This window comes from Mytilus californianus, unplaced genomic scaffold (genome assembly GCF_021869535.1).
Source record: "Mytilus californianus isolate M0D057914Y unplaced genomic scaffold, xbMytCali1.0.p SCAF_8, whole genome shotgun sequence".
NCBI lineage: Eukaryota > Metazoa > Mollusca > Bivalvia > Mytilida > Mytilidae > Mytilus > Mytilus californianus.
Window position 1 is genome coordinate 104,262,845 of NW_026262734.1, and position 72,089 is coordinate 104,334,933.

At 32.2% G+C, this 72,089-nt stretch overlaps 3 protein-coding genes and 1 long non-coding RNA gene across 4 annotated transcripts; all 4 read right to left on the minus strand.

Moving 5' to 3' along the window:
* Positions 1-7,043: 7,043 nt before the first annotated feature.
* LOC127712947 (potassium voltage-gated channel protein Shaw-like) lies at positions 7,044-11,569 on the minus strand. Its single transcript, XM_052219534.1, has 2 exons — positions 11,111-11,569; positions 7,044-8,006 (listed from the first exon to the last, which is right to left on the minus strand). Exons 1-2 carry the CDS (start codon positions 11,567-11,569, stop codon positions 7,044-7,046), a joined length of 1,422 nt encoding a protein of 473 aa, XP_052075494.1.
* Positions 11,570-27,787: 16,218 nt separating this feature from the next.
* Positions 27,788-43,088, minus strand: LOC127712414 (uncharacterized). Its single transcript, XM_052218850.1, has 8 exons — positions 42,946-43,088; positions 41,926-42,066; positions 41,233-41,309; positions 37,587-37,661; positions 36,347-36,503; positions 31,923-32,026; positions 29,668-29,764; positions 27,788-28,092 (listed from the first exon to the last, which is right to left on the minus strand). The coding sequence occupies exons 2-8, from the start codon at positions 42,017-42,019 to the stop codon at positions 27,824-27,826; spliced, it is 873 nt and encodes a 290-aa protein (XP_052074810.1). The 5' UTR covers positions 42,020-42,066; positions 42,946-43,088; the 3' UTR covers positions 27,788-27,823.
* Positions 43,089-43,807: 719 nt separating this feature from the next.
* LOC127712422 (uncharacterized) lies at positions 43,808-46,201 on the minus strand. Its single transcript, XR_007987069.1, has 4 exons — positions 46,155-46,201; positions 45,145-45,279; positions 44,519-44,598; positions 43,808-43,880 (listed from the first exon to the last, which is right to left on the minus strand). It is a non-coding gene; the product is annotated as an uncharacterized LOC127712422 (long non-coding RNA).
* An 18,995-nt stretch (positions 46,202-65,196) lies between these two features.
* Positions 65,197-69,213, minus strand: LOC127712412 (uncharacterized). The gene is made up of 2 exons (XM_052218848.1): positions 69,164-69,213; positions 65,197-68,212 (listed from the first exon to the last, which is right to left on the minus strand). The coding sequence occupies exon 2, from the start codon at positions 67,487-67,489 to the stop codon at positions 66,554-66,556; it is 936 nt and encodes a 311-aa protein (XP_052074808.1). The 5' UTR covers positions 67,490-68,212; positions 69,164-69,213; the 3' UTR covers positions 65,197-66,553.
* Positions 69,214-72,089: the final 2,876 nt, after the last annotated feature.

The window sequence follows — 72,089 nt, forward strand, 5'->3', positions numbered from 1 at the left end:
GTATCGTTTAATCAAGTAACTTGATGTGTTTATATTTCTCAATGGCATTGAAAAGTAAAAATGTATGCATATAAATAAATTATCGAAACATTTCAAAATAAAATTGTCAATTCAAAAGTGTGGGACTCTTTTACAAGCTAAATTGATTGCATGTTGTTGTATACAATGCGATTATACTTATATAATTCAAAAACATAAATAGCACGTCAATTACAGCTTTTTTTTCCCAGATCATAGATATTCTAATAAATAAAGTACACATTTAAATTCAATATGGTTTCATGAGTTGTTAACAACATTTGGTATGTTTTCAATGCTTTTTTTGAAAATACATATTAAACTACGGATATAAAGTATTATTGGCAATGAGAAGACAATAGGACAGCGATGTGAATAAAAACATGTCACCATTTCGGCCTTCACCAACCAGCCATACACATGTTCTTATGTTATGAAATGATAAAACAAAACGAATTAAAATACTGCATACGATATAAGGCTTGATATATAGTACAAAGTCATGTATAATAGTCGAAAAGTGGATACATTGATATATTGAAGGTTTATCCAATATACAAGTAAAAAGATGTGATGCGATTGCCAGTTAGACAGCTGTCGACCAGTCACCATACGACGTAAATCTAAAGAGTAAATCTGCATCTCTCTAAAGTCATCTGAAACTGAAAGGAATCAATTCTTTTTCTCTCCAGATCTTGCGAGAAATATATGACAAGCATCTACAGCAAATAATTTAAATTGTATCTTTCAAATCTTTCTTCTAGGCATTAAAGTAGTCAGAAATTTTGTGATAACACGAATTATCATCGATATGGTCATAGTATAGATTAATTGTTAACAAAACTTAGAATGTGCGGATATACCTAGGATTTTCTACCCTAGAAATATATTACCTTAGATATATTTGACAAAAACTTTCAAAATTTCGGGTCCTCAATGCTCTTTAACGTCGTATTTGGGCTTTTTAACTTTTTTTATTCGGGCATCACTGATAGTCTTTTGTAGACGAAACGCGCGTTTTGCGTACAAAATTTAGAATTTTGGTATCTGTAATGAGTTTACTTAAATAACTAGTTGATCAAGTTTATTGTTAAAATACTGTAGTTGTCAATGGTAATATATTGTCTTAGGGTAAGGCTATTTCAGTTTTCTAATTCCAATTTCAATATCAACAGGTTAAGTATTTTGAACGACCTTTCAGTAACTGCAAACATTGTTTGATGCATTATTATTAAGTTGAATAAGCGCTACCTGTATTTTTAATTTTACCAGAAGTATAAATTTGGGTGTTCTGTTGAACTAATATATCTTTCTATGTATCTTTTATTATTTTATAAGTTTATAAGTTGAACATGAACGTTGTAGGGTTGTGTTCTCAAACTCCACCACATTTCGACGTGCGTGTCAAGAAACTCGTCATCGGTCGTCTTTAGATATTGTTGTTTGATGCATTTAGGGGGGTATTGGGTGGTGCCTTCAAACATGTTTTACCTCGACATATTCCATACGTGCCCAAATCAGGAGCCTGTAATTTTGTGATTGTTGTTGGTTCATGTCTGTCATATTTGTTTTTATCATTTGTTTTCTTATAAATTAAGCCGTTAGTTTTCTCTTTTGAAATATTTCATAATTTTCATGTCGGGGCCTTTCAAAGCCGAATTTGCAGTATAGGTTTTTCTCATTGTTGAAGGCCATAAGATTGACTACATTTGCCAACATCCACTTCATTTGAACTTTGGTGGATAGTTGTCTCACTGGTTATCATACTCCGTATTTTTATATCGGTGTTGATGACAGGTCGTTGAAAATCTAGAGCTTGATATATAATGTACCTGTACGTCAAGTCAGACCATTTGTTGACATTTAACATCATTTCTTGTCGATAGACTACATTCTAACTGACAAAAACTAACAATAACAAATTTTATGTATTGCAAGTACCATTAGAATCTCAAAATATGAGTATATGCCTCTAAATGGAGTGCGCTTGACATGCATGTTTTTCTGTTATATCCGGAATGAAATTCTCGGTGACTTCGATGTTCAAGAGGATGCCACTGTTACAGTAATGTATGATTTACATATAACGTTAAAACCCAAAACAGGCGTAACATTGATCGAAGATTGTCTCTTGAAACCACATTATAGCAGGAGTAAAAACGGGACAATCGTCTGCTGATTTCCTAGACAGCAGAAATATAAAGATCAAGACATTTTCGTGTAGAATTAAAGGCAAAATCAGAGCGGAGTCAAGTTTTTATCAAATTGTACATTGACAGTTGATTCATTAACTTGCTGATATTAGATATTTAAGATAACTCTTTCGTTGTGTTCTTTAAATTCTAAGGGAGTTAACCGACAGTAGATAATTACTTATTCATATCTAATAATAAACAGATTTCCTTACATTTATCCTCTTTTAAAACTTAATGACTTAACCTAGTATCATAAACAATGAACATTCCTATTTCGTACACTGTATTAAAGCAATTTTTCATTGATCCGTTAACGTTTGTTGTCAATCCATTCATTTCCTATATATACTAGTCAAAAAAAGTAACGACACACAAGTTTGAACTCCAATTTATCATAAAATATAATAAATAGGAAAAACTGTTAAATTATGCAATGAAAGAAATTCATTTGGAAAGCAAATGTATATGATTTAAAGAATCTGACCAAGTTGGAAAGTGGGAAAATACCGTGTTATTGAACACAGGGGGCAAATTTATTTTGCGAAAAATGATGACAAAAGTCGGCACTTGATTTCGAAGATGAGAATTAAGTATTCAAATATCTACAAAGGCATTTAGAATTTTAAGCAGATCATGTCATGTTTAAGTTTAAAGTTTTAAGTTCTAATATCGATTTTTGAATTTTTGGGAGAAAATACGATTTTTGAAATTGCAACAAAAATAAATTGCGTATTTGCCTTATATCAATAGTTTTGATAGGAAAATAACACTTTGTAAATATTAAACCAATTGGGCAATTATTTACCTTGGTACCAGGTATCCAATTTATTTTATATATGGAAAATACATTGCCTTGTATCGTTTCTTTTGTTGACTAATATATTATATGATATCACTTTACATATAGTGGTACAAATCGTTGATGAATACATTCATATTTAATGCCCGGTCACATATGAAAGCAAATTGCCTCATTATCTTCCTTTATTTTAAAAATAATTAAACAAATGATTTTATTTCAAACAGTTTACAATATGCGAGATGTCCTATTTTTACTCTGTATTTTCCAACGAATACAAAAAAAAAATGTTTTCAGAAATTCTTATATAAACCAATAAACAATTACCATTTTAAAGTTTTCTTTTATATTTTAAAACGCACCAGCATTCATATCCAATAATGTATCTTCACATTAAAGTTTAGTTATATCTTAAATCGTGTATCTTCGCATAAACTTTTAGTCTCAAAATATTTGTAAGTTTAGACTAATAACGTAGTTTGGCTACGTATCGTTTTATCAAGTAAAACGATGTATTTATATTTCTCCATGGTATTGCTTAGTACAAATGTACGCATATAAATGAATTTTAGAAACATTTAAAAACAAAATTGTCAATACAAAACTCTTTTACAAGCTAAATTAATTTCATGTTTTTATATACAATGACGATTCAAAAATATAAATAGCACGTCAATTACAGCTTTTTCCAGATCAAAAACATTTAAATCAATATAATACACATTTAAATGCAATATTGTCTTATAAGCTGTTAAAATAATTTGGTAGGTTTCAAATGGTTTTTTTTTCTAATACATATAAACCTGAGGATATAAAGTATAATTGGCAATAAGAAGATATCTACAAAAAGACCATAGAAAAGCGATGTGAATTAAAACATGTCACCATTTCGGCCTTCACCAATCAGCAATACACATGTTCTTATGTCGTGAAATGATAACAAAAATAAATAAACTACTGCATACGATGAAAGGCTTGATATATAGTACAAAGTCACGTATAATAGTCGAAAAGAGGTTACATTGATATAATTAAAGTTTAATTCTGAATAAAAAAAAAGATGTGATACGATTGCCAGTTAGACAACTGCCAACCAGAGACCATACGAGTGAATCTGCATCTTTCTAAAGTCATCTGAAATTGACAAGAATCAATTCTTTTTCTCTCCAGATCTTGCTAGAAATATGTGACAAGCATCTACAGTAAATAATTTAAATAGCATCTTTCAAATCTTTCTTCTAGGCCTTAAAGTAGGCAGAAATTTTGTGACGACACGAATGATGATCGATATGGTCATAGTTATAGATTAACAAAACTTAGAATTTTCGGATAAACTAAGAATTTTCTACCCTAGAAATAGATTACTTTAGCTGTATTTGACAAAACCTTTCGAAATTTCGGTTCCGCAATGCTCTTCAATGTCGTATTTCATTTGGGCTTTGTAACCTTTTTGATTCGGGCATCAATGATAGTCTTTTGTAGACGAAACGCGCGTTGTGTGTACAAAATTTGAATTTTGGTGTGTATAATGAGTTTACTTAAATAACTAGTTGCTAAAGTTTATTATTAAAATACTGTTGTTGTCAATGGTAATATATTATTTAAGGGTTAGGCTCTTTCAATTTTCTAATTCCAATTTCAATATCAACAGGTTAAGTATTTTGAACGAGCTTTCAGTAACTGCCAAACATTCTTTGATGCATTATTATTAAGTTGAATAAGCGCTACCTGTAATTTTTATTTCACCAGAAGTATAAATTTAAGTGCTTTTTTGAACTAATGTATATATCTATGTGTCTTTTATTATTTTGTAAGTTGAACATGAACGTTGCAGGTATGTGTTCTCAAAACTCCACCACATTTCCATGTGCTTGTAAAGAAACTCGTCATCGGTCGTCCTTAGATATTGTTGCTCGGTACATTTAGGGGGGGGGGGGGGGTAATGTGTGATGCCTTCAAACATGTTTAACCCCGCCACATTCATAATGTGATTGTTGTTGGTTCCTGTCTGTCATATTTGTTTTCGTCATTTGCTTTCTAATAAATTAGGCCGTTAGTTTTCTCTTTTGAAATGTTTCATATTTTTCATGTCGGGGCCTTTCATAGCCGACTTTACAGTATGGGTTTTTTTCATAGTTGAAGGCCGTACGGTTGTCTATAATTGCTTTCATCCACTTCATTTGAACTTTGGTGGATAGTTGTCTCATTGGCAATCATATCACATCTCCGAATTTTTATATCGGTGTTGATGACCGACCGGTTGTTGATAAATTAAAAGCTTGATATATTAGGTACCTGTATGTTATGTCAGACTGTTTAATGACGTTTTATTAATTTTTCATGTCAATAGACTACTTTCGAACAAAAGAAAACTAAAAACAACAACTTTTTTGTATTGCTAGTACCTTTCGAATCTATAAATATGAATATATGCTACAGAATTGAATGTGCAAAACATGCACGTTTTTCTGTCATCCATGATGTAGAATAAACGCCCGATGTCAGTATTGCATAAATCCCGGAAGTTATTTTATAGATTAAGCTAATGAGAAAAAAAAGAATAAAATTATTATTCTTTTGAGGGAGAAATTTGATAAAGATGTGTTATAATCCTATTTATAAGAATATTTCTTTTGATAATATAATTATAATCATCTTCATTATTCTAAACCACATGTAAACGAGAGGCGAAATATACCGAAGGGACATTTAAACTCATGAGTCGACAACGCCATGGCAAAAAAAAAATATTAGAAGACCAAATAACAAACAATACAACACAAGACACATCTAAACACCAGGGTGATCTCATGTGCTCCGGAATGGCAGGCAAATCCTACTCCATATGAGATATCCGTCGTGTAGTTGTCGTCAAGGTAAAACATGTCAAAAGTACGCTACAGTAACCAGTCGCAAGTAGGATCAGTAAGTGATAATATTGTCCAGGCATATTCTCATTTACGATGACTTAGTGTTAATAGGTTATTTCATTATTAATGAAAACAGGTGTCCCCTATGGATTGGAATAATCGTCGTTTTTAAACTAATGTCTATGTTTCCTGTTTTTTAATGAATTTTTTAAGATGATAATAGTTCTAAAAGAATTATATTTGTGGAATTCCAAACTTTTATCATGAATAAATAAAATGTGTTGAAAATGTCCTTTTGTAATTATTTAATCAATATGATAAAAAAATAACTGGCTAACTCTATCATGTAGTAATGTGTTTAAAATTGTACCAATAAAAAAGAAATATAGTGAAACACGATGCGACTATTTTGTCCTTTGAAAAATAAAATGTAATCTATATCGAGGGAAGAACTAAAATTTGCTTCCACAAATTTGCAGATTTAACATTGTTGTGCTGATATTTAGAGTCTAAATTGAAAACAACGTTCAAACCTATGATTGCGTTGGATAAAAACCGCAATTTTTATACGTGTGCATGCAGGACAAATTTCTTGGTAGATGGGTCTAAATACAGCACAAACAACATTTTCCAAAAGACCAAAAATGTGAAAAAGTATATTTTAACAAAACGCGTTTGACTAACAGGTCGAACAACGGATGTTCTTAAACCCTGCTGACTGCCATTGGCGATTGCTAAATAAACGGATCACAAGATGTCACAAAATGGATCTTTATTATCAATTTAATACCAAACAGGAAACAATAAACTTGCGGAAAAGATGGTATACCGCAAACATGGGGTGCAAAAATGTGTACACCATATCCGGATTTCGACAATTAATGTCTCTTCAGTGATGTTAGGAATCGAAACGGTATTTGGAAGGCCATATAATTTACCTCAAATTAGGATAGACTCTTGAATTTTGAAGAGTCGAAATAGGATGAACGGATCATATAAACCCGAAGGCAAATATATTTTAACAGATCAAAGTAAATATATTTTTCAAAATTTAATGAAATTAAACGAGCCAAATCTATTTTAGTAAAACTGTTTGGTTCCCCTTTAAGCTGACTATTTTTCTTCAATAATGTCATGTCTACAGGAAGTATCAATGTATATTTACATATCTATCTCAAAAAGTTTGTTATCACTGTTAGATTCAAGTTCTTTGGTATTTAGGTTAGACGTATTTTTCAGACTTTTACTTTGTTGCAAAGTCATGGTATTGCTAGGATGAACCTTGCACATCTTTTGAATAGTGTGTAGTTTTTTAAAATCCTCTCTGTTTGCATTTTTCTCATACAAGTCATTAAATTTTCCGGCAATTACAGCAATTGGCATAGCGAGAAGTAATAGACCGGAAACGGCACACAATGATCCAACAATACGACCCAGGGCAGACTTAGGTACCTCATCACCATATCCAACTGTAGTCATAGTTACGACGGACCACCAAAGACCAATAACCATATCTGAAAAGGTCGTTGGATCCCGTAATTCGGCGAAATATATGAGGTTAGCAAACAATAATACAAAAATAAGAAATGTAATACTCAGTAAACCCAGTTCTTTTATACTAGCTCTCACAGACATCAATAAGATTCTAAGCGCACTGTACTGTTTCGTGATCCTAAAGAATCTAAGAAGTCGGAAAACAACGAGACAATAACACACAGAATAGAATATCAACAGATCTAAATTTTCAAGTAACTTTTCGGCAAACGATTGTTCAATAATGAAAATAGTCCACATAGCAAAGAATAATACTACATCAAGAAAATTCAACCAGTCTTTGAAGAACTCCTTCTTTCTTGGACAGGAGGCAAATCTTAATATTTGTTCACAAGAAAAGAAAATCGTTATGAAGAGTTCCAAATCCTTTAGCCATTTAGGGGGTACTGTTGTTACAAACATGACTTCCTTTGGATTTTCTTTGTCTATCCATAGATTTAGTCCATTCAAGTTAACCCAGTAAATCAATATATCGATATCTACAACTTTCTGTCGCACATCTGGATGTGTAGCCAGCATCGGTGTTATTGCAGACAACAGTACTATTAACAGGTAGAAGATGCTAAATATCTGAAAAATAAGATATGAACTTTACGTTTACAACTTCACTTCGTGCTATGATTTTATAAGTTGGACATGTAGAAATATATAGCGATTTTCCAACATTTTGATGATGGACGACGGACGAATTTAAAAGTGGTTCAGGCATATACCGTATAGTTATACCTTCCTGATATATGGGTGCAGCTAACTTGATTTATGGACTGTATAGCAATGTCATTGACCACTGGACTATCATTCATCGAGCAAACGATTTAAAAATTTGATTCTGACAAACGAACATTTACCTTTTAAGTTGTGCTTTTGCATAAAAACAATGTTTCAAGATTCCAGATATTTGTTACTCATTCTTGGTCGAAATCAATATAGATTAAAGAAGAGTTGATCAGTATTGTTTCATGATTATAAATTGTTAACTGTGGCATTTAAAAAAAGCTTTCAGGTTTCCTGATTTACCTTTGTTAATTAGTTTTATTTAATGATAATGAAATCAAGAAATTTTCTTTTCCAATGTCCATTGAAAATATAATTATTACATCTCCAGTTTTTTTAAACTTCTAATATATCATATAAATTTGATTTGGGCAATGTTAAACTTGGATACATCTATGCAAATATTGAATATATAGCCTCAACCACTAGTACTTCCTCATGTTTTCATTTATAATATTATATATTTCATTATCACTCATGAACAGACAATGGTACCGAGTAATACTACTACGGTCTACATATTACATTATATAAAATGTGAATACGTATGTAAAGAAAAATATATCAAAGATACCAGACTTTTAATGATCAGATGATCAAGTAGTTACACAGGAGATTCTAAAATGATATTAATTGTGCAGATAACTTACTCAACTTGATAAGTTCAAAGAGATTGTTGCTCTTTTTATGATCTTTTAATTTTTAAATACTGGTATATTTACGGTACGGTTTTTCAAAAATGATTCACTACAATCGCCCGGGGTAAAAAAATTAAAATGTATTAAACATCAATGCCAATATCACAGGAATAATCTGATATGGTTTTTCCGTTGAATAATTTAAAACACTTATCGTAGTAATTTAAGAATATTGTGTTCAAGTAATTCGTAATTTATAAAATTTAAAGAGTTTTGAAGAAGCATACCATGTCAGCTTTATCTTACTACGAATAATATTTCAAATGTTTCATTCATTTAATAGCCCCATGTATCGATAATGAGTTTATATATCACGCATAACGTTAAAGGGGCATAAGTTACATTTTAGAAACCAAATAAAAATAGGATTTATTCTGTTTCAAACATTTATAAAATTGCAATATCGAAACAATGTTTCACTTTTAGCAGTCCGTTAGGTTCAAGTTTGTCCAAATAAGTTCTAAAACAACATTTATGTATTATTTGCTTGACGTTAATAATAAAACCTCATTTGAATTCGTATTTACGCGGCTTACAATTTAACCCTGAGCTGGAAATAGGTTGCGCACGAACGTAGCATGTTCAGTAATTGAAAAGAAAAGAATGTCAACATTGAAAAGTAAAGCAAGGGCACCACAAGGAAGAACGATTTTGTTGATTGATTGGGTCCACAAAAATCATTCTCATATAGGTAAACGATGATATTCACATTTCTAAAATCTATGATACGAACATGATGAAGTAAAAAAGACCTAGAAACATCTTCATCATATGTTTGCACGTGCATGTCTGTCTCTATATATTAATGTGTATGTTAATATCGGGTAATATGACTATTGAAATTCTTCACAGACCATCACTTAGGTTTATAAAATGGCGTTTGGTCTAAAGTCAATGCATTGTTTACTGTTTCGTTTGGACTTTTTGTAATTTTCAAAAATCAAATATGAGAGTTTGAGTCAAATCGGTAATATGAATTTGAACCTATGGAGCAGGATCTGCTTACTCTAACGGATCACCTGAGATCACCCCATTTTGGACGGGGTTCGTGTAGCTCACTTTTTGGTTTTCTATTTTGTTTTGTGACCTGTTGTTTGTCTGTTTGTCTTTTTTCTTTTCTAGACATGGCGTTGTCGGTTCATTTTCGACGTATGAGTTTGAATTTTCCCTTGGTATCCTTCGCCTTCTCTTTGACAGCTACTGATTATCAAACCTTCATTTAACACTCTATGTTTTTCTTTTACTTATATTCATCTTAATTGTATCAAATAACATCATCAGAAAGTATATTTATTTATATACAATAGATGATTGAAGTAACATTTTGGGAAAACTAAAATAAACGGATTAACGAAATCTTGCGTTTAATTGTTCCTTTTTATTTCTTTAGTTTCCTTTTGTTTCTTATTTTGTTACAAATACTTTATACAATCAAATGAATTTGAGTCCTATTTAGACTGATTTGGCATTCGCAGTTACTGAAAGCTAGTTCAAAGTCAGTTCCAAATAGTAAATAGATAATGTACTCATCAGACTAAAGTATCAATCAGTACACAGTGTAAAGACGCCATGAACATGTCAGGAACCTGTATTCCAGTGGTTGGTTCATGTCTGTCATATTTGTTTTTCGTAAATTGTTTTGTTATGAAACAGACCGTTAGTTTTCTCGTTTTAATTATTTCAGATTTTTCATTTCGGGGACTTTTATAGCCGACTATACTGTAAGTTTTTTTTTTATCATTTCTTAAGGTCATACGGTTGCCTATGATTGCTTACATCCACTTCATTTGAATTATGGTGGATAGTTGGCTCATTGAAAATCATACCACATCTCTTAACTCTTATATATTACTAAAAATTATTTCATTTTATTTTTGCCACAAGGTTGGTTAAGCCTACAATGACTTATTATCAGAAAATAATGTTTTTTGTTTAGCTCTGTGCGTCTAACTATACGTGTTCAGTGACAACTCGATATTAATGCCGAAATCAATCTATACATTATGGCAACAGTAAGTTATCGATGTTCAAATCTAATAAATCGATTAAGATGGCAAATGAAGGTAACAAAACAAAAATTGGAATACCATCCTACAATGTAATCTGCAGTGTAACAAAATACGTTTGTACAGAATTTTTACTACAATAATTATTTACCCCCCCCCCCCCCCCCCCCCCCATTTTTTTTTTTAAATTACTCACCTTTGCTGCAATCGAAGATGTCGGTTCTTCCAGGAAGAGCCAAATTCTTTGTTTGATACCTGCTAAACATGATACTTTATGTGTTTGATATTCTGCAGTACGCACGATAAAAGCATTTTTTATATAATTTACAAGATTCTGATCTTTTTCGTATTTGATGTATGTTGGGTAACAACATTCGGATATGTTTGTAATGGGAATTCTCCAGAATTCAAGTTCCTGTTTCCAATTCCACCCACAAATATGGGTAGGAAAATGAATGATTCCATTTCTGTAAAAATCTAGAATGGTGTTGAACAAGTCTGGATTTCTGTCAAAGAAAAACTGGTTTTTATCATTATTGTAATAATCTGATGTCGTTGTTAGGGATCCCAATAAAGTATCGCCATGTCTTTGTAATGTTGACCATTTTGTTACAAATAGAGTACCTCCAACGTTTAAATGAATTTCATCAGACATATTAAGAAGAAGAAAACTTCGGAAGTTAATTACTAACGGATTTCCAATACAAATTCAATCTTCAACTGAATGCTGCCTGCCCATCCGAGGTAATTATTCTTCAAATGAATGCACTTTGAAACTGTTTTCACTTTAAGATTACTTTGCAATCAGATTGACAAATGAAATGTATTTAAATCGATTATAATGTAAGGCTATAGTTACAATTTACCTAAACTGTAGGTAATAAAATAAACAGACGTTGATATGTTTGCTATTAAAACAACATAATATTAAAGCGTTGTATTCAAACAATGATTTCATATCAATTTTATTTTATAATTGTTTTAGTGTTTAAAAGGTACTAAATAAAATAAAGTTTACCGATGTTCAAAGCACGTGTAGTGATCAAGAATGAATATATTAAGGTACTGATGACAAACAAAAACTGAGTATGATTTGATTTATTATTTGAAATTTAAAGTAGCACTATCTCCTTCGGTTCAAATTGGCAAAAAAAACTCATATATTTAAAAATTACAAAAATTATATATATAATGTTTGATTGATAATTGGTAGATAGAAATCGGGTGGGTACGAATGTAAGCTAACTGAATAATTACAGAAAATATGTTTCATAGACTGCAAGGGACATATTTTAAACTTTAACAATGCATACCTATAAATGTCTGGGATTTAACAATGCTAGACAAGATCATATTATGTGTAAGAGTAGGCATGGGAGTTTATGATAAGCAGGGATTCAGGAAAAAAAAGTGTTTTACAGGTTTTATTTGACGTATGATATATTCTTTATCGGTTGTTGAAAATGATTTTTCGTTGTATTACAATTTCATATATCTAAGATGTGTCTATAAACGCGGTATTTACAAGATTGCGAAAGTCTAAGTTAATTCTATTAAATCAAAGTCCGATATCTACACTAGTAAATGTGCCACGCATGATAATCGTGCGAAAATCATGCGTATATCATGCGATTTTTTCGCACGGAAAACGCCCAAATCGAGCTACATCCGATAATGGTGCGTAAATTTACGCATGATTCCCGCATGTAAAATATGCGTATAGAGCTACGTGCGAATTACATGGAATAATTTTATGCATGAGAATCATGCGTTAATCAAATCCCTTGTGACATAATTGTCCAATGAAACTCCTGTACCAGATCTACATCACACAGATATATGAAATGACATCACAAGACTCACATCACAACTAAACAGTCGATATGACATCACAATAATAAAAACATGTATATAAAGTATTGATCACCTATATTAATCTACTGTTTATGTCCATACTTTCGTAATAAATCAATACTACATATATTTTAAACTACAATTATCTGGACATGGAAAATAATAAATAATGAAATATATGTACATTGCAAATAAATAATTTCGATATATAAATGACCCTATCACACAACTACATACCAAATATCAATGACTTGTCATTATTGGTTCACTCAAACTGACCTAGTCAGAAACTTTCAACATTTAAGTAAAGTAAAAGTATTAAAGTCAATCAACCATGACTGAGGGATTGGAACCAAATAATCTCCATGGAAATGAGAAGTGCAAATCCTACTACAACTGCACACCAAATATTATTGACTTCATATATATAATTACAATGTATCATACGTTATTTCTTGGTTTCCTTAAACTGATCTCATCACGAATATAAACAAATTTTTTTACGACTTTGCCTCTGCTAAAAACAGAATGCCTAAGCCACACCTTCATAACTGTTGTCACAATGTGGCAAGACAAAAAAGAACAAGCAATGTAGCCATTAAGAGAGCTTTGAATGCAATTTTCTATAAACTGACCTGTAAAAAAAAATAATGTGTCACTTCTAACATGGATTCGAACTTGCCCACAAAAAGAATCAAACTTTAAACTCTATGACCTCAAACTCTAAAAAAAATCTTCGAAACTATATGTACATAGTCTGACAAGAAAAAATTATTCAAACAAAGTTATCATTTTCATTACATACCTCTCATCAAAAAATTATTGATTGACTGCTGCTCCTCATATGCACATAAATCAATATGACAATCTATGAATCCACTATATAATCTAGAAAGCAATGCCTCAAATGAACTATGTTCTGTTGCTTAGCTCCCCCTACTCCTCAAAATACTTGTACTTTTGTTGTAAATGCTAAAAGAAATAATGTTTGAATAATAAAATGAAGTTATAATATCTGCCAAAATTGCCTTCAATATTTTGATCTGGCAAAATTGGCTTGGCTTGATCTTTTAAAACTAGATCAACAAACTTTCCCTGAAAAAAAAATGACCATAAAAAAGTATTTACATGATTTAATCATTTTAATGTGCTAATCCATCATATTAAATCCATATGACCCTTGAATGAAGGGATGAACAAAAGTGACTATATATTATAGGATCTCTGAATCTGTCATGATTTATTATGCCAATCTTTCGGCATTACTAGTACAAATGTAGTACAAGTTATTTTAATAATCATGATAATTTGAAATTTGAAATTATTCAAAGATGTTTAAATTACACCAAAAGTTGGATTATTTTATATAAGGCAGTATCTGAGAAAGGGACTAAACCAGACAAGGTTTGGTGGTAAATACATGTACCTTGTTATTGGCTTTGAACTAGGTGTTAGTAACTGAAAGTACTTAGTCTTATCCCATGTCAGGAGCCTGTAAATTCAGTGGTTCAGTTTGTCATTTGTTGCTTATGCTGTGTATCACATTTTTTTTTGTTCTTTGTTTTGTATATAAATCAGTCTGTTAGTTTTCTTGTTTGAATTGTTTACAAATTTGTGCTTTTCATTTGGGGTGTTTTATAGCTGACTATATAGTATGGGCTTTTCTCATTGTTGAAGGATGTACGATGACCTATAGTTGTTTACTTCCATGTTATTTGATCTCTGATGGAGAGTTGTCTTTTCTCATTAGTGTAAACAATATATTATTTTGAAGATAATAATAGGTATTAATTTAAACATTACAGTATGACAGTTTTAGGATTGGAAATCAGGTGAATTTTCACTTTTACCCTCTCTTTTCTCATTGGTAATCATACCACATTTTCTTATTTTTATATTTACATTACATTCATGTAAAGTAGACCTTTCATCTTCTTGAGGGGTTCACTTCCTAAGTACAACAAGGGACCCTAACAGCATTATTTCGAGTCGGCTAAAAAAACATCAAATAGATTATGATACAATTAACAGGTTTCTTTGCAATTATTTTGCAAATAACTAAGCTTGCAAGAATAAAGTTATTCTCCAATAAATACATAAATTAAATAATAATAAATAATGAATCTACAATTATATTTTGAGAAGTGAAAATCATTTAGATTCAATAAATATCATATATCAAAATTCATTTTTTTTTTGTATTCTGGGTAGACAAGTTTTCATTTAAGTAGTCAGACCTTTATGATATATATTATTATATTCATTTGGATTTTACCCAAGTTACAAATGTAGGCGAGTTGCCACTGTTGGCAGGAGTATATTTAACGTGATTCAATCCTTTGGCTTTTCTTAACTAAGTGAGGCAAGTTGGTAAGTAAGATACCACTTGATTTTTAAGGGGTGGGGGAGGGGGTGTGCTAAGATGAAAATGTTTTCCTGCATTTTTTTAGTTGAAATATCTGTCCTATCTGCCAGTTTATTTTTCACTCTTTTCGGTCCTGGCTTTTTTTTTTTACTCAAAACTCCTGTTCTGCATTTTTTCAAATTTCATCCAAGCCCCCCTCCCTCCATAAAAATCAAATGGTAGCTCCCTTAACTTCTTCTTCTCTGGATCTTTACACCCTTTATAGGGTAACCATACTTTCGTATGTCGAACAGTTCCACCACCAAAAAATAAACGAAAAATAAACTAACAATCATAACACAACAAAATTTTATATACTATTTACATTAGGAACTTGTAAGTTTTTATGACTTTTTACATGGAAAGATTACAGTTTTACATGGAAAGTTTACAGTTTTTAGGACTTTTTACATGGAAAGATTACAGTTTTACATGGAAAGTTTACAGTTTTTAGGACTTTTTACATGCGAAGTTTAGAAATTTTATGATTTTTTGCTTCGAGCAGTCTAGATTATTTTGGTCTACTGATATTTAATGTAATAACATTTACAGATTAAATCACATGTTTACTTTTTAGATAATTCACAAAAAGAAAAAGACAAAATGTATGGTCTGTGACCTTTAACATATTTTTTTATAAAAATGGGGCGTTTTGCCATTGGCAGTGGGGCGAGATGACTTGGTTCCGTTCTTGCCAATCTTTGACTAATTTTCGGGTTTACATGCATGACATGGATAAATTAAAGTCAAATAGTTTTGCGTGAAATGTATAGCTCTAACATCTTCCTAAAAATGTGCATGATTATATTTACCTTTCGTTGTGCTTTCCAAGTACAAAAAAGTGAGTACGTAATCCATAACGAAACACTTTCGTTGCGTTGACTTTCTATGTTTCATTCCCCGGTTTCTTCCAGTTAATCGACAAGGAACCCATTTCAATATATCTGTTCATAATAACTTTTTGGCCCATCAGTTTGAAAAATTAAAGTGCTTCGTATCATCTATCTGACTATCTCTGTCCATTCTTTAAAACAGTAAAACATTGGATTCAGCAGCAGACGAGCGTCCATGGATTTTGCGTTATAGTATAAAAAACGGCAACGGTGAAAAGATTACCGGGTTTTCGTTTTCGACGTACAAAGCTTTCGTACATTTACGTATAATAATATGAGAGTTAGTCTGGAATCAAGAATGGGGATTTAAATAAGGACAAAAAAAATAGATAGTTAAAAAGCAAAAATATAAAATAAAGGATCATAGAGAATGATTGAGTATACATAATTATGAAGAATCCGAGATACCGTGCCCATGCCGTATATGTCTCTGGAAGAATTGAGAATAAAGAAAAACAAAATGAAGAATATTTAATCATGTATTTATTATTTATAACTCATTCACATTTCGTTCAATTCAGAATTCCTGCTGAGGGGGAGTGGGATGGAAAGTTGGGAAAATTGACAAACGAGAATTATCCAAACAGAAAAAAATTAAATGTTAGACAGTAGGAGTGTAATAAATAAATTATAAACATATATTTTTCAAAATGATGTCATAGAAAACACAGATTTAAAAAAAAAAATATTAATAAGTTGAATCTGCAATTTGAGTTTGTCCAACAGATGTCAGTGAAATATAAATTTTACTAATCTGACAGACGTTCAGTTAAGAATCTGTGACAAGTTCTTTTGTAATATTATTAGGAAATAATATCCAATAAGTTGTCCTACTGTCTCCGTGACTTAAAATTGCATACTCTGCAAGATTCTACACAAATAATAGCCAGTGCTACATTATCAGCATGATCGATCCTTGAAATGGCTAAATTTTAGACTTGGTATATTGGTCCAAAGTTATAAACAATATATTTTGTTTTATATAATTTTCAACTCTGACATGAACTATGCAATACTTTTAACATTATTGGCGAATCAAATCAAAGTTGTATTTACTTAATTTGCAATTATACTAAAACATAGGTTGCCACATGTCGAGCAGGAAGTTCCGAACTGTTTACCATTTACAGTACCTAAGTTCACCCATGTATTTTGTAGGTTTGTGTTGCACACAGAAGCGAATTTAGAGCACCCTGTCCCCCTCCGCTTTTTGTGGGGAAAATTGATTGATTATAAAGGGAATCACCAAAGCATGACTAGAGCGGTCCCGTCTTCAGCAGCCAGTGCCCCCCCCCCCCCCTTTACCAAAATTTCTGGATCCGTCACTGGTACAATCATTAGTTTTTTTGTAAGTTATTGTTGTTTTTATCTTTCATTCTTTTGGCTTTTCTCGTTTTATTGGATTTTTGGTTATAAATTTCCATTTTAATTAGTATCCTCTTTCTATTTTACGGTTAACAAGTCAACAGACACACAGCTAAAGGTCATCATAGCATGTACTGTAATGTTAATTTTTATCCAACCCAAAAATAGTTTTTATTTTTCACCTGCAGGCCGGAGAAATCTGTCCAAAATTTCAGACTAAGGCTGTTTGGGTATCACAGTTAAAATTTTGTTTCATAGTTGATCTTGAACGACCCTCACAATTGTATTAATGCCTCCAACATTGATATTTTTGTTCCCCTTATAAATAGAATAAGAGAATTGAGGACATTTAGGCCTATTACACATGTTATGAACTTTGAAAGAACACAAGCAATGGTAACTTTTGACACCACCTGCAGGATAGGAGGTGGTCACCAAGTCACTGGAGGTGGTAAGTTTATCACAGTAAACCCCGTTCAACCCATCAAATGCCGCTTGCTTGAAACAAAAGTAAAATAGAAGAAGGTAATTATGTCCTTTGCTTTTATTCCACACCAAAGAAGAAGAAATGTATGATAAAGTTATAATGATACATAATTATGTACATTGTATAAAGGACGAAGTAACACCTTGTAATGACCATAATTGTTTGTCGTGATTTGAACACGATAATAGTGTTTCTTTCCCCTAAATCTTATGAGCCTCATTGAACAGGATGAAACTACCTCAGACTTCTAACAATCTGAAACTTTTCAAGTACTTTCTATATGCTCATGTGCATTTCCTTGTAAGCATATAGTTTTGTACTTGGACAGATAATCAGAATGATCAATAAGCAAGTATTGACAATGTTAATTGGTCTCGTTTGTTTGAACAACCACTGTGAACCAGGTAATTTTAAATTCAGCCTTGTACAATGTATATACAATCAGTCATTTTTATAACACAAGGGTTACAAATAAGAACATCCTAAATAAAATATTCAAATGACGAGTTTAATTTGATTATAGCCTCATAACTGTATGAAGCACCTAAGACTAAAATATATAGCTTGCATGCCTTTTGCCAGTTTTAATCAAAGATAGTTAGGCAATGGCACACATGTACATATGAATAAAAAGTGATGTAAGAAGTTTTGTACTAATCTTTTGAGAAAGTTACCCAATAATAATAATAACAAAAACATATGTACAACATATCTTGATAATTTTGGCAATTGTTTAATTTAATTTAACCATCCATCATTCATGCCATAAGTTGTTTGTGGGGAAGACATCAGGCATGTTTTGTAATGACAAACATTAACAATAACTTCAAATTTAAGAAAAAGACTTTCTGTTTCAATTACATTTATTTTTTAATTACATACAGGAAAAAGATATTTTTTTAAATCAACATTGTTTTAATTTTATATAATTTCACCATTCACAAGTTTACTCCTTTTCTCTAATTTTTTTTTAAGAGATGTTAATGGTTGCTGGAGAAGTACAACCATATACAGTGGCGGATCCAAGGGGGGGGGGGGGGGTCTGGGGGTTTGAACCCCCTTTTTTTGACGATCAATGCATTTGAATGGGGACATATAGTTGGAACCCACCCCCCCCCCCCCTTTATCTTGGGTTAGGAACCTCCCCTTTTATAAATAGCTGGATCCGCCCCTGATATATGTATCTTAAATTAGATAATTGAAAAAAATTCAACAATCTTTTTTTAATATGAAAGAATGTGAAACTGTTGAATCACCATGACTGTTGTTCAGAAGCTTGTCAGTTTATTTTGTAAATTACTATACCCTTATCATTAAATTGCTTTATTTAAATATTAAAATATTTCACACTTTTAGTCATGTGGTCTTTGCAGGAAAGAAATCACTTCATGTGTACTTATATTATATTATTTAAAGTTATAGGCTTGAAGTAGAGATTTACAATATGCATGTACATCTGGCATGCAGAATGTTGAAAGCGAGTTAAGAACTTACTTTATGCGATATCTGTAATGATTTATGCATACTTTCACTCCACACTGTGACTAAACTTACTATAACCTGTACTATATACAAATGTATAGATACAACACATGAGATTTACAACTACTACATCAATCGGATGAGTTGAGCATGATACACACATGACTTTCTCATGTACTTAGCTTTCATGCGTAAATCATGCGTTTACAATTTATGTGATACATGCATGTTTTTATTACATGTGAAAAGCGCATGTGAAAATCATGCGTTTTACGCATACTTCAAATAACGCATGATTTTCGTACGATTCACACATGATTTACGCATGTAATAGCCTTCATGCGTAAATCGTGCGTTTAAAAATTATGCGATACACGCATGTTTTTATTAGATGCAAAAAGCGCATGTAAAAATCATGCGATTTACGCATACTTCATATTTCGCATGATTTACGCATGATTCACGCATGATTTTCGCATGTAATGGCATTCGTGCGTATATCATGCGTGGCACTTTTGCCTGTGGTCATGCAAGCTTTTTAATTGATTTTCTATCGAATTATTGACTATGATTTCACCAAATCCTAAATTTGAAAACTACCCAATAGAATAAATACTAAGGTAAAAAGATTCGAAGGGGCCGAAAATTGTTGACTATGAGTTCATCAAATCTCAAATTTGAAAACTACCTAATAGAATAAATACTAAGGGGAAAAGGGTAAAAAGATTCAAAGGGGCCAAAAATTGAACTTTTTATTTTTATTTTCATCTTATTGTTTTTATTGTATCAATACTATACAACGTTCCGATATAGAACCACAAATATTTTTTATTTATGAATTGCAAAATTATGTGTGAAGAACAATTGATGTTATCAAATGTTATTGTATTTTATTGTATGTTAATCATTTCGTGTTTCTTTTTTTTTTTCTTTTTTTTTTCTTTGGTATCTTCTAATCTTTCTATTTCACATTGCTTTTAATAAGACCGCGTCGCCGTTGGAAATGGGTCATCCAAAATCATGAACATGTAAGACTAAAAGAACATCCTGTGTTTTGGTCAACAGAATTAGATTAAAGCCTAAATGCTACTAACTAATTCACTGTTAAGACGCAGTTTTACTCTAAAATATATACTATTACACTGAGGACAAAAAGAAAAAGCACCTTGCAAAATTCTTTAATTTTACCTTCAGATATATTGATGATGTCCTATCACTGAATTACCCATATTTCAGTCAGTACTTGCATCTCATATATCCCAGTGTACTTGTATTAAGGATATTACTGATACAAGAAGGACTGCTTCATACCTTGATCTTTTCCTCAATATTGACACAGATGGACGACTTCACACTAAAATCTATGACAAACGGGATGATTTCAACTTCCCATTTATCAATTTCCCATTTCTCAGCAGTAACATACCCTCTGTTCCGTCGTATGGTGTTTACATATCTCAATTGATACGTTATGCTCGTGCATGTTCACACCATACGTACTTCATATATAGGAGTGTGCTCCTTACGAAGAAACTGATCCAACAGAGTTATGAGGAGGAAAGATTAATATTGACACTCCGTAAATTGTATGGACACCATCACGAATTGGTTGATCTATACGATGTGTCTGTGTCTAAGCTAACTAATGACATTTTTACTACGTCTTAGATTGTGGTTTAACATCTATGTCGTCTGTCTGCGAAATACCTAACGTGACCTATTCCCGAATATGACTGGTTATTTTTCGAGTGTGAATTTGCATTGCTATACGACGTGTCTCGGTATTTTATACATCCAACATTCATGTATTTATTTTTGAAGTTTCTGTTGTGGTTTCGGTTGGATAATGTGTTATGTCTTATCGGTTGTAGTCCACATAATTATAAAATAGCCTTTCAATACCGTCATTGTCATGATAATTGTTTGGACAGGTATTGTGAAAATAATTGTATGTAGTTCAAGATTACATATTCGTTACATAAGTGCGTCACTGTTTGTGATGTCCTGTGCTGTCAGTCGTTGATGGGAGATGATTGTTGTTGTTCTGCAGTTTGCATGTTGTGTCGACTATTATATTATTTGTTTGTGCGTTTCTCTGTGATGAGTGTTCTTGCGTGTGTTTATGCTGTATTTCTGTCACGTAGTGTTGTCATTTTAGCGATGTTTTTTTAACAATGCCATATAAGCGGGAGGTTTGGCTAGCCATAAAACCAGGTTCAACCCACCATTTTTTTTTAAATGTCATGTACCAAGTCAGGAATATGGCAGTTGTTATCAAATAGTTCGTTTCTATGTATGTTAGCGTTTGTTTTTGTTGCACTCAGTGTTCCTGTTGTTCCTTTGTTTTCCTCCTATAGTTGATGTGTTTCCCTCGGTTTTAGTTTGTAACCCGGATTTGTTTTCTCTCAATCGATTTATGACTTTTGAACAGCGGTATACTAATGTTCCCTTTATGCTACCTATCTGGGTTGAGATTTTCATTCAAAAAGACGCAATTGAGGAATATTCAGACATCTTAATGTTAGAGATAAGTAGAAAGCTGAAACAATTTGTTTGTAACCTTCTGTATGGCTAATTTCTGATTTTATCTAATACGTTCTTTCTTTTTGTGTGAAATTACATAAGTCACTTCTTTTCAAATCCTTCGTTTTATTTTTTAGTTGCTTGTTTCTGTCCTAATATCGATTGAATAATTGCTACTGGACTTCAGTAACCAATAATTCGGTGTTATGATTTAATGAAAGAAAATCACATCTTTTTTAGATGAAATAACAAACAAAAACTCATTAAAGATTCTAGGCTTTTAATTTTGTAAGCCAGACTCGCGTTTCATCTACAAAAGACTCACCAATGACGCTCGAGAAAAAAAAAAAAGTTAAAAGGCCAAATAAAATACGAAATTGAAGAGCATGTAGAAATAAAATGTGTCAAGAGTATTAATTAGAGACAAGGCAACAGTAGTTTGCTGATGTTGAATCTAATTTATCCATTTGGAATATACAAATGAAGGTAAAACCAAAAACTGAAGGAATCGAATGAACACCAAAGGAGTGAGTCCGAGTGCGTCTACAATGTAAGCGTCTTTAACATACAATGCCTACCATACGTTTCCACCAGTTTTAATCCACCATTTTCTACATAAAAAAATGCCTGTACAAAGTAAGAAATATCACAGTTGTTATCCATTCGTTTGATGTGTTTGAGCTTTTGATTTTGCCATTTAATAAGGGACTTTCCGTTAAGAATTTTCCTTGGAGTTCGGTATTTTTGTTATTTTACTTTTTTCCACACTAAGGCAAACTGTCAAGATCGGGAAAGGATTGAACACACAAACAGACAAGACGACTATTATGGTATCTAAAGATTAAAAAGTGACAACATGTCGCTGATTTATTCAGACATAGAAAAGTTCCCTTTAAACTCTTATGAACAATATATATATAAAACAATAAACGTCTATTAAGTAAATTAATATAATACCATTTCAACAGTAATTAAGATAACATAATTGACGTGGTTATAATACATGTTTTGAAACATATTGAGAATACTTTTTTTGAGTCGGGTTGTTAAGATTCTGATAAAATTTTTATTAGATTACAATTTTATAATCCAATTGCTTCGATTTTTATTTGTCGATTTATTCTTTTAAACGAATTTAACAGATCATGCATGTATTACATAAATATATCATTTGTACTTTATTTGTAAATGTAAAATAATTATGTATTATTATTAATGTTTAACAGTCGGGTAACTGTATGAGTTTTCACACTTTAAAATTAATCATTTATATCCCATGTTGCACTTTCTAATGAATATTTTAAATTCCTTATTAAAAGAGTATGAAATAATAATTAGCGAGATATCTATGAATCTAGTCCAAGGAACAAGGGTGTGAGCAAAGACGGGTCATCGCATGCCTTCAACAACAAATAAAAAAATAAAGGAGAATATCTCTGAGGACACGAATGCCCCCGCTAAAGCTCGCTTATATGTGATAATACTTTTGGGACAAACAGAAAGACGAATGGAAGAATGGACGGAAGGACGGATCGTCTAGGGTAAAACCTAAGGATTACCTTAGACTTGTTTGGCCAAATGTTTAGGAATTGTGGGTCCTCAATGCTCTTCAACTTCGTACTTTATTTAGCCTTTTTAACTTTGTTGATTCGAATGGCACTGATGAGTCTTTTGTAGACGAATCGCGCGTCTGGCGTACAGAATTTTAATCCTTGTACATGTACCTATGATGGGTTTAATTATTACCCCCTTTGCCTAGCGGCCTGGTGGTAACAAATACTGTTGTTTAATAAATATAATTTATGAATGGCTCCTGAAGGCCTGTTTGAATTAAAACTAGATTCTGTATCTTGATTAATACAACATTTTGTTGTAGGTCTTATGCAATCAAAGTGATGGAAATCACTAATGGAAAGATTGGAAGAGTAGTTTGAATAATTTCAAATCATATTTAGGTATGATGTGGACAAAAAAGAACATTAATAAAGCACTATTGCTGAAAATTGCATTAACTGTAGGTCTTTAGACGGATAGGCACTTTTTCAGTAGATGAAATGAGCTAAATGTGAATCAAGTTGAATGATTAATTTGCACAACAATTTCAATTTAAATTGCAGTTTATATCTCAACCAAATAATGTTCCCTGTTACATGTTTCACCTTATAATTTTATCTTTTGAAACAAATGAAATTACAAAACAAAGATTCATCTAATAAAGTTTATCAATTATACTTGTAAGACATAGGACCAACAGATAAACTTGAAGCTAAGAACTTTTTTGTGTCAAAAAGTTAATCTAAAAATGTTGTTTTTTGGCATTTTGTAAGTTGAAACATAGGTATACTATTTTTCTCCTCGGAGAATTGCTTATTGATTTTGAAAACAATTATCATGATCATATGACACTGAAGATTAAAAGTTGTAGAGTGTATTTTAATCAATTTATGATTTAGATATTTTTCAGGAAAGGGCATTGAAAATGTACTTTTTCAACATAAACAAATTAAAAAACTTTTTTGATTGAAATGGGGATTCTTTCTTGATTGCAAAAGTATATATACACTTCTTATATTCAAATGACTAAAATTGTTAACAGACATTTGATGGGGAATAAGTTAAAGAAATATGGGTTTGCTCTAATTAAGAGTTTTAAAATTTTACTAACTGTTTCAAGCCAATCACTGATTATTATTGATTAATCACAGATGATTATTGCAGATTTATCAAGTAAATCATAGGCCTTACTTGAATACCTTTTATATATCTATATTTAAATTTCATTTTTTTTAAGATCTTATTAATCCTTAATTAATCATTTATCTTTCAGACATAATTTACAGAATCACCTTATGTAGTGTAGATCAAAAGTAATAGACAATGAATAAATCTATCATCTCTATATATCAAATATCTAATATATACATTTGTGCATTCAATTATGAGGTCAAATATTTGTGTATTGAGAGTGAATTGAGATGTATATTGAAGGGTCTGCATATGTACACAGACATTAGAATTATAGGGAACTATACTTTAGTGTGTATACATTTTTGTAGATTTAGTAGCTAACCTGTGCTACTTATTGTTAGAGAGGCCGGTGCTTTAGGAAAGATATAGAACAAGTTCCAATCTTTCCAAAAACTATGAAAGAAATAGGCGTGTCTGGAAAAATTTTTATTTGGTATATACCCAGGTCAAATGCTTGGGAAAGCCAAACACATAAAATGAATGAAACCACGGAAACAAATAGGACCAAAACAAAACCCAATATCAATAATGATAAAATTAATAATAATTATAATTTTTCTGTAGTATTTGGTACCTAACAAAGAGAACAACACTCATAGTAGTAAAAGACGTACAGTTTTTACCAAACCGGATATAGATATGAGTTATGCCGCTTTACCCGACGAATATCACTGTAAACCACTTAAACTGACGAAAAAGGTAAAATAATCCCCCACCCAACCCAAACATTTCTTAGCAAAATGTATAGGACTGTTTGAATATTTTACAAAATTTATCCTGAACAGTGCTTCTCTTTGTGAGCTACATAGGAAAGCACACCTAAATCGGAAAAGAATTATAAAAGGGATATTCAAACTCATAAGTCAAAGGAAAACTAACAACGCCATGGCAAAGAAAAACCGTTACATTACGAAAAGACAACCAACAGTGTACAAAATACGGCATAGGAGACTGAGCGCCACGAACACAACCGAAATCCGAATTACAGGCCCACATGGAGCACCCGTCGTGTTGCGCATGGAAGTACGAATTCGATAATCACGTCTAATTCTGTGATGTTCTATACAGAATAATCCATCTGTTTCATTTACATAAAATAAACTAGAGGCTCTAAGGAGCCTGTGTCGCTCACCTAGGTTATGTGCATAATCAACAATGGACTCTCTCCAACATTGCAGACAAGAATAGAATTCATGACCAAAATTTGTTTTTTTCTTGTATTGCTGATCATTTTTTCTGTTTAATGTCTTTCTATCTTCTTATGTTTTTGCTCAAAACAAAACAAGAGGATAAAGAAAATCCTCATTTAAGGGCAATCACTTCAATGAAGAGTGACAGTCTAGTAACTATATCGGCAAATTTTTACTTGTTTGTTGGTGTTGCCTTGCTTATCATTTTTGTTATTTAAAGTTTCTGTTTATCTACATGTATTAAAATTTTTATCATACAAGGCAAAACGCATAAAAAATGGTAAAAATCGCCATTAAATAGCATTAACTCCAATAAGGAGTCGTCGGAAAATTTTCTTTCTATTGTCTTAAATGTAGATCTTGTCAAGCTGATCATGCTTTCTTGTTTAAGTTTCTATCTATCTATTATCATGTCAATATAGTTTTTAAGATATGAGGCAAAAACGCAAAAAAATGGTAAAAATCGTCATCAAAGGGCAATAACTCTAATTTGAAGTCACTGACGATTTGGACGATACATACTTATTTGTAGATCTTGTCTTGCTGATTTTTTTTTGCATCAAAAAGTTTCTCTCTATCTGTTTTAGTTTTCAAGATAAAAGGCAAAAGTGAAAAACATTGTAAAATTTGTCATGTAAGGGCAATACCTCCTGTAAAAAGTCGTTTGACGGGTTCGTAATGTGCAGAGAGCGTGGCACTCTCTTTAAACGAGGCATCGGATTCAACGTCCCCATTCTGACCGGACGTTGCTGCACACTTTTACATCCCGCACAACCAAACGAACACCCCACTTTGGCAATGGTTTTACTGCCGGTCGAAAGAAGACCAAGACTGACCACATTTCTGTTCCCCGGTCAACCTATGGGGTTCAACCAAAGAATTACACAGCATGGATGTTAACAAGTTTATGTTAGCGTACGGCCTTACATAATTAGCAAAACCAATTAGTAAGCACCATAGTATGTGAAATCAGTTTGAGTGCTACAAATCATTAAAGTATAAACCAAAAAAATAATATTTTGAACTGCGTTATTTATTGTGAAGAGTGTCGATGCCTATTCTAACTCGATATGTTTTGATAAGAAATTGTTAATTTATTTTTAAGAATTCATTGCTGTTTTTTATATTTTTTTTTCGTTCATTGTTTTGTACATGGATCAGGCCATTAAATATCTCGTGTGAATTGTTTTACACTTTCGGGGCCTTATATAGTTAAAATATTCGGTATGGGTTTTGCTCATTCTTGAAGTCCGTACGGTGACATATAGTTGCATTGTTCTACGTCGTTTGGTCTCTGGTGGAGAGTTGTCTCATCGGCAATCATACATGAACCACATCGTCCTATTTATATAATGATAGTAATTTGCAGGTAATGAAATAAATACGTAGGTCTTAATAGCAACTGGTTAGCTCTTCTATATATCATTCTAAGCATTACAATTTCAACACCAAAGGACTTGGTCTTGTCACGTGTTTAAAATTTGTAACTCAGAAAGATGGACTTGAATAGCACATGAATCACAAAACAGATCTTAACCAGAGAAACCTATTTGGCACTTTGTTTGATGATCAAGAAAAGCATGACGAAACAGTTATAAAAAGATATAATAGCAATTTAAAAAGATTTGCAAATTGAAATATCAATAGTTGCCACGCATATGACGTTTTTGGGAATGTAATAAGATTTCAATTTTCAATTTTCGTACAAAAATAACTGTATTAAAATAAGTTTGTTAGTGTCGTTAGGTCGTTCGCTTATTAACGTGTACTCTTAATTTCCATTTAATATAACCAACGAATTTTTAAATTGGTATACTAAACATTCATTACCATGAAAACCATGTTTAAAAGTAGGATTCTAATTTACCTTGTCTGCATATATTTTTTTTCTCATTGGAAATTAATTTTCAAAATTATAACACCGGTAAAAGTCTACAATCGTTTTTAATCCTTTATTTATTTTTCAAGGTTCATGCCCTAGAGGATATTCACAGATTGCAGGCGCATGAATTGTACAGCTTCTGCGGTCCCAGTAATATCCGTTATCCGAGTCCCCGGATTCAGCCTTTCCAATGCTAGCGCAATGTTCGCCATCAGGTTTGGTTTGATCATGTGATCCAGGTCTCCAATGAGAGTACGTTTGTCTCCGTAATATATCACCTGTGCTCCTCCAGTGCCATGGGCCGCTGAAACTTGACGAGTTCCTATAAGCATCTAGCCAGTAACGATTAGCTGGAAGATACAAATTTATAGGTATGAATTAAAGACGATGCGGTGTACACATCAATGAGACAGCAAACTAATGACACTTATAGCCAAAAGGATATCTAGAAGTCAGAATAGTCTTCAACGATACACGTGTGTCTAATATGCCGAACCCTAAATGGTCATTAGTCTAAAAAGTTGTGAGTGAATTAAGCAAAAACGTACAAAAGTTATACCATGAATACGAAGATATCCTTCCAACTGACGAAACAATAAAAAAATGAAATAAGATAAGCAATGACGACAGTCCTAAGTATATGCATGAAATGATTGATATTAATTAATCAAAAAAACCTAAATAAAGTTGAAAATACAATAATGTGAAGTGCTAAAGGCACTGAATTTCTCAAAAAAGACATGAACCATGATTGTGAATTTATTTTACTTGTTTAATTCATGACTAACAATTTCATAATCGCAAAAAAAAACATAAATTTCAGCTATATTTCACCATGAAATGTTTGAATCAAGTCTTTCTTTCTTCACAATGACCCAAAAAAATGGATTACATCATATTCACATTTAGATATAGGGTACGTTTGGTGAAAATGTCAATCTGCCTGATGTTGTTATGATATCCAAGGGACAACATTTAAAGTTATATATATACTACATGGGGGATCTATTTACATTTTTGGGTTTTTTAAAAGAGATTAATGATTGTTCATGTCAATCTTATTAAAATACAGATACTGTGTCCACGCTTCTCCACGCTTCGATTATAAAGATCTGTCTACAGTCCGTTCTAGTTTCTGTTTATAATACACCCCTTGGGATCTTCTTGTTTTGTCTTTTTATTACACCCTTTTGGGATCCTCTTATTTTGTCTTTATAATACACCCTTTATGGATCCTCTTGTTTTGTCTTTATAATACACCCTTTTTGGATCCTCTTATTTCGTCTTTGTAATACACCCTTTATGGATCCTCTTGTTTTGTCTTTATAATACACCCTTTTTTGGATCCTCTTATTTCGTCTTTGTAATACACCCTTTATGGATCCTCTTGTTTTGTCTTTATAATACACCCTTTTAGGATCCTCTTGTTTTGTCTTTATAATAGTCTTTAAAATACACGTTTTGGGATCCTCTTGTTTTGTCTTTATAATACACCCTTATGGGATCCTCTTGTTTTGTCTTTATAATACACCCTTTTGGGATCCTCTTGTTTTGTCTTTATAATACACCTTTTGAGATCCTCTTGTTTTGTCTTTATAATACACCCTTTTGGGAGTCTCTTGTTTTGTCTTTATAATACACCTTTTTGGGAGTCTCTTGTTTTGTCTTTATCATACACCCTTTTGGGAACCTCTTGTTTTGTCTTTATGATACACACCTTAAGGAATCTTAAGGTTGAAAGTTCATTTGCTGATGTAAAAATTACCAGAACAGAAGTTAGCATTGAGTGCTGTCAGATCCTTGTAAGCGATGCATGGACACTATACATTCTTACTATATATTCTTTTGATAAAGGAAACAATTAGAATTCATCCAAATCTGACCTTATTTTATAAAAATAATAATAGTGCTGAACAGTTTATTACCCTGATGTCGCTGTTGACTTAAGAGTTGGGATATTGCCAAATTTTCCCTTTTGCTGCTAATAATAACGAGTCTCGTACAAAAATATTTACACACATTCTAAAAAAAAAATGAAATACAGCAATCATAACTCCAGAATTTTACATGGTGACATAGCGTTGGTGACACCTGTTGTTTTTTATTCACATGTTTCAACAGGAAAACATAATGAAATTATCTTTGATGGAACATGTAATTGCATATTACAAAGGAGTTTATGCCTATAAACTATGGCTGCATTCCGTCTACCAAACTATTTTTTAGACGATGTTCAGTGTCGAATATTTCGAGTTGTTATACATGCTACATGGCTTGGCGTCTCGGGCGTAATTAATGAAGGTTTTCGGGAAATACCTGTCATACTTGATCCGTGTAAACTCATCGAACCTTTAAACAAACTTATTAATAAAGGTTATCTTATCAATATTGTAATTAGATCTTTGAATATTGTTTATATTGGCACAAATATCGATTTTGTTATCAACAAATTAAAATATAACTAAATTTGTATTCTTTTCAAATGTTTTTTGGGATGTATAAATACACATCCACGAAATTACTTTATCTATATATAACATTATACATATTTATTAAAAGGTTAAATCCTAACTATCCTACTGCCTGTCGATACTTTTATCTTTGGCATTGCACAAGTCAATGTTTTTTTGACTGTCCATGACGTTAAAACACTAAATCCCTCGGATGTGTTTTAGATGAGTTTAGTCTCTAATGAATTCTTTTTTTTTTTTTTTGGTTATTAATTGTTTTTGGCTTTTAACTAGCTTTCAGTAACTGCGAGTACTCTCAAATCGTACTTTCGTGTTAATTTGACCTGTTGATACAATTTGTAATGCATTTTTGTTATTTAATGTTTACTTATTTTGTGTTATATCTCGTCTCACTATTTTTAATATATACCCCCTTTGATAAGTATTTAGTACAACGATAAATTTTCACTTCTGTTCACGTTCTATGAACAACAAATTTATTTATTTCGTAAAAAATATTTCCGTACTCCATGTACTGCATACAACAAAATTATTTGTATTTACCTGTGTACGTTATTTTATTAAACGGCATTTTGTCCAAGGTTATAGTTGTCTTTCTTATATTGTTTTACATCTCATCCCTTTTTTTATTAATTTTGTATTTTACATTGTGTCATAGATGAAATTTATTCGTTCAGTGTATGTTGAATTGTTTTTGTGAATATGTCTTTTGATTGGGTTAAGCCATTTCAATTGATATTTTATCGTGAGTCTTTCTGTGTTGTGATGTTACACTATTATTTCAGGTTAGGGTGAAGATTGGCGCCTGTTAAAACGTTTAAACCCGCTGCATTTGTTTGCGCCTGTCCTAAGTCAGGAACCTGTTGTTCAGTTGTTGTCGTTCGTTGATGTGGTTCATACGTGTTTCTCGTTTCTCGTTTTTTATATAGATTAGACCGTTGGTTTTCCTGTTTGAATGGTTTTACACTTATCATTTTTGGGGCCCTTTATAGCTTGCGGATCGGTGTGAGCCAAGGGTCTGTGTTGAAGGCCGTACTTTGACCCATAATGGTTTACTTTAATTTAAAAAATGTGACTTGTGTGGAGAGTTGTCTCAATGGCACTCATACCACATCTTCTTATTATATATAACATGTATAATTAGGGAACGCTGTGGGGTTCTTTTATTTTCATATTTTTACAGTGCAATGACTATTAAACTATTAAATCCAATTGATTTTGAAAGAAGACCAACCCTATAACACATATTTTTAATTAAAAACCGACAAAACATCATATGATAATCGTCCGTGCTATTTTGTTTAATTGTAAAATAATCCCTGATAAAATTAACTTGGATTTGATTTTCATGACAAAAATGATTTTATATTTATAAATATTTTTTTGTTAACCTTCACCTTTCATCAATCTTCTCGGCTGTTTGGGAATCTCGAATTGATTTCAATCATTAAAAAAACGCAAACATGGGTATATGTATCTTCAAATGAAATATGGCCAAATTAAAAGATTTGCCTATATATTTTTTTCATTATTTCTATCCTCACTGATATTATTAATACAGTTTAATTTCTTGGACAGATATTTTACATGTGACTCAAATTATATAAGTAGTTTAATTTCGTTTATGCTTCGTTGATAAACTGTTTAGAAATATTCTTTAACAATGTACATGGTACTACTGACACTTATGATATAGTAAAAATACATACCCTTGCGTCATGCATTGTTCTTGCGTGTTGACCAAAGAAGTAGCAGCTTTGTCCTTTTCGGATAAATCTCAGTGGGCATTCATGTTCAAAACTAGGTTTACAACCTAAAACAATTTAATAAAAACAGGTGACGTGTTGTAGATCAAAATGAATGATGGTTATAACAAACAAAAAACGTATATCGATAAAGAGACGATCAGACTCACGTGATAAAGCAAAACAAATAAACAGAAGAAAACAAATATTACACAACTCAAATTACTCAACGAATCGAGGAGTGCAATTTTTACTGTAAAGTTTATCAGAATTGCAGATAAACTAAACAAACCCAAATCCTAACAACGCATTATAACATAGCATTAAAATAAAATAGTGAACCTTAAGCAAAAGAAATAATAACCCCTTTAAAACAAAAAATGGATAAACTCATGTATCCCGTAATAGTGAGCAGTTCCCGCTGCCTTAGTGGTATCCGCCTGTGTCATTTCAAGTGATAATTCGTCGATACATCGCATTCGGTAATGTCACAATCGAAATAAAAAGGAGGATATTGTAGCTCCATCACATGGAACATATTGTTAGTCATCAGATACGCAGAGACGTGTAATATCTTATCACAATTAACCTCAATTGACTTTTAATCATGGAGAAAAACTGAAATATAACTTTTGCATTCAAAATAATGGACAGCAATGGAAATGTTCTTGTACATCAGACTGAATGGCTGTCCCGTTTACCTATATACGTCTATGATTCTATTATCTATACATATTATGACCAATTTGCAATCAGTTATATGTCAAAGAGATTGAAAAACAGGATATAAACTGTTTTTTATATGTGCATCCTCCGCCCAACCCATACGCATACCACCTCGCAGTCCACAGAAAACGTATGCTAAGTACTTCAGGATGGTCATTTGTTTTTTTTTAAATTAGATATAACTTCTCATTCTATATATTGTGACATACATTTACACATTGGCATTTTCTTTTTCAAATCAAACCATTTCAGAATATGTTCATACATATTTAAGTATCAGAGTACTAAAATAAAAACTTTACATGACTTTTTGTATGTTAATCAACATTGTGTACATCATTTATATCCTTTTTTTATGATTAAAACATTCCAAAAAATTGATATAACCAGATCCACAGTTCATGTTTCTGATACATGTTGTAACTCTGCTTTGAAAAATTTAAGAGACTTATAAATTTCCAACAAAAAGATAATTACCTTCTTGAGATACAATGTAGATGTACCTTATGTACCTTTTGTAAAAAAATCTAAAAGAAACACCTAGACTAGAATTGTCACTTATTAAAACATGGAGACCTTCAAAATACTGAGCTTGGTGAAAAATGTTTTCTGAGTTTATTATTTAGCTCAAGATTATATATTCTTACGCAAACTTGTCGTAACTACAAGCCCGTCTCCTTTTCCCCGAATGTGACTTACCAAATTAGACTTATCACCAGGTTTGTACTTACACGAGTAACACGACGGTATCCACATGTGGAGCAGGATCGGCTTACACTTCCGGAGCACCGGAGATCACCTCCGGTTTTTGGCGCGGTTCGTGTTACTCAGTCTTTGGTTTTCTATGTTTTGTTTTGTGTACTGTGGTTTGTCTGTTTGTCTTTTTTTTCTTTTTTTTTCCAATGGCGTTGTCAGTTTATTTTCGACTTATGAGTTTGAATGTCCCTTGTGTATCTTTCGCCTCTCTCTTGGTATGGATAATGAGATGATAGTTTTAGCTTGCTCAAACTTTTTTTTAATATCAGAAATCAAAACAGTATATAGTTCAACAAATTCTGGTAGCGCTTTTCCGATGAGACTAGAAGTACAAATGATGGTTTTCCTCATTTGACCAGCATAGATCACATTTCATAAGTTTATTTTTCAATAAACAGTTCATAATATGTCTCTTCACTGATTTGAGGTAACTTAGTTAAAGCGAAATATAATTTTGGGTCTCCTGTAATGAATATAGACTTACCAATAATTGTTCTTTTTTTTTTAAATCTATTTGTAAGTTTAAATTGTCGAGTTTTGTACACATTGATATCATAAAATATCAGCATTGAAAACCAATAATTTCGGAAACTGTGCAAAAACGGTTAATAATACCTACCCCTAGAGGTAAAAAAAAACCTTAGTTTTGCTAATAGTTTAACATTTTATAAACAGTAAGTTTAAACAGATGTGTCGGAACGACACGAATGGCCTCGTCTCAAAAAAAGAGAAAAATCTGCAATTTCAACAACACATGTGGACACAAACATGCATGGATAGTATCCAGCTCTCAAGACCAATACTAGTTTGATGAAAATTTCCTTGATCAATGAGTAGTTAAATTTCAAACTATCAGCAAACAGGAAGTGGATGTACTGAAGATGTGTTGAAAAGACATGAAAATCAGCATATCGGAACAAAACATAAACTTGATCTGTAACTCAACATGGTTAACTCTCATACCAAAAATGAGCTCAATATCTAAAGGCGTTTAGAAAAAAAGTCTGTATAACTGTGATTTTCAACAATTTATCAAAGTCCAAAGTCCGTAATTTCGGCAAAAATTAGCAGAGCAGAACGAAACTTTAACTTGATCTGTAACTCATCATGGTTAACTCACATACCAAAAATCAGCCCAATATCTAAAGGCGTTTAGAAAAAAGTCCCTAAAACTGTGATTTTCAACAATTTATCAAAGTCCAAAGCCCGTAATTTCGGCAAAAATTAGCAGAGCGGAACGGAACTTAAACTTGATCCGTTACTCATCATAGTTAACTCACATACCAAAAATCAGCCCAATATCTGAAGGCGTTTAGAAAAAAAGTCCGTATAACTGTGATTTTCAACAATTTATGAAAGTCCAAAGCCCCTTAATTTCGGCAAAAATTAACAGAGCGGAACGAAACTTAAACTTGATCTGTAACTCATCATGGTTAACTCACATACAAAAAATCAGCCCAATATCTGAAGGCGTTTAGAAAAAAGTCCGTATAATGGTTTGTTGCGGAATGACGGAATGACGGAATGACGGAATGACAGAATGACGGACAAGGGTAAAACTAAATGGCCCCGACAACTTTGTTGCGGGGCCATAAAAAAAAGAACGGATGAAAGATCCTTCATATCAACACACTGACTACTTGGATGGTGATATCATCGGGGACAGAACTACCACCAGCAGGGTTGGCAAAGTATATCCCGCCCGGGAAAACACAGGTGGGAAAAGCCGGGTTTTCCCGGGCTGGGCAAAACTCCCAGAAACGGATAATTCTGGGCAATACTGGGCAATATGATTTTTTAAGCTTATTTCAACACAAAATAGTAAAGACTTGTTGTAGTTTCATAGTATTATACATGTAGCTAAATATATACATTTTACATAGATAACCATTGAGAGTCATTTCTAGAAGATTGAAAATTCAATTTCATTCTCTTCTCCACTAATTCTATGTAGGCAGAATACACGATTTGCACATTTTATGATACCTTCCAAGCATTGTTTTAATAATCCAAACTTTGAAAAAAATGCATTTTATTGCAGTGTTTAAGTAAATAAATTTAAATTGCTATGCAATCATATAGCTAAATAAACACCCTACAGGGTCATGTCATTAACCCCTATAGAAATGAAAAGGCTGATTATTGTTATATAAACAAATCTGTGTTCTAATCTGAATAATTACATATTAATTAGTGATGTACATATAAATTATGTAAAAGAAATTTTTCTTACATGTATTTTTCAATTGTTTATTCTTAATATTAGTTATATATATTTGAAAAACAATGAATTCTTTGGTTTTATGTTTACTGTTTGACCAATCTAAACAGAAGGGTGATTCAATAGATTTTTGGGAGAATTATTGAGAAAGGCTTTTTCCATTAATATTTGTCTCATGTGTCTTTATGTACACTTGTCTCAGTGTTGCTAGAATAATACTTTTTTAAATGCATACACTTGTATTATAAGACTCTCAAACAAGAAAACTTATTTATGAATCAAAACATGTTTATTAATATGATTTTATCTTAAATGTATTACATTTGTGTTTGATCACTGGATCCTGTTTAAAATTCAGACCAGTATTTTATATTACCCAGTATTGCCCAGAATTACCCGGTAAAACCCAGTAAAACCCGGGTTTTTCCAGTATTTCCAACTGGGCTGGGCAATACTCATAAAACCCGGGTTTTTGCCAACCCTGACCACCATCAGTAGCATCGACCTAGTGGTTGTTTTTCAGCAAAATGAGTATTTTTACTCCAAAAATTTAGTTTGGAAAATCCATACACTCCAGTGAATATAAGGGTAGCTTTATCTTCAGTATCACTATATTTGTTTTTCTAAAATCTTGAGATCAAAGTTTCCTAATTATATACATTTATTAATAGTGTGGTTTGCTTACCTGTAGGAAGACCAAGTTGACTCTGTGCTGATGCCGTTGTTGGGACTACTGTTGAAGTTGGCTGAATGAGAGTCGTCGATGGAACATAATTCCCATTGCAAAAATTACTGTCACAGCACACTCCTTCTATGTGCATTGCTAACAAATCCTTGCAATTCTGCATTAATGAAATGAGAACGATATCAAAGTAAAAACTCGATGTCTCTGACAAACCAAAATATTAGAACATATGATATCTTTTATGTTTCCAGAGGTATATAAAGTATACAATTATGTTATTGACAAGATCACAAGTCATAAATGAAATAAAAAGTTAAAAGAAAAATAACGAATTTGATTAAGTACAATGTTTTTTCAAACAAGGGGACGTCTTGGTTATTGAAATGTTTAACTTTGGATGCTCAAAAGTAGCACAATCCCTTTATTTGAAAAACGAGAATATATGTCAGTGGTTACAATAAACACAACATGGTTCAATAGCTAGTTGCACCACGATTCACACGAATCACCGATGCTAACCGTTTTCTCATTCCATGGTTAAAACCTTGAATTAGTTGTTGTTGTAGTCTCTGCCATTCCTGGTACAAAGCTGGAGATAAATCATCAAATGAGCATATCTTGGACATAATTGGTCGTCGTGTATGCGAGAGAGCATCGCTAGTTTGATCTTTCATCTCAAGCTTTGCACCAAACTGTTCAAATTGTCCAATATCAATGTTCTATCCAATTGACCTCACTCATCAAAGCAAAATTAATTTAATTTTTTTGATAATTCCATTAAGGATATAAAACAGACTCTTCGATATTCGAATTCAACTAGATTTCAAAGTTTATGCATCTACAGGACGCGAAACATCTATGCATTATTGTAGTTCCGTCTCTCTTTTAATTATGCCGTTAGCCTGGTTAGTTTTCTCTTTTGAATTGTTTAACATTTGTCATTTCGGGCCATTTTATAGCTGACTATGTGGTATGAATTTTGCTCTTTTTGAAGGCCATGCGGCGACCTATTATAGATGATAGTTAATGCAATGTGTATAACGACAACTGTTCAACCATTACATTTAGTATCCAAAGGCGTCTTCACTGACAATACGATGTCGACAATGGACAAGTACAATAGTTATGTTCCCGAGACAATCTCAACACCTATAGTTGTTAACTTCCATGTCATTTGGTCTCTGGTGAAGAGTTGTCTCATTAGCAAACATAATGATCATGTTTTTACAAAATATCTAACCTGTTTGGCAACACATCCTAATTTATATCCTTCTTTAAAATTGAATATGTGACTCTCAACAGCTATACAACTTTCCTGTAAAAATACAATAAACAATAATAAAACAGCAAATAAATGTAGCTGATATTTTTCATATATTACTGTTAAAAACTTGTCAAAGGTCATAGGCTTATATTTTAGTTCAATATACCGGCGTTTCCTGTACACAAGGCCAATCAGTTCCCCTAGAATCAAAACAGGCCAATCCAATGACGAAGTGGAAGACAAAACAGGCCAATCCAATGACGAAGTGGAAGACAAAACAGTCCAATCCAATGACGAAGTGGAAGACAAAACAGGCCAATCCAATGACGAAGTGGAAGACAAAACAGTCCAATCCAATGACGAAGTGGGAGACAAAACAGTCCAATCCAATGACGAAGTGGAAGAGAAAACAGGTCAATCCAATGACGAAGTGGAAGACAAAACAGGCCAGTTCGATGACGAAGTGGAAGACAAAACAGTCCAATCCAATGACGAAGTGGAAGACAAAACAGTCCAATCCAGTGATGAAGTGGAAGACAAAACAGGTCAATCCAATGACGAAGTGGAAGACAAAACAGGCCAGTTCGATGACGAAGTGGAAGACAAAACAGTCCAATCCAATGACGAAGTGGAAGACAAAACAGGCTAATCCAATGACGAAGTGGAAGACAAAACAGTCCAATCCAATGACGAAGTGGAAGACAAAACAGGCTAGTTCGATGACGAAGTGGAAGACAAAAAAGGCCAGTTCGATGACGAAGTGGAAGACAAAACAGGCCAGTTCGATGACGAAGTGGAAGACAAAACAGTCCAATCCAATGACGAAGTGGAAGACAAATCAGTCCAATCCAATGACGAAGTGGAAGACAAATCAGTCCAATCCAATGACGAAGTGGAAGACAAAACAGTCCAATCCAATGACGAAGTGGAAGACAAAACAGTCCATTCCAATGACGAAGTGGAAGACAAAACAGGCCAGTTCGATGACGAAGTGGAACCCAAAACAGTCAAATCCAATGACGAAGTGGAAGACAAATCAGTCCAATCCAATGACGAAGTGGAAGACAAAACAGGCCAATCCAATGACGAAGTGGAAGACAAAACAGTCCAATCCAATGACGAAGTGGAAGACAAAACAGTCCAATCCAATGACGAAGTGGAAGACAAAACAGGCCAGTTCGATGACGAAGTGGAAGACAAAACAGTCCAATCCAATGACGAAGTGGAAGACAAAACAGTCCAATCCAATGACGAAGTGGAAGACAAAACAGTCCAATCCAATGACGAAGTGGAAGACAAAACAGGCCAATCCAATGACGAAGTGGAACAGAAATGAAGACAAAATATTCCAACGTTGTGTAAAATCTGGCAAAAGCGAATTATGCTTTGGGTTTAAAAACCTTAGCGTTTCGAAGGAAATATGTACAGTGTTTCCTTTTACAATTCTGAGTATAGTTTGACATCTGTGTTTGTTTGGACTTTCAAGATAGTGCCAAGCACTCCATGGAATTGACAGCTTTATTTTTTTTTTTTTTTTTTTTTATAATTTATATTTGTTCATCATGGATTGACAGACATTTACATATATTATCTTTAGTGGCACATAATGAAGCAAGCGAGATAAATAAGCATTATCAAGCAAACGAAAGTAAAAAAAAAATAGTAATAATAATACGATACGATATAACAGAATACAATATAGATTTAAGGACGAAGTATAACATTTTCATTAAATAATTGTAATTACATTTCAAGCACATTTATACATTATAATACATTATTAAACCTAATTGATGACTTTATCCCAGGGGTTCCAGTACATGTTATATTCTTTCGCACTCATATTTTTTGAAGAAATATGCTTTTCTAAAATTAAATTTTCTTTGATATAGTTTTTAAGACCCTCTATATGAGGTTTTTCCTCCTGCATCTTAGATCTGTAGATGAAAAACTTTGCTAGTAAAATGACTTTATTTTTCATAAAATTTAGTTTATAGTTATCATAAAGGCCAAACATGACTATATCCACATTTAGTGGAATTTCAATATGTGTTGCTTCAAAAATCCAAGCATTCAGATGGTGCCAAATGTCTGCTACAATATGACAGCCCCACAATAAGTGTTCTATGCTTTCTGGTTCTTCCTTGCGAAATGTACATAAATTACACTGTACAAGGTTCATTTTTAAAAGTAAAATATTAGTACCTAAAATACGGTGAATAATTTGGTATTGAAACCAACAGAGCTTGGTATTTTTTGAAAATTTAGTGACACAATTATGTATTTTTTTCCAATCTCCAACAACTTTATTTAATATACTCTCCCATTTTCGCTCAGCTGCAATTACAACTGGTATTGTACCTTGGTTTAAAATATTGTACATGTCTTTTGAACCTCTGTTTGACTTGAAAAAAATGTTAATATTAAAAGGTAACAAAGCTTGTTGGTTTTTTTTTCCCTTTCAGTGTTGATTCCCATCGATTGTAACCCAATAGTAAAATTTATGCATTCATTTGGGATGGTAAACCTGACAAGGTAAATCGGGAGCTTTTATGTCAGGAATACTGCAGAGGGGGTTTAAAAATGATTAATTTGAGAAATTTTATACAAGGGCTAAAATTGACTTGGGTTAGAAGATAATTTAATTCAAATTCAAAGTGGATCAAATTATTTACTGCTACACAATATATAAATTTTACAGAGTTTGCTTATTTTGGAACAACTAAAAAATTAGATAACGTTTTTTGGAAAGAAGTTTTTTATGCCTGGAAAAATATGTCAAGACTCCGACATCCTTGTTATTTTGAGGAAGTCATCTCTTCATCTATATGGAATAATGAGAACATTAAAATTGATAATGTCTGTGTATTATAGAAGTTGGGCACAAAATGGGGTATGGACTGTGAATGACCTTCTAGATGAGCAAGGAAATATATTGTCCTATCAAAATTTTGAACGGCTATATACTTTTAAACCCACATTTTTACAATTTTATGGGATTAAAAAAGCATTAAAAAAATTGACAGCTTTATATTCTTGTATCTGCATAATAGTTCTGAATGCTTTGTGTGTTACACTTTTAAATCATGACTAGAAGGATGTTAATTTTCCTACGATTTGTTTTAAATTTGATTAACGGAACCCCATGAAAAATGTTCATGGGATTTGCATGTCAATCATGAACAATCCATATATTCTACACGTGTTACATGTACCTGTAAAACAAATACGCTTAAATATAATAAAATGTTGCTCGCCATCATGAAAAAAAAAATCCCCTGATGCGCCCTGTTAGATAATATCACAAATAAGACCTCTGAATTATCAAAAAGTAAAATGTTTGTCTTAATTATTACAAATTGCTTATACAGTTGTTTTTTTTTTTAGAAACCTGCAAAAATTGGCATATAGATATGTTATTACATATAAATACTTCCAAAGTTATATAAACATTTTACACGATTTCCAATCCAGTGTTCACATCACGTTTAAATCTCGAATGTGCGAGACCGAGAGATTTGTTTACAAGCAACGTTTCGTTTGGCCGAATTAAAGATAACAGTCATAGTAAACGTTAAATTGGTACGGAATAATTTATAGCATTGAAAATATTATTGCTTACCTTATGTCCATCGCACATTACTCTGTCTCTGCAATGTTCTGGCATGTCAATACTTGCACATTCATAGCATGTAAGAGCTTTGCGTGGAAAAAATAACAAAACAAAAATATTTAAGACCTTCAGGTTTAAAATTGAGTTCATAAAATAAATGTGAATTTATAAAAAAAATATAACAAATCAAGCACGCTTGATCGATTCCTTGGTCAAAAAACAAAAACAAACGACGATGGAAGATATTCAAAACTCAAGGTGGGCAGAAAATGGCAGCGTCATATGGCAAAAACGAAAGTCGATGAAAAAAAAAGTTCACAGGACCGTCTTAAACTTTCAGTGAGATGAGAGTGTTTTTGCTCCGTGCTGAAGGCCTCACTGTGACTTTGAGATTGAAATTGTTGTTTATAAAAACTTTATCTTATTCTAACTTATATGTCTATAGACCAGTGGTTTTTGTCACGTGTTTCATTTACACATCTACTTCCAAATTCATGGATCGAATGTTAGACATCAATACAATTGTCTGTTTTGTGTTTCAAATATAAACTTTACTTTTATCTGAATCATTGCCGCCGTTTTGCATACTATTTCATACACCGGTGTCCAACACTTATTATTATGACACCACTATTCAAGAAAATAAAACAATTCTGCCAGTAAAAAGTTAACTACATACATCTGCATACAAATCATACTTACAACATTTGCCACAAGTCTGTGGACACAAAGAAGCCACACAAGTCTGGTCACATCCATTGTTTTCCGAAAGGTATCGACAAACTTCAGTGTCCATCTCTGAACAGGCAGCACTAACTCCATCTGTTTTACCAGAAGGTTGGACTTTAAAAACATTAGAGAGAAAAAGATATATTTATATTATTAATGTGTCATTCAGACTTTTTTTAAATAATTTTTCAAATATAAAAAACAAAGTAATAGTAGATATGAAATACAAAAAATACAGGCAATCCATTTTAAGGTGATTCTACACTTAAACAGTGTACATTTTTAACGCATGTTTCTAACGACGAGCGCGTGCTACACATCTTAAAAACGATCGTTTTGAAGGGTCTTCTCACAAATAATTTTGACAACAATGAAACACGGAAAAGTTCAATATCAATCTCATTTGAGTAAACGTCTTTGTTCTCTTTTACCATATGATTGTCGATTGCCCACTTTAGTCTCTTCCTTGAAGCCCACGATAACTTTGATAATATTGTTTTTCTTTTGTATTGTTCTATGGTGAGTGTTGTGGCTTTAACGTCGTTTTTCGTTCTAAATATTTTGGTATTTTTTTTATATACGTAATATGAAATCATGTCCCCTTTATTACATTATTACTGCATTGAGTATACAATATTTGATTCTCATACGGACATTTTGGTTTTATATATGCCTTTAGTGTACTAGGGACTGCTGACCTTTCTGGAAACCTGAATAAACTTATGTTTTCTTTTGCGGTTTTTTTTTTTTTTTTTTGCGGGGGGTTAGTTTTGCCCAGTCTTGTCTTTAATCTTCATTGGATTGTTGTTGTCTGAGTAGGGGTTTTTTTTTTCTTTTAACAAGGCCTTGTGTATTCGATTGCTGCATGCGTATCATTTTAATATAAGCCTTTGATTTCATATCATTCTTTATGATTGATATTGGTTGTTAAAGAACCGTACTGGAACTATTTAAAATTGACGTGTTCAATATTCTTTCATACAGAAAACATACCAGGATTTATAGTAGGGGCGGGTATTTTATCAGGTTCATTGTATTTATTGCATAAGTCTGAAGAACAACATCCTCCAATCAAATCAACATCTCGTCTGACCTTTGACTGAGTGGGATTTGGAACAGCACCATACAAATCCTTGCATACCTATCAGAATAAAAAATGTTAATAAAAATTCAGTCAAAAAATAGAACAATATGAGTACTTCAGTCGTTTAATATCTTTTTGAAATATTCGAAACATGGCCATACTATATATGTTGTCTAGTAGAAAACTGCATGACACATATGGAAGAGGGTGGTAAAGGGTTATTTTCGTGCAACGTGTTTTGCCATTTTTATTTCACGTGCAGCCGTGCAAAAGGTTCGTTATTCATCGTGAAATCGGTAAAAAAATCAACGTGCGAGAAATTTTTAATTGTTCGTTCATCGTGAAATGGCAATTTTATTTCGCGTTCTTCCGTGCAGATACCCCCACCCCCCTTTACGCCCCTCATGAAAGCTTATATCTGTACATGAAAAAAGTGTGGTTTCACATATGTGTTTGAGCATAAATAACAATTCAAGCAATATCTGAATGAAAAATCTATGGTGTGTTTTTCTTTCATAAGGGACATAATAACGGTGGAGTTTAATTCCGTGTGAAGCTTAAATATGTGAATTCACATTACATTGTAACACGTCTTAAAATGAACTTTTTGTATAGGGTTTAAGGCTAACAAATATTTAAAAATACTTGAACTGGAATAATGTACAGAGAAGAAATGGTATTTCCCTTCATGATTTTGGTCAGTTATATTTGTAAAGAAGAGACTGTGACAGGGGACTTTGATAAAACATTTACAGTTTTGTTAGATACTTGCCATATTATCTACACATCCAAGCTGAAACTTTTTCTCAAGAGATGCTGTTACTGTTTGGCTTGCAATACAGGACTTAAAATAATGACATATGAAAATTATAATGTAATAATGGAAACAATTGACATAGTATAAAGCATTGAGAAAATTTAAAAGTAAACATCAAGATGGTTAGGAGAAAGAAGAGTAAAAAGCGGATACATATTTTTGAAATGTTCTTGTAAAAATGCAACAGATAAAAGATGTAAGAACGCAACACAGAAACAGTAATTTAAAATTTCTTGAGATAATTATTTTCTATATAACAGATTAAAGCTATTGAAATTTTAACGGTATAATGTAAATGTTTTTCCATCGTTAATTAATTGCTAAATTATATTTATACTTTCGCTAGAAGGATAATGGTCTTCAGTACTTCTTTACCTTCTGTCCGCCTGTCTGTCTGTCTATCCGTCCAATGATATTTCTTTACATTTTTTCATTGGAACTATAAATAAATCAGAGCTTTCTGAGATTTGTATCGAGCTTCCATAAGCATGCTCGAAGTAATTACGTATTTTACATTAGTGTTTCAGTAGTGTTATGTTACCACATATTTATCGCGGTGTATCATTGTGAATGATGTGTTAGCCACAACTCACAATACATCTTGTTTCTCTTACTTCCTCTTACTAAGCAGTTGGAGAATGGTTAATCTCATAGTTAACACTTACCATGGACAAATTACTGCAGTGAACTATGTGTAGACAATCTGAAGGATGATCTACATGTTCACACGAATAACATTTCAAAGCTGAAATAAAGGAACATACAGGCAAATTTCATTCTGTACAAGAACATGGGTGTTATTACTTTAACATTTTAGAATATTATTGTTATAACTTTAACATTTTAGAATAATATTTCAAATCAAAGAGACCATATGTGGACTCTTCTTTGGAACACGATACAAAATAGCTAATAAATATAGAATATGACGAATCTATAAGTGAAATAAGAAACTAAAATAAACATTCACAAATGAACATGCAGTCAGGCATATTACAAATAATTCAGGAAAATTTAACAAAATTTCACAGATAAGCTGGTTGTCATCATGACAGACTATATATAATCTAAAAACGAATGAATATACACACTACACAATCCACGGGTCCTAGGACATAGTGTTGGAACACAGTTGTGCTTACGCATGACTTGTCTTATGGCTGCTAGTCTTTAACATCATTCAATACTTACGACACAGTCCACAGGTCCTAGGATAGAGAGTTGCCATACAGTTGTCCTGACACATATCTTGTTTTATGGCAGCTAGTCTTTGGCATCGTTTAATACTTACGACACAATCCACAGGTCCTAGGACAGAGAGTTGCCATACAGTTGTCCTGACACATATCTTGTTTTATGGCAGCTAGTCTTTGGCATCCTCTAACGCTACGATCTTCACAGTTGTTTGCACCACACATAACTAGAACTTAAGTTTAGCAGGAGTAAGTAATACAGAACGAAAAGAAAATTATATGCACAATGATAATTGTTTAAATACATTTTACAGTAATTATAGTTTTCGGTATTATTTTATATATGAAACACCGCTTGATGTAATAAATGTCAACTTCACCTTATAAAAGAAGTACATGGGTCAATGAGTAAATCAATATAAAAAAAGATGATAAAACTGAAAAACAGTTTAATGTAAGGGTGTTATAATAATATACCTTCCGATAATATCACAAATACATTCATTTAAACGTAGTATCCAGTTCTATACATTTTTTTGTACATTGACGATGAAGACAAAAATTATTCATTATTGAATTTTATATCGTTTTGTGAAATGTTCATCGAAATGGCATGAATAACCATAGTGAGTAAATTTCTACATGACACTAAATTATGTATTACTTTCACATCAATTACATTGTAAAATACTGATTTATGAAGAAAAAAACCCGCATAAAATATTCATCAAAATTAGAGTTATGAACTATTCACAAGCGGTTAATTTTTATTTAATTATAAACAAAAGTACTACAAATTTTCATTATAACGTATATGTATGTAGATGTAACACTTTGTTATAAGTTGAAATAAAAAAATAAACGAAAGAATTGTGAAATGATACCAGTGAGTTCGACCTAACTTCTAATTTGTTTAGTGTTACATCTTAATCTATCATCCCGTGACAAATTGTACTATATCAAGGTAAGTATACCATAACATTACACATACACTAGTTACTGCGATCCCGAGTCTTACTGCAACAAAGACATCTACATATATTACCAAATTCAAACAACGTTGAAAAAAAATATGTTCAGCCAATCTTCCATGACTGTTTCATCATACCTAATGTGCTTAGCGTAATTCCATATGCCAATGACATGACTCTACTTAACCATTAAATTCCACTTGTGTACATGTACTTATCGTGGACCAACTTACACATGTAGATACTATATTTGCGTAATCATTGATATGACTTTCATTCAATTGTAAGGCGTAACTAATTTTAAACCGTTACAGTAATATTGTTTTAATCCCTTTTGAAACAAACTGCAAATTATTTTTTAAAAATATATAACGACAAAAATGTTTGAATGGTAAACAGCAGTAAATCTCGTATCAAAGAATTCAGTAATCTGTTATTAGATATATAAGATATTGGATATGTCAATGCGTCAATGAGACAGAGACCGAACAATAAAAACAAAGAAAGACAACGACAGGTAAACATAGGGTCTTAGACAGACGACAAATGTATAAACCATATTATTTCAATACTTTAATGGCACTGGGTCTAGACATGATGGGATTAATAAAACAGAAACTACCTGTGGAGATCTGAAATCTTTTGATACTTTATCCGTACAAAATGAAGAAGGATGGGTGGGTGTTAAACGTCAAGTAGCAAATTTAACATGCAAATCAGTACGAGACCATGTTGATGAGATATGATAATAAACCCTGCTTTGTACTAGACCTACACTCGAAGCATGATTTTAACGTGCTTATCAGTATGGTAACAGTCCAAAGTAGGATATGTAACCCTTCCCGAACACATTATTTGGAATACGAGCCGACCAGATGATACTCTTACGCCTGAATGCCTCGTCCTTCGAGGATAAGCAATAAATACCAGGTCCCAATTATTTAGTTTGAACTTGCAGGAGATCGAACTCACAATCTCCGGCACAGGTACACAAGGCGACCACGCTACCACATTCCAATATATCACCGAGCCGGTTTCAATATGAAGACATAAACAGGGAATACAATTGACCAAGTTTCTAGCTATAACTGGCATCTATGACTTAAGATTGGTTCTAAACTCTCAAGATTCATCTTTGATTCTTTGGTTATCATACATGTGGCTCTGTCCATGTCACAAATACCAACACGTCTTTATATTCTCAAAACTTGTGATATCCTGTCATAGAATTAAATGCCTTTGTGAAGTCAGAAAGCACTGTCAATAGTATTTGTTATTTCTTGTTGTTATCGTTAGGATTACGGCACAGCATAGATCCCCTTTATGTTTATTTCATAATTGGGTTATGTTGACAGATCTTCAGTAGTTCCAGTTGTATTTATGCCTAGTTTTAGTATCAAGCGACTAAGTCCATACCCTATGGGTGTCTTCAACTTATGCCATTATTTGAAAATATATATTCAACCTATGCCAGCAAACAAAGTACAATAGATGTTGTTATAACAATTAACAATTACTTTCCGGTAAAATTTTAAGAAATAAAATTTAAGAATTAAAATTTACTATTAAAATATGCAAACACAATAGCAAATTTGTGTTGTAGTTAATAAGAAATTACACAAAAATAGACATATTTACAAAACAAGTGAGTATTAAAGTAAAGAGAATTGAGTTATGATCTTGTTCTAGTCGAGAATCCGTGACCTTACAAAATAATGTTATCTTCGATCTATCACTTATGTTTAAATCAATTTTAAAATAAACATTCGCCATAGTATTACCTTGATCTTGCGTCGTCACGAGACAGTTCAAACGACGAAAAGCTAGTCAAACGAAAGTTATGGAAACTTATATGTTTCAAAGGTAGAAAACAAAATCAAATAAAATCTGTTTTAAGTATAAGAAATATAAAATTTAAGTATTTAACAGGGAGCGGAGATAAAGAATAGAAGGGATATAGATCATTAGTCGAAGACAGACTAACAACACCATACATAAAACAAAAAAGCCGTACAGACAAAAACAAATCGCATACAATTACACAAAAAATAACGGTTAAACAAATTAAACTCCATCGAATACCGGGAATGAACCATAGGACTTCGGAAGGATCAGAAGTTATTGCTCCGCTTGCAGGATTATCCTGTTAAGTTATGTTGATGAAATATATCCGATGTTCAGGTGAAGAAACTCTTACCTAACCCCCACAATTATCAAATTTATAAACCATCGGTATATGTGAATAACCAAACCCTAATACAAGTATTTCTGGATTCACAAGATAGGAAAGAAAAGAATGTTACGGTTATTTAACAATATGAGCAGATGTCATTGAAATATTCAAAGCTTCATGTATGAGTCGAGTAGCTTTATTTTTAGCTGCAAAGCTAGACTCTTTGGTATGTATATAAAAAGTTCAACTTTTTTGTCGACATTTAATCTAAATAAAAAGAAAAAAGGTTCAGTTACTAAGTGTATTACACTGTTTTTGGTGATTTATTAACAAATACTACTGTACCAATAGTTGTTATCATATCATTGTCTACTCTAATATAAAAACAAAAAGGAACCTGCTTTTTTGTTATCTTCTTTGATGTATGAATTTGAATAAATGTGAGATACTTTTTACGTGAGTGTCTTAGACATTGAGTAACATGACTGCGTTATAACCAATTTTATCATACACTTATACATTTCAGAGACCCCAATAATTTTCATATCTATGTACACGCCGAGCCCGTTCCAAACATGCCTGGTGGTTTGGTTTTTTTCCCATTTGCTGTCTACAATTGCCGTCCTTCCTTTTTATCGATGCCCTTTGCAGACCTATCTATCGCATTTATTCGGTTTTGTCCACTATCAAAACTTGTCCACTATGATATTTAGCCAAATTAATGCCGCTGAAAGTGGCAATAAACACAATCAACAAACAAAAAATCAAACCGGAAATTCAAATTAAAATTAACTTTTTTAAATGTTTGTAGGGGGGGGGGGGGGATTATATGTAATTTGATATCATATTAATTTGTTGAGGAACACTACACTTTAACACCCGTGATTTGGATTCAACATGAACTATGCATAAACTGATCTGTCATAAACTGATCCAGTCAACATTTTTATCTTTTTTTCCTATTTTCTTATTTTAGTAACATCGTTTATATTGGTATAGAATTTTGGTCAATAAATTTAATATTAATTTGAAAAGGTGAAGGCGAGTTTGTAAGAACCCTTTCTGTGATTTTTGACGGCATTTTTGTCTACTTTTAACAACTGTTGTTGTCCAATTTGATTGTTATGTGGTTCTAAAACCTAAACTCTGATAAACTCCTTGGTAACGAATTTGTGATAACGATTTCTCAAATTCGTGATAACAAACGCAATCCGTAGATAAAGGCAACAGCTAGTAGTATACTGCTGTTCAATAGTCATAAATCGCTTTAGCGAATACAAATCTGGGTCACAACGTAACCACAAAATGTAGTAATATGCGATAACTAATTTCCTCAGATTCGTTATTACATTTTTTTACAATTTGTGATAACAATTTAAATCGAATTTAAATTATACTGTTGGGGATTCCTAAATTAGCCTCATGACAAACTGAAAAGAGTATATGGATTTCTTAAGGTATAGTGTTCTAATCTTGTATGGGAACATAAGAAATATTTTCAAAAGTACAAATAAATGTGACAGAAAGATTATGTAAAATGTCAATTCCTTCATATAAAAAAAGTAATTTACGTCAATCTACCTAATAAAAGTGAATGAATCCTCGAGAAACTATTGTTTTTCTTTTGACATTGTACGTACATTTTCATGTATAATTATCCATGCCTTATTCATACCGAACTCGGCTTTTAAAGTATGTTGAATGACTGTTGTGTAAATTAGTTTTGAAAAATGTCAACCAGTATAAGTCATCCGGATGTGTGATGCCATTTATTTCAAAGCAAATGAAATTTATTGAATACCGTTCAAGTAGTGCTGTTTAACACTTAAAAAAGGTGTATACAGATAAAACTCAAGCAATTGTTCAATGCTATTTACAAATTTTACGCTATAACGTGGTAAATCAATGAAATAAGCAATTCCGACATTGTTGTTTACGCGAAAGGCGATACAATATATGCACACAAAAAAACCGTCTTTATGTGCTTGTTACAGTCAGAAGTCTATGATACAGAGGTTGTCATTGGTCGCTTTATTCATTTTTGTTTTTCGTTTATTGTTGTAAACATAAATCAGGCTGTTAGTCTTTTTTCCGTTTGAATTGTATAATATATGTCATTTCGAGGATTTTTATAGTTTACTACATGATTTTTATCATTGTTGAAGGACGTACGATGACCTTTAGTTTCTTACATCTACGTCATTACGTCTCTAGTGAATAGTTCTCTGATTTCGATTATACCACCACAACCTCTTATTTTTATTTCGATCTAATTCTAAAAATTAATAAAATATTTGTTTGCCAAGGGCTCGTTTATAATTAACATATTTATTACAAAAAAGTAACCCGAGCTGATAGCAAGAGATGTCCAATACCCATACTTTATGAAACCTATAAATATATGTCTAAATATTTGTGCAACGATGCCGATGAAAAAATAAGATGAGGGAATAATATCGACAAATATTTCGTCAACAAATACTGAATTACAGGCTCCTGCCTTGTGAGAGAGAGGCACATGCATGTGGCAGGGGTATAAACATGTTCGTGACCGCTTAATCCTTCCACAGTACCTTAGACCGTGGTGTAACAGCACAAAACAAGATTGAACTGTACAAATCAGTATGAAATTGATTGACTCGTTAGATTGGCACGAAATGCATCGGATGCTGATTAACACCCAGTCTTTGATAGAACCATGCAAAAGGCTTATAAGTGGGTCCACATGACATGTCAACCAAATGTAATGAAATTTTGCACATATGTTGATAGTCAAGAGAAAAAAAGTTCTAACTTTAAAATTTGATTTAAGGCTATTTTTAGATTTTGCAGCGCAATCTATTGGAAAAGGCTTAATTTCCCAAAATTTCCACAAAAATGTCACAATTTTGTTACTCTGAATATGCTAGATATGGGTATGTTTAGCTGATATTTGAGTTGATTTTTATAAAGAGCATCATTCGTCCTTCGAAACTTGACAAAATGCGTTTGCTTGAGTATAGCTATATTTTGGGGCTGACCGGTCTAAAAAGGGCATTTTGGACATTTTTTTATACTTCCTAAAAAGATAAAAAAAAAAAGACAGGAAATCTTGTAAAGTACAATGCATTTTTTAATGTTTTAAATATTTCTATAAAGGTTAACATGTGTGCTACAAGTTTTATGATTTTTGAGCTGGGGTCTCCTACACCTTTACCAATGCAACGGAATAAAAATGAGTAATTTTCACATATTTTTCACCATAATCCGTGTATTTAATCATGAAAGCTTATTATATTTTGACAATGGCTTATATTTGGCATGAAGGTGTATTACAACAAGACAGTGAATCTCATAAAAATTAATACCATCAAATGACCTTGACCGTTGACCTCAAGGTCAAAATATTTGATTTTGTTTTTAACATTTTCTTATCTGGAGCACGCTTTTTCCTCTCTCTTGACAAAGTCTTTTAATACTTAACACACAAGTGCAGCACCTCAATATCATGTATTGCGTACCATGGATGATGACCTTGATCTTTGACCTTTAAGGTCAAATATTTAATTTCATATGTCACCCTAAAACCAAACATATTCTTTCTTGCCATGTCAATATAAAATGAAGAGATGTGGACTGATTGCTTATGAGACAACTATCCACGTCAGTTAAAATGAAGTGGTAGTAAGCAATTTATAGGCCACAGAACGTGCAAGACCTTTTCAGTGCAGCTAAGGGTTTGTCCTTGGGGGTCATGTCCCGTCCCTCATAAAATAATGTTGTTATTTAAATGTATCTAAAATAGGGTTCAGAACTCCATCCTTAACCCATATTAAATCTTAATTGCCTTTCTAGTTCATCATGAGTGACATGCCCTGCCCCTACATACCATTGATGGTAAAATAGCTTGAAATATGTTCATATCCCTACCTCTAAATCATATATATATTCTCAATCAGCAAGACAACACCTTTGAGTACACCATATATGTTTTTGCTGTGGTTCGTGCCCCTTATATATCTGTTCAGATACTCACCCCTAAACCATTTACTCTAATAAATATATATCATGACTAGACCAATTAAGTGTAACATATATTTTGTCCCTCATGCCCTATCCCCTCGTTTCATAAATTGGTAAATACATATATTGAAAACAGTACATATTTCAACGCATTAACCATATATTCTTACTTGCAATGACAATCTTGTTTTTCCCAGAATGACTTCGACACGGGAGACATTAGTTTTAATTCACTAAAACGGTTCTACCTAGTTGTAATTAAATTCAAAGACAATTTGGTAGATTTCTGACTTCATGCAGAAAAATTTGAAATACTGTGAATTCAGAACGTAATGTGCGTAATATTATTATTGCATATTTATGGTGACCGTCAAAAATGTGAGATTAATTAAAGCAAATTTTAAATGATATTGAAAATTGTACAAAAAATAAAATGTAACTTAGGTCATGTCACAGTCTGGGCCATACAGGGCTAACTACATGGTGTGGGTTTTCCTGTTTGTTGCAGATCGTGTGGCGACCTCTGGGTGTACATTTTTGGTTAGTTAACTTCTGAGATGAAATATTGTCTCCTTGACATATACCCCATAAATGAACTTGTTGTCCACCTCAGCATCACATTGCGGCCGGGAATATATAAACGCTGTTCGTTCGTCTGTCCGTCCGAGCATTGGTCCTGATTGTTAACTTTCTAGCATAATTAATCGTTATCTAATTTGGCTAAAATGTGTGCAGTAGATTTCTATAGACAACCGGTCATGTTTGAAAATGAGCGTTGTACAAAAATTTAGTAAACGAGTAACATTGAAAATCTTTTGTCTTATTGATATTGCGATACTTTTTAACTTTACAGAAATATATTTTGAAAGTTTCGATCAGAAAAGAAAACAAACGAATTGGTGGACAATTCTAATAAAGTGGAAACAATTGATGAAGCATATGTAGGACATGATTCAGACTTCATTGAAGTACTACTGTCATATATTGAATATATTGAACTCAAGATCAGTTGAGGACATTATAACGAGAAATTATTGCTTCTTCTTCTGTCTAATATATGTGTTTATATATCAGAAATATTTGTGAAGGTATCATGACATGCATCTGTTGCATCACAGTTTGGTAGTAAAATGATTTTCTTGAGTGTTTGGTCCTTGAATGATGATAATCTTCCAGCATGAACTGTACATTCAAATCTGGCAGTTGGATTCTTAAGTTTGACTACATTTTGACATTCTAAGAATCATTTCTATATAAAAATAAGGAGATGTGGTAATATATGAAACAATTCAATTGAAAAAACTTACGGCCTAATTTATAACAAAACAGTTTACGACAAACAAATATGATAGACATGAACCAACGACAACCACTGAACTACAGGTTACTGACTTGGGACAGGCACATAAAGAATGTGGCGGCGTTAAACATGTTGGTGAGCGCTCAAGCCTCCCCTTACCTGGGACAGTGGTGTAACAGTACAACATAAGATCAAACTATAAAAATCAGTTGAAAAAGGCTTAACTCATCAGATGGATGCAAATAGAAATACATCTAACAAAAACACAAAGTAGACGTGGACGGGTACTTATACATCCCATAAACAAAACGACACTAAGTACAGATCTGAGAGTACTCATATATACTGACAGCTAGTTCAAAGCCAATAACAACTGATGAAAAAAATCATTTATCTAAGACTAAAATATCAATCAGTACACATCCAATGGATTTAGTGTAAATACGTCATTAACAGTCAGAGAAAAAACATGACCTTGTGAAATGCCAAACTATAAGTATCGACAGGTTGTAGTACCGTGAAAATACATATGTGTAATATTTAGTATGGTTTTAATTTACTGATAACAAAATCAATATTTACACCAATAAAAACAATATTCAAAGATTTAATTACAGTGTTGAATAGGTAACCTTTTTGAATAAGTTTATTTAAAGAATTGATAAGTTTACCCTAGTTATTTTTGTAAACATCTAATGGAACAGATTGCCCAGCTATAAAAATACAGTCTCTGAAATTATTTTCAAAGTACAATTTAAGAACAAAGGGCCAGTGCGAGCTTTTCCTATCAATTGGCGTCAATCGTCCGTTGTGGTCGTCTGTTAAATTTTACAAAATCTTCTCCTCTGAAATTATTGGGCTAAATTTAATCAGATTTGGCCACAATCAACATTGGAGTATAGAGTTTTAGAAATTTTAAAAACCACCAACTTTTTTCCAACCAACATGTCCGACAAGGCTAAAAATAGAACTTAGGGGGTAAAATGCAAGTTTTGTCTATTATCTTGAAAACTGCTATAGACAGAGAAAATCTGACAGGGGCAGGAATTTTCAAAATGTTGAGATTTCCCTACCATCTATTTACGTCAAAACTGTCAGACGAGCTTGTGTTGGAGTTTTTGCCCTTAAATAAGATAATGTTGCCTATTATTTTAAACTCTGCAATAGATAGATACTTTACAATACAAAATTCCTAAGGGGTTCCTCGGATTCTTGTGTCTCGCCCTTGATTGCTGCTGTCAGTGTTAAAGTATAATGTTGATCTAAAAAGTGAGTCCATTTATCAGTAAATACTAAATTGAAAAAAAATCATTTTTTTTAGATGCTATTTCTTGATCTTGAAGATTAGCGTCTGTCCAAGTTTCATAGCAATCCATGAAGGTTTACAAATTTATCATGTCAAATAAATTCAATCCCAGATTGTCTGTAAATGTTAACTGTAAAAAACTATGTCCATCTCTCAGAAAAATACTGAAATGAAAAAAAAATATATTTTCAAAAGTTTGCTTCAGACATTATCTCTTAATCATAAAAAAGCTTCTGCCAAAGTTTTATAAAATTGTATGAAGGTTTGCCAAAGTAATTGACGTGTAACAAATTTTAATCCCAGACTATAACTACTTGTTAACTGTAAAAAGAACTATGTCCATTTATCAGTAAAATACGTAAAATGAAAATAAATATTTAATTAATGAAGATTTTTTACAATTTTTTGCACTTTTGTTTAGAAACTTGAAAACTACAATCTATAGATAGAAACTTTAAAAAGCAAGAAAAAATAGATTTACAATTATTTCGTAGATAGAAACAATTGAATACATGAGATGAGTTTAATTTTGACTCTAGTAAAAATATGACAGCACAAATTATTTTAGAAGTCTGTTTTTATAATTAGATTTCTTTGTATTATCCCCTTGGTTATATCAAAAATCAATGCTATGGTGACTGTAATTTGTTAGATATTTACACCTTGTTCGATTATTGCTCTTTTTTAAAAAAAAAACACTTTAAAACAGCATGGATATATAAATTGATATTTTAAATTTTTCAGAAATTGCAAATTTTTACATTTTTCAACAGAATCATAGAAAAAAATCACAATCAGTTTTTTGGTCTAAACATTCTCTTATTACACCTTGGTATACTTTGTTTTATATTTTACTTTATGAAAAGAAATGTTAAATGTTATAGTGCTTTTGAAAAAGAAACACTTACATTTCCAAAATTATCTACAGAATACCTTTCTTAAACTCATTGATTTATTGCGAGAAAATGTAAATTTAGGCATTTTTAGAGTAGAATTCTAGAATGTACTACAATGAGACCCCAGCAAGTTTACTAGCTAAAATGTATAATTAAGTATTTAAATTAATTTAAACATAGGAAGTTATCTTTATATTTTTAATGGACCAAAGGCTAGATAATTTTAAAAATATGTACCTCTTATGATTTTCTGAAAATACATTTTTTACTGGATTATCTCCCTTGGAATAATCCACAAACTGTTTTATTTTTTAAATTCAAGTAATGATGAGTTACTAAAGCTTCAACACTTGATTGTTCAATAACTCATCGTTCTTTATCGCGTTGTTTTCTGCATTCATAAATTTCAGGGTGTTGAAATTGGTCATTTTCATAGAAAAATATCGCCTTCAACATGGGGAAACTGGTTCCCGGTACACTACAGCATCTCCTAACTGAAAAGCATAGGAACCACCTGAAATATTTGTTTTGATGGACTTCTTTCATAATGTTGTTTAGGAATACAAAGTTTCAATTAAATCTGATGACCCCCCTTGTGGACTGTTTTGCATGGTTTTATGGTAGACTGGGTGTTAAGTATAACATTACCAGTTCAGTTACTTCAACTTACCATTTGCTATTAATATTAGCTTAAATGATATATATTTGATATCCTTTAGCAAGTCTGGTTGTTGACCAACGTTCGGTCATACATTGCAAGCACTGTTACTACAAGTACTATCTTTAAAAAAGATATCTGACGCATTCAGATGTGAGCATCAAGTTTAAAACAAACCATGTATCTTTATCAGGTAAAAAATTACACGACTAAAGCCTGACGATTCTGAGAGTTATGCATATGCGATTTTCACTAAAGAATGAAAATATATACTGCTATCTAACTAAATATATATACAGATACGTTTTTCAGATATAACAAAGTATATAGCTGTGAAAAAAACATAAACATAAGACATTATTACGTTTCAATCTGTAATGCATAACAAACTTAAATAGTTTAGAACCATGAAGAAATGTCAATTATAACTATATGTCAAAAACAACTTTAACAATTAGAGATACAACCTATTTTTCCTGATTGCACCTTGCATGATGTAAACCCCATACACCGCTGTCGATACTATATTACCAACATGCATCTAACATCATTACACCAATAACACTATATACTAGTAGTACATTTGTTGGTAGCTTACATGATTCATGGGTTGTAATTTATCACATAACTTTAATAGCAATGCTGAATGTTATACAGGGGCTTTGTTTTCGAAAGTATCTTATGACTAAGTCACGTCGTGCGAAGGTCTTAGGACAGGTCATAGTCGTAAGATATGTTTCTGAAAGGTCACAAGTTACGATGTGTCGTAAATGTATTCGTAAACTCAAGACACCTCGCGACATGACTTATGATGGTCTTATTATTATCAAAACGTTATATCTCTTCTACTGTTCTGATGTGATCAGTGTCATTAATGCATTTTTTTTGCACTTGTAGCCTCCAATTTAAAAATAAGGAGATGTGGTATGCTTACAAATGAGACAACTATCCACCAAAGTTCAACTTAATTGGCTCATATCAATTATGAGTAGCCGTAAGGCTTTCAATATTGAGAAAAACCCATACCGTATATTCGGCTGTAAAAGGTCCCGACATAAAAAATATGACACAATTCAAATAAGAAAATTGGTATCTTTTTGGTACTGGTTGTTCATGTGTTGCCCAGTCTGCTTAATAGACATAAATTTTGTACTCCTTTTCTTACTCATTTCTATGTATGATAAATATATATGTTATGACAGTCCTTATGTAGTATTTTATTATCGTTCTTGCACGGGCATTTCGTCAAGCGGGTACTCGATGTACCAATATTTTAAAAAGTTTTCACAATCAACATGATCAAATAACACTGCACGAATAAAAATATATGAACGCGAAGTTCTCGAATTTTATTATGTATATACAAACTCAACTCAATTTAAACAAATTATGAACTCAGTTTGCGTAAAAGGTCACCAGTGCTCATCCAGTGCCCCGGGCCACTGGAACATGACGATTTTCTATAGGCGTCAAGCCAATAACGGTATGAAGATATGAGTGTCAAGCAGTCATTGAGCTTTCTATTCTTACTGTGACGTATTAATATAAGCATTGCAACATAGTAATGGAAAAGAAAGTGGACGCATACGCAAGTCGTCTATTGAGCGTCCATTATAAAATAATATATGCAACTTTACTGTTGTACAAAAACCCTCGAACATTTAGAAATCGTTTCAGTTGTTCATGATATTTACCAATTTGTAAACCCAATATAACCCCACTGCAACCTTATTAACAAGAACGTAGGTGATTTTAATTTTCCAGATAATAGGTATTTACAATAGGTTATTATTTTCCTTATCTAGGGCCATCTCGAAAGTTTACGGCGCCTTCATACTGAATCTGTTGGACATGTACTGATTGCTACTTAAGTCTGAGAGAACATGACTTATTTGTTTGTTGTTATTCAATTTGAAGTAGTTTTCAGTAACTGTGAGTACTCTTACATGTACATCGGTACTTTGTGTATTTTGTTTTTATGTTAGTTGTCCATGTTGTTATGTTTGTGCTAAACTTATAAGTTAAGCAATTTCTAACTACAATGTTTACAGTTTGTTCTTATATGGTGCTGGTATAACACTGTCGAACGTTAAGGGGTGGTTGAGCTTACAAACATGGTTGACCACGCCACATTCTATATGTGCCTGTCCCAAGTAAGGAGCTTGTTATTCAGTGGTTGACGTTGGTTGCTGTCTGTGTTCACTTTTTTCATTAATTGGTTTGTCAACAACAAGGTCGTCGGTTTTTCTTTTGAATTGTTTCATATTTTGTCATTAGGTGACATATCTATCTATTGTCTCCCAAAGCGTTGTGATCTGTTGACGATCATGTCAGTTTTAACAAATTCATGATGTCATTGTGAAATCGCAGGTGACTTTTCTTCACAAAAGTTTTACTTTTTTTGTAATTTCATTGGTAAAATAACTTAAAAAACATGAAAAATATATAAAACTAAAAGGTTAAAAAATTATCACGAATCTTAAATTTACGTCAAATAATTGCTACAACGAGTTATCTATATCAGTTTTGCTTAAACTAAGGTAAGGCTGAACATTCAAAATACTCAATCTACTTACTTTCGTTTATTGAATATTTTTACCTACTACTACATTTGCTCATAAGGTTTATCTGCAAACATTATACAATCACTTTATTTTACACGGACGCTATTTAAATGAATTATTCTTTATTTCACTGAAATTGTAAATTTAAGAGTAGCAATTATAGTGTTATTTTAAATTCTAAACGGTATTCGAATCAAGTTTTGCAAAACGTTAGCTATTTGCAATTGTATATTTGCACCAAGCCAGTGATATTTGTTACAGCAAATTTGGTGAAGCTCTCATTAAACGCAACAGCGAATGGAGTTTTAATCCTCATCACTACATCATGCTCTCGCCCATCTGGTAATACACGTTGTATCTCGCTTTTATAGCATTCACTCACGTACACATTTCCTTGTGTGTCAACAGCTATACCTGCTTCTCCTGCCACTGCATGACTATATACAAGAGTTCCGTCTAAATGAATACGATTAATCAGTCCCATTGTTCTATTAATTATGCTGCCATCATTAAGAATGTAGTGTAGGAAACTAATATACTTAGACAAATCGCCTATCACAATGATCCTGATGCATTCTCCGTTGGATTTCAATATGTTGATTTCTGTCTTTTTACCGACTGCAATATAATCCCCAGCGGTAGTAATACCATAGCAACTTTAACCTACTCTGATGGTTTTATCCCGTTTCAAAGTTGTTGTATTGATAAATTGAACAAACTTCTTTTTTGGTAATGTAACAATTGCTTTGTCGGTTCCAGTTAATACAGAAATGCCATATGGAGCACCGGGAAGACTTAACGTAGTTTTATATGTAAGGTTTGGTGGATTGATTTTGAAGACATATAAGTTATCCCGTGTTTGCTGGAAGTCACATAAGAATAATGAATTGTCTTCAGTAATAGCTACATCTGTGATAAGCTTTCCATATTGGAACTTTTCTAATATTTCCAACTTGAAAGCGAACATGGATTCAACTCTTGCAGGCGGAACCTCAGTTGGCTTGGGTCTTACTAGACTGTTTTGAATACCACATGCTTTACTGACCTCTTCTATTGATCCAATACATTTTATATTGCCTTTGTTCTTAAATTTCAAATCAGCCTTTTTGTATGACAGTGTCATATCCTGCGCCCGTTTAAAAATATCCTGCACTCCTTTTCCTTGTTCCCGAAGAGTAAGGTACAACTGATTATTTGATCCATGTTCCTTGAGAAATTCTAGTACCTGCGTTCTCTCCTACACAAAATCACACAATTCCGATATTTCCGAATTTTCTTTTCTTAATAGATCTACGGTTTTCTCCTTGATATTTGAGAGGTCTGTCTTCATTTTTTTTTCTGAAGTTCTGATTTTTGAAATTAATTGATTTTTCCATTTGCTGATATCTTCTAAAATGGCGGTTTCTACCGAGTCTAATTCATTTATATTTTCATTTCGAGCCGTTCTTAAATGATCCAAAGTTGTACCAATATTTTGCCATTCACGTAATGTATCTCCAAATAGAGAAGATTTGTTTATGTTTTTTGAAGCGACCTCTAACGGAAGGACGTCTTTGCAAGACTGATGATAACTAGATATGCATATTTTACAACATACTGTGCCGTGATGCGTACAGTACAAATCTAGCGGTACATCTTGATGAACCTTGCAAAGACGTCTTCTATTGGTATTTTCGATCTCGAAATTGACGTCAAGCTCATCAAACAGTGTCTCCTGGTGGCTCTAAATACCTTATGGTGATCTACACAATCTTCACAAAGACACTCTTTGCAATCTAAACAAAACTTTATTGCCTCTATCGATTTTCCATCTTCGGAACAAGGGCCACAATACCAATTGGAAGACATCGTATAACTAGAAGATAAAAATTCCTTTTAGTGATCGATTGTATCGGGTATGATCATTTTTGTAATCAGCACAAGATCCCATAATTATGTAAATAGACATCGATGTAATAAATTGACGAAAACTTTCTCATTATTCCCCAAGTTTTCCTGGCTTCAAAAACTTATTGCCTAGGGACGTAAATTGTCTGTTACATTTAGCATACATTTCATGTTATTCAGGTCTCAGACATGATATATAATGTTACATTCGGATATAAACCCTAAGCCGGGAATGTCACATTATATACCCTGTCTGAAACCTGAATTACACATATATTACGGATTACCCCTGCCTTAATGTTTTTTCACGTACCAGATATTTGTTTAACATTCACAATGCAGTATATATATTTTCCGTATACCGTGAGGGATTTTGTAATTTTGGCTGTGAAAACAATACTATCGTGTATGCATTAATTTGTAATAAAAGAGGGACGAAAGATACCAGAGGGACAGTCAAACTCATAATAACACTCTAAGACAAGACATTTATTAAGTATTTGATGTGTAAATTACGTGATTTTAAATCAAAAACGTATTATTGACAGATACACGTCATTTTATTCCCTCTGTGAGCCTCTGACGTTCTTTAAGTGTTCTTTATAGCCTAAGACTACGTCACATAGTAATGTTCGTTATGATGACGTTGTTGAGGTTCCAATTGGGATAAAAAAAGTGGTATAAACCCCCGGCTGTTTCCTAAATATATACCGACATCTCTTTGTTGTTATCCAAACACAAGACTTGACACATTTATAATCCGTAATATATTTCAAAATCTATAGGCAAAATAAACTGCTCAGGATTTGAATCTCCCTTTGACCGAATAAAAAGCTTCATATCTTTTACTGTAATGTTGTAACATTCTAACGTAGTATTTTTACTTAAACGAAATTGTACTTTTGCATTTGCTTGTTTGTCCTTGGTCCTTTCAAAATGTATCATAGATATTTTTAACCAAGATATACCACAGACTATACATTAATGATAATCATAGCAATACTAGATCTTACCGAATAAATATTATCGTACCTGTCCACAGTGTACCTGTTTAAGTTTTAGTCACATGGTGATTTGATGAGATAATTTGCATAGTAGCTTAACAAGGACATTTGATTGATTTACCTGTTGAAAATTGATACAATAAAAATTTAATACCTCGTGTTTTTATTTCATTTGCTATTACCACAGTTTGTACTGTATAGTAATGATAATCATAGCAATACTAGATCTTACCCAAAAATAGTGTTGTACCTGTCCACAGTGTAACTGTTGAACGTTTTAATAGTCGCATGCTGATTTGATAAAGATATTTTGTATGGTAGCCTAACAAGAACATATGATCGCTTTACCTATTAAGAATTCATACCATAAGAACTATTACATTATGTGATTTTTTCATTTGCTATTACCAGTTATTTTTCCTCTTCGTCTCGTATAGAATATGAGTAGACATATAACCCAATACGGCTACTTTGTGTGAGCTCGTATTGGCCATTGTTATGTAATCTTGTGTCAATCTTGTTTGTATATTCTTAGTCAGCCTCTATTCATTAATCAAAGTTCTTTTTATTACAACCAGGTGTGAATGAGTCGAACTTCTTTAGAAAGTATATTCAGTTCTGATGACTTTTCGAAATAGCCGAGATTTATATTTAAGGTAAGCAACATTTAATAGAAAAGAGTTGTTGTATAATAATGACCACATCAACCTCAATTTATTATAGTTATACGCTTAAAACGTATCCTGCAAAACCTTTCCAATGTAAAATTGTATAATAATAATTATGTCATAGGTTTTATTGAAAATTTACACTATTCAAGGACTATCATTTCTCACAGAACTTAAATTTCAATGTTGGATGTTCTGCAGATTCACTTTAGAGATCACACATATGTGGATTTTTTGTTCCTTTAAAAATGAAATGATTTTCTGAATAAAAGTAATCATATTTTTGATATGCTTTGAATACATTTGTACATCAATATACAAAAAAAAACAACAGTTGTTTCTATTTCCTAGACAAAATGTAATTACAAAATTACTAAACTCCAAGGTTAATTTAATAAGGTGACACCAAACGCTTGACTATATCAACCAACAAAAAACCCATCAAGTTCAACAGAAATCAAATTTATCAAATTATTTTATCATTTCAGGGTGCATGTTGTAAGGGATTCTCACAAAGCGCAGGCGCATGATATTTTCAGCTTCTATGGTCCCAAAATTATCCATTTCCTGGATCGTTTGAATCGACCTTTCCTATGCAAGTACAGTGTTTGCCATCAGGTTTTATATGTTTTTGTGATTTATTCCTCCAATGTGAGTACATATGTTTGCGTAAAAGATCAAATAAAGTATATAAGTACATATGCGACATCAGTTAGACAATTAAACGAAAGCATTCCGAGAATAGATGGTATGTAATAAAAACACCCAATAGATATCAATATTATAAGAGGTGCTGGATACTTCTTTTTGAATCATTATAGAATTCAATGTACATGTATAACTAATTATGGCGAAAAAACAAGTATTCATATCATTGTCCAAATTAAGTAATACAATTGGGACTGTAAAGATATTTGAATTACTAGTATTTAAAAACGGTTTTCGCTACTTTGATTTGTATTTCTTGTTTCTTGTAAAACTCACTCATAGGCATCTAATAAAGAGAGACGGAAGACACCAAACAGTTATTCAAACTCATAAGTCGAAGACAATCCGAAACTGCTATGGCAACAAAACCCGATTAACGGCAAGTTTATGACGTCATGTTGACTTCACAAGTCACCTTTATGCACGAAAATTTTACTATTTTTGAAATGTGATGGGTAAAATAATGGCTCTATTTATACATCCTCCTTTCACGTAAATGGCCATCTGTATTTTCTATATATGCATCAAGACAGATATTAAATGCCAATTCATTACTGGAAGATGAATAGAAATAAAAAGGTATAACATTATCATGAATCTTTACGTTAAATAATCGTTGCAACATAAGCTAATGTAATGCAAATTGTTAATCCTTGCTGGACATGTCAAAATATCAGTTTACTGCATTTAAACTGTAGTTTGACCGATCGCGAGTTAACTCGTTCTGGTTGGTTTTTGCAGGCAGGCTGGATCGTTAATGACAGAGCAACATATTTCCTGAACACAAATAATCATCATATTATACTTCATTTTCTATGTACATAGATCATATTTTGTATTGTTAATTACCAATACTGTGTGGTTTACAGTCGTTCACTTTATGTTGGGCCTACTGAGTCGTTAAATGTAGTTTGTCCAATGCGAAGCATAGTTATTGGGTATTATCAAAAATTCATTACAAACCCGTTTTCAATTTAAACACCGCAGTTTGCCGATCAAGTACGAATTTTGCACACAACGCAGTTCTTTATTTATCAATTTTATTGGGAACGACTTTGTTATGGGGGATGAGGAATATTTGACATCATTTTAAAGAAAATAAATATTTTGTTCTATCTATGATATATAAAAAGTATCAACATGTGGTTATCTAAACTTTTATCGTACGTCAAGCAAAACGACATGTATTGAGGGGGCGTCCGTAAAGATGTGTTCCGTGTATTTAAACGCATCCATGCCGTCCGATCGAATTGAGGACCGTGAGAAAATAGAACCAGTTGATAGACTGGTGTTTGCAGAACGTCCAAAGACAAATAGATCACACATATCTTCTGTTAGATCTAGTTTCTTCTTTGGAAACTGTCAGCCTCCCTGTACTCAACAAAAGCTTGAAGGTGAGTACATTACCTATTGCAAGTCTAAAGTCAAACCTTTATCAAACTGTCCTTTTAAACTGTAGTCTAAATTTTCTTCTTTTTTTTTGCATTCGGTCGACCGACTTTGCAGAACGTTTCTGTTTGATATAATGTTTAACTTGTTCTCTTCACAATAGTGTATGTAATATTTATCAAGGAACTGTCGTTATGCAAACACCAGTCATGTAACCCTCTTTAAATAAAGAAGTATTATTATTATTTTTTATTTAGTCAATTGGTATACTATTCTAGATATGGTAAACAACATACCATTGGTTAATTAAATGTGGAAAGTTACATTACCAATGCAAATGTCTTCAATCTATGAAAGATAATACTGTAAATGAAAGCCAAACCGAAAAAAATCTTATCAAACAAAAGTTTTTCTATTTAATTGAATGGTCGTTTGATAATTCTGATTGCAAATTTATTTTCTGCAATTCATATAAAGCATTATTCTCTAATGAGAAAGGTAAATATGCTAGATATACTTGTTGGAAGTGTGATAAGATGATTCATGCTGTAAATTTTCTCCTTAACAACATGTATGTACATTTTTGCAAAACCATTTTTCGACAGTTTGCAGATTTTCCGATGGGTACCAATTGTTCCCCTTTAATAGCAGACTTGTTTTTAGTTTAAACAATATTTTATTCAGATAGTTCATCACAAAAAACGATATGATACAATTGAAATAAATATTAAGGATTCAGAAACAAGCAAATTTGCTTTTACAAATCTGTCTCCTAAATCGTGTTTTTGTACTGTAATGAATCACAGTTTAGGGCCAAACTCAGAAAAAAAAACCCGTCTAAATTGCATTTAATTGATAATTTCAACAACATTTACCGTGATCTTGATAACATTTTTCGTTAAATAATAAATAATATTCTAAATATACTGCCGAAATTTTCCAACATCAAATATGAACGTTAATAACTGTCCTTTACAAGATTTTTATATTCAGTTCTACACGGGAAGATCTATAAACAATTTTACCACAAAATAGACGATTTTTCAGTCCCTATTGTTAATGTTCCTTTTTTTGACGGCGATATTCCTTTGGCACATCTTACGGTGTTTATATAAATAACAACTCGTTCGCCAAGTCCGTGTCAGTAGTGACGTTTTGGATTTCAATGAACGTAATCTATATACTACTGGTACAAAATTGAGTCAAGGATTTCGTTGCTACAATTCACTTAAAATTTTACTAAATTCTTCCATAGATAGAAAGATTTGTTTTGGGAGTTTGGTTGTACCTGTAGAAAACTAATTAAAAACGGGTGTTGTTGTTTATCGAGCCCGTTGATTTAGAAAAGATCCGTTTATCTTTCCTTTAAATAAACTTATTCCAAATGATTACAAATTCAACACTGAAATTAGATCTTTGAACATTGCTATTATAATTGTATAAATATTGATTTTGTTATCAGTCAATTAAAACAAATCTAAATATTAGTGTTAAAATTAACGGTTCCACCTAAACAGAGCCAATAAAGTAGCAAATCATTCAAAATAAAAGTTTTATACAGTAATTAAAATGAAATAAATTTTTAAAAAATATTATAAATGCCTGTAGTAGTTGTAAACATTGAGAAGACCCCTTCTCAAAACGTTGACCTGTTGGCATTTGAAACCATTGTTTATCTATAAATATCATTCACATATGTATACGTATGTTTCACGCTATAAAATTCTTTACATGTTCCTGTTTCTTATTAAAGTTCTACTAATCAACAAAACCACACCCCCACGTTTTTTTTAGAAAGTGCAATATTAAGATCGGTCAATTCTCAACTACTAAGCAGAGCTATATGCAGTCACTTTTTTTAGAAGAACACTATTAAATTGAATTATTGTTCATTTTACTGAAATGTTTAATGTAAGAGTAGCAATTATAATGCAATTCAAAATACTTAAGAGTATTCAAATCAAGTTTAACATAAAGCTAGCTATTTGCAATTGTAGATCTGCACCAAGCCATTGATACTTGTAACAACAAATTTGGTAAATCTCTCATTAAACGCAATAGCGAATGGATCTTTAATTCCATCCTTATAAGTCATCACTACATCACGGACTCGTCCATCTGGTAATAAACGTTGAATCTCACTTCGATCAAATTCACACACGTACACCTGTCCTTGTGTATCAACAGCTAAACCTGCTTCTCCTGACAACACATACCTATATGATATTGTTCCGTCAAACTGAATACGACTAATCAGTCCCATTTTTCTATAAATTATGCTGCCATCATTATGATTGTAGTGCAGAGAACTAACATACTTAGAATCATCTAATAAATCGCTTAACACAATGTTCCTGATGTTTTCTCCTTTTGATTTGAATATTTTGATTTCTCTTATTTTACCGACTGCAATATAATCCCCAGTGGTCGTAATACCAAAGCAGTCTCGACCTACTTTGATGGTTTTATCCAGCGTCAAAGTGTTTGTATCGATAAATTGTACATAAGACTTGTATGGCAATGTAACAATTACTTTGTCGGTTCCAGTTAATTTAGAAATTCCATATGGACCACTGGGGACACTTAATGTTGTGTTGTATGCTAGGTTTTGTTGATTTATTTTGAAAACATATATGTTATATCGTTCTTTCTGAAAGTCACACAAGAGTAATTTATTGTCTTCAGTAACAACTACATCTGTGATGAGCTTCCCTAAATATAACTGTTCTGTTATTTCCTTTTTGAAGGTTAGCATTGATTCAACTTTTACTGGCTGAACCTGAGCTTGCTGTAGTTTTACTGGACTATACTGAATGACACGTGCCGTCCTAACTTCTTCTATCGATCCAATACATTTTATATCAGTATCACTGTTTTTCTTAAATTTTAAATCTGTCTTTTTGTATGACAGTGTCATATCCTGCACCCGTTTAATAACTTCCTGAACTCCTTTTCCTTGTTCTCCAAGAGTAAGGTACAACTGATTATTTGATCCATGTTCCTTGAGTTCTGTTTTCTCTCCTGCACAACATCATACAGTTCTGATATTTCAGAATCACCTTTTCCATATAAATCTAAGATTTTCTTCTTGGCATTTGAGAGGTCTGTCTTCAGTTTTTCTTCTAAAGTGTTGATTTGTTGAATTAAATATTTTTTCCATTTGTTGATCTCTACTAATATGGCTGTTTCTACTGTTTCTAATTCATCTGCATAACCATGTCGATCCTTTTTTAAATGATCCAAAGTTTTAACAATGTTTTGCCATTCACTTAATGTGTCTTCATATAACGAAGATTGTTTTATGTGTTTGGAAGCGATCTCTAGCGGAATGACATCCTTGCAGGATTGATGAGAAGATGGCATACATACTCTACAACATACTGTATCGTGTTGTGTGCAGTAAAAATCTAGCGGTACATCTGGATGAACATTGCAAAAGCTCTTGGCAATCGGTATTTTCGATCTCAAAATTGATGTTAAGTCCATCAAATGGTGGGACTTGGTGGCTTTAAATTTCTTATGGTATTCTACGCAATCTTTACAAAGACGCTCTTCGCAATCTGAACAAAACCTTATTGCCGCTATTGATTTTCCTTCTTCTGAACAAGGGTCACAATACGAATTGGAAGCCATCGTTTAACTAGAAAAAAAATTTCCATTTAAATGATTTGGTGATGTCGTCAGCTCAAAAACCGATATTTATGTATATACAGATTGCAGTTATATAATACAATCATCTAGTTGTTTAATTGATTCTTTATGGCTCTCATATTAGAATAAACGAATATTTGAGACCGAATCATGATGTGTACATAATGAACATGAATAGGCTGTCTATCATTTTTGCAAGTTTACCAATTCAATTCAATATTTTATTTACGTCTCACCTTATGCATACAATTACCCAATACAATTATAAAAAGATACAGTTTTTATACATAAGCCAATCTGTACAGATTTATGAGAGACGATAACAACTAAAACAACATGTATATACATTAATAAATATTAAACATGAATGATAAAAATATACAGCATAATTATTTATTTATTATTTATAATTTTACCAAATTTACTGTTGATCAATTGCTAAAAACAACTTTGAAAAGGAAATACTTTTTAGCAACAACAACAAAAAAGAATCAAAGTTATGGTTTACTTCAAAACACGGCACATTTAACTGTTCAGAGTTTGTTTTAAAATATTTTTTACTTTGTGACAGGTTCAGCTTTCTGTAATTTACTTTTAAAAGATTGTCCCATTTACTGAGCTTAAGCAATATGAATTTTAATATGTATACACGTATGATATAAATGCCTATTTATTTCTCATGATTCTGATAACTTTGACTAAATTACTCTTCATATCTTTTACTTTAATGTAGCAACATGCTAACGTAGATATCTTACTAATTCGTCAAATGAAAATGTACTTTCGTTTTTGCTTGTGTGTCACTTGTTCTTCTACAATCTTTAATATACATCTTTTGAATGCTTCAATACTTAAATTGGTAATATAATAATCAGCTATTAATATGAAAAAATTACTACCGATTACATTTTTACAATAAAATCATAACAATAGATCTTACCGAATGAATATTGTTCTACCTGTCAGACGTTTTAATAGTCACATGCTGAGTTGATAAGATATTTTGTATGGTAGCCTAACAAGGACATATGATCGATATACCTATTGCAAATTAATACATGTAAAATTGAATACATTATGCATGTGATTATTTTGTTTGCTAGTACCAGTTATTTTTTCCTATCTGATTCGTAGATAGTATGAGTAGACAAATAACCCGATACGGTTACTTTTGTGTTTACTCGTTTTGACCATCGTTCTTTAATCTTTAATTGATCTTAACTAATTTTAGTCACCCTGTTCTTGCAGTTCGAAGTTCATTTTTTATACAGCCAGGTTTTTATCTTTAATTTATGAAACTATTCAAACCTCTTTAGAAAGTATATTTCGTTCTAATGACTCTCAAAATAGCCGAGATAGATACTTACGGTAAAAAAAAATAATAAAAAAAGAGTTCCTTTATTATTTATGACCGCAACATCTATTATTCTAATACACAAAAATGCGTATGCTCCAAAACTTTTTTAAAGTTAAAATTGTATACCATAGTCTGTCGAAATCTGCCGATATCTGTATCTTTGCATTGCACAAGGTCATGTTTTACTCTGACTGTTAATGACATCTTTCCGCTAAATCCATTGGATGTGTACTGATTGATACTTTAGTCTTAGATGCATTTTTTTTATATTATTAGTTGTTATTGACTCTGGACTAGCTGTTAATAACTGTGAGTACTCTCAGATCTGTACTTAGTGTCTTTTTGATGTGGGGATGTTTAAGTACCCTGCCACGTCCACTCTGTGTTTTTTTTAAATGTCTTTCTGCTTTGTATTTATATGATGAGTTATGCCCTTCACTGGTTTTTATAGTTTTTTCTTATGTTGTACCGTTACACAGCTATCCCAGGTTAGGGGAGGGTTGGCGCCTTCAAACTAGTTTAACTCCGCCACATTCTAAATGTGCCTGTCCCAAGTCAGGAGCCTGTAGTTGAGTGGTGGTTGTTGTTTGTTGCTGTTTATATATTTGTTTTCGTTTATTGTTTTGTATGGTGTTTTTTTGTGTTGTGCTGTTGTACCACTGTCCCAGGTTAGGGGGAGGGTTTGGCTCCATCTAACTAGCTTCACCCCATCCTGTATGTGCCTCTCCCAAGAGAGGAGCCTGCATTTCAGTGGTTGTCGTTTGTTGCTGTATATCATATTTGTTTTTCGTTCATTATTTTGTTCATAAATCAGGCAGTTAGTTTTCTCGTTTGAATTGTTTTACATTTGTTTGTCATTTAAGGGCCTTCTATAGCTGACTATGTGGTATGAGTTTTACTCATTGTTGAAGCATGTACGGTGACCTATAATTGTTGATTTCTGTGTCATTTGGTCTCTTGTGGAGAGTTGTCTCATTGGCAATCATACCACATCTTCTTATTTTTATATCAATATGAATATGATGTCATTTTCTATAAATGACGATGTAAACCTCTCCAATGTACGTAAAAAACTCTTTATAACAAAATATAGTTATTGAAAAAAAGCAAGTGTATGTTTCTAAGAATTTATATCCAAGGTACAGTTACATAATTATGGAATATGCATATCTTTAATGTGTTTTTACTTAGATAAAATTTAAGTTGTTATGTTAGGGAATTACGAATTTCACCTCTATATGAAATATTAAGTCAAAACAAGAAATGCTGACACAGCACTACACTATGTTTCAAACTTATAGGCTACGTTTCACAGCGTTGATAGCATTTTGCTTATGTTAGGGAATTACAAATTCCACCTCTATATGAAATATTAAGTCAAAACAAGAAATGCTGACACAGCACTACACTATGTTTCAAACTTATAGGCTACGTATCACAGCGTTGATAGCATGTTGCGCTACTTAATAGAGCATTCAATACAAATTAAAACGTTATTGACATCTGGCCTTAGGGTCCTACAAATGGAGTACGATTATCGTACTCAAACTCAGAAATTAACCAATCAAAATACTGGATTCGGTATTTCGAGCACATAATTTGTAGTCCGAGTACTGAGATAAGTTTAATTACTGAAGGGACTAGTGCCATACAGAAACCCATGCAATCCGTTGCTATGTTCTGAATATAAAACTTCTAGTGAGGTGAAGATTTTCTTACGTGTTGATGGCTTCATCCTTACTTTAATTGGACTTTTTTTTTTAGTAGTGATTTTACGTCATGAATTAAAGCACTATATATGCCCATTCTTTTCTATACTGAAGATGTTGTGTTTTTATAAAAGAGCAATATGTAAAGCCATATTCCTCTGTATCCTGTTTCAATTAAGAAAATATGTACAAAGTTGAATTAAAGACAGTAAATGGAGTAACACAACAGAGATAATTAGTCATGACCGACTTTTAAGTGAATTCTTCATTGCTCATTGTTCAATGCCGTCCGGTGACATATACTTTCAAACTTCTACGTTATTTAGTCTCTGGTGGATAGTTGTCTCATTGGCAATCATATACCACATTTTCTTATTTTATAGCTATATTGTTTTGTTGGTCATATTATCATTTATAATCATGTAATAAAATATCACCTTTTTCAACTATAAGACATTTCAGTGGATGAAAGCAGGTATTTTTTTTATCTTTCCTCACATCACACTATAATAGCTAAATTCCGAAAGGCGAAGAGTTCCCTAAAACTGGGTGATGTCCACGAATAATTTGTTTTAAATTGTGTTAAACATTGGTAGTTCCAGAAACCAAATCTTGTCCTTTCCTTGCTGATGAGAAATGTTATATTCACTATACTCATCAGAAACGTATCATAGTTATTTATACCATTTCACTTACTGTGACAGTTGCCTCTGAAGACATATGTCTTGGGATGGGATTGAATGCACATCTATTTAATTTTTTTGTCTATTTACCATGTCATTAAGGACCATTCATGTATG

Excerpts from the sequence above, each read along its gene's own strand:
- LOC127712947 (XM_052219534.1), bottom strand. The coding sequence starts at position 11,569 with ATGTCTGATGAAATTCATTTAAACGTTGGAGGTACTCTATTTGTAACA. Across the intron at positions 8,007-11,110 it reads CATCTTCGATTGCAGCAAAG|ATATTTAGCATCTTCTACCT; the intron begins GTGAGTAATTTA and ends CTTATTTTTCAG.
- LOC127712414 (XM_052218850.1), bottom strand. The coding sequence starts at position 42,019 with ATGGACACTGAAGTTTGTCGATACCTTTCGGAAAACAATGGATGTGAC. Across the intron at positions 41,310-41,925 it reads ACAGACTTGTGGCAAATGTT|CTCTTACATGCTATGAATGT; the intron begins GTAAGTATGATT and ends TTCCACGCAAAG. Across the intron at positions 28,093-29,667 it reads AAGTCAACAGCGACATCAGG|CTAATCGTTACTGGCTAGAT; the intron begins GTAATAAACTGT and ends TGTATCTTCCAG.
- LOC127712412 (XM_052218848.1), bottom strand. The coding sequence starts at position 67,489 with ATGACACTGTCATACAAAAAGACAGATTTAAAATTTAAGAAAAACAGT.